Source organism: Triticum urartu, chromosome 1A, assembly GCF_056163025.1.
Source record: "Triticum urartu cultivar PI428250 chromosome 1A, HENAU_Tu73, whole genome shotgun sequence".
Lineage (NCBI taxonomy): Eukaryota > Viridiplantae > Streptophyta > Magnoliopsida > Poales > Poaceae > Triticum > Triticum urartu.
This window is the reverse complement of record NC_141873.1, coordinates 34,924,755-34,996,843: the sequence shown is the minus strand read 5'-3', so window position 1 is coordinate 34,996,843 and position 72,089 is coordinate 34,924,755. Positions and strand designations below refer to the sequence as shown.

General features: G+C 43.6%; 1 protein-coding gene across 1 annotated transcript; it reads left to right on the top strand.

Annotated features, from left to right (window-relative positions):
• The first annotated feature begins 58,721 nt into the window (after positions 1 to 58,721).
• LOC125545608 (meiotic drive suppressor JIEYAO-like) lies at positions 58,722 to 67,023 on the top strand. Its single transcript, XM_048709649.2, has 8 exons — positions 58,722 to 58,892; positions 58,997 to 59,071; positions 59,249 to 59,764; positions 60,106 to 60,453; positions 65,669 to 65,778; positions 65,873 to 65,922; positions 66,023 to 66,084; positions 66,532 to 67,023. Exons 1-8 carry the CDS (start codon positions 58,722 to 58,724, stop codon positions 67,021 to 67,023), a joined length of 1,824 nt encoding a protein of 607 aa, XP_048565606.2.
• The last annotated feature ends 5,066 nt before the right edge of the window (positions 67,024 to 72,089 follow it).

The window sequence follows — 72,089 nt, the reverse complement described above, 5'->3', positions numbered from 1 at the left end:
GATGGAAATGTCAAAAAAATAAAATAAAATAAGTTTCCCATGTGATATGTGGTCTAGTTGTTGGGAAAATTTGCAAATGTGAATTTTGACTTTATTTGCAAAATCTCTCTGAAATTTGTAAAACTGGGCATAACTTTTGCGTACTAACTCGGATGAAAAAGTTTTTTATATGAAAAATCATCTACTCGAAAAGTAAATGTCAAATGTGGCAATCTCACCAGTTAGGTTAAAAAAATATATTTCATGAAAACGACTTACAATTATTACAATATGAAAGTGCTGTATTATTTATATTGTGCACAATTTTACAGCAAGGCCATTGCAAACTTCATTCATAACTGCTTCGACTCTGCAATGGCTTTGTTCCTACAAATAGTGCCACTGCCAGTTGATTCAACTCATGAGAAATGTCCAGAAGTTTGACATTATAAGCATCGTTCAAGCACTGATGTTGAAGACAATGATGACAAACCGCAGCGTCATATTTCTAATCAAAATCAACACATGTCCTGCAAATTAAATAAGAAGCTCCTTCCCTCCATATATAACATGAAGATACCACATAAGTCAGGCACATGCCAACAACAACAACAACAACAAAGCCTTTAGTCCCAAACAAGTTGGGGTAGGCTAAAGGTGAAACTCATAAGATCTCACAAGTCAGGCACATGCCAAGTAAACTAAATGTAAGCAGTTCGTAGCAATAGTTCTAATACATAAATTGATTAAAGCTTACATGCTTAGCAGCCGTGCAAGTTGAATAATCAATATTCAGGCCTCATATTTGCACAGGAAGAAGTGTGAAGCTTAAATAAAGCTACTATTATTTCCAATGGACACGAATTCTTGGTAATATTAGTTAGGAACTACTCGCTTCGTCCCATAATGTAAGACGTTTTTTTAGTGTCAAAAAACATCTTACATTATGGGACGGAGGGAGTAGTGCTGTATGTATCTCCATTCAAGCACCATCAAAGAAAACGAGCTTGTGAGAAAACCCTCAAGGGTTCCAGCAGCAATAATCCCAAAAAAAACACCAACAAATGAAATTCGGAATAGCAATGTACTACGTAACTGTCATATAAAAGTGCATACTAAAGTGCGCTTGGCAAGAGAAGAAACCCTTATTAAGGATTTTCCTTTTCAACGATGAATGATTAGACGGCAATTCTCCAATTTGAGGAAGCGAAGAAGATATTACGAGGCATGAGGTCCAACCGTGGTTCACAAGATCCGAAGATCGATGTGACCACCACCATGGGCTGCAGGTCAGATCTGTACGTGGAGACTCAGGAGCTGCGGCAAAAGGTACGTACAGATCGCAGATATTTTGAAGGTCAATGGCCAAAGCTTGAGGGCGGGGTGGAGGCCGCGGCAGGGATGCGACGAGGAAGAACCGGCGATGGCGGCGACACAAGCGACAACAGGGACATCGACGGGGCACAAACACTTCTCTGGGTATATTGTTATCTGGGTTCTATGGGCCTACTTCTCAAGATATGACGCTCGCTGCGTCCCCCAACGGGCACCCCTATTTCTCGCAAATCCTATTTGGCGCCTTATGCGCCCGATATAGTACAACTCGCAATCGGGAGCATACCCCCACCTCTCTGCTAGGCTGGCCCATCTAGCTTTTTTCCTCTATTTTTCAAAACTCGAAATAAATTATACCCGTGCTTTGATTCGAACCCAGGACCCCGTGCTCAAAGGTAAGCTTAAGCTGTGGTTTTCTAAATTTGTAATAAAATGGTGTCGGCGTAGTGCTAACTCCGTGGCTCATGAGCTAGCAAGCCTTGGTCATATGTACCCTGTAAACTCGGCTGTCGAGTGGGTGTCCGATGTACCAGCCCAAGTGGTTGTTTGTGTTGCAGGTGATTTACCCGTACACCGTTAAGTTATAAAGCTTTTCTTTAACTTAAAAAAAAGGTAAGCTCCATAACCAACCGGCCACCCCAAAATCGATGTGCTACTTTCATCTTTCTACGCCTTTTACTTCGTTTTTTTTCATCTGTTTTTTTTATTTTTCTGTTTTCCTTTTTTGTTTTTTGTTTTTATTTTTTGCTTTTCCTCTTCCTGGGTTTGATGAAATTTTTAAAAAAAATTGAAATTTTTCTTAACATCAATGAACTTATCAAATGCGTTGAACTTTTTTCAAATTTGATGAACCTTTTTCAAATTCGATGAACTATTTTTCAAATTCGATTAACTTTTTTCAAATTCAATAAACTTTTTTCGAGATTGGTAAACTTTTTATTCAAATCGATGAACCTTTTCCAAAATTTGATGAAATTTTTTCAAATTTGGCAAAAAAATCAACTTTGATGAACTTTTTCGAATCCGATGAACTTTTTTCAAATTTGTGAACTGTTTTTGAATGTTGATGAAATTTTTCCAGAAGCGATTAACTTTTTTCAAAGTAGATGAACTTTTTCTAAACTCATCAACCTTTTTCCAATATCTATGAACTTTTTTTAAAATTCTTGACTTTTTTAAGAAAATTGATGGGTCAATATCATGTCATGGTCAAACTAGCGACTAGGAAATCTCACAAAAAAAACTAGCGACTAGGGAGGGAGCGACCTGAACGAAACCAGCCAGTTTTTTTTCTTTTGAGGGAACAAACCAGGGGAGCTCCTAACCGGCGCCTTCTACGCCGGTTAGGAGAATGAGCGCTCACGTACCTCCAGTCATGGGCCTGCCCAAGATAAAGAGTGCGAGCACTGGTTCGTTCCCTTGTGATCGCTCGTTCAAAAAACAAAAGGTGTTGCTTCGCTTCGTTTTTTTTCTGGTTCGATCGTTTTACTCAGTTTCGAATTAATCGGTCGTTGTTGACCGCTGATAAGTTCAATATTGACCGTTGACTTTTCAGAAAAGGTTCACAAAAAACGTGAATTTTTAAAAAAATCATGAACTAAGAAAAAGGTTCTTGCAATCCGACAAAAAGGTCTAATATTTTTGTAAAAAAAATCGCAAATTTTTAAAAGTTCATGAATTTAAAAAAAAGTTCATCTAAATTAAAAGAGTTCACCAATTTTTAATAAAACAATTCATCTAATTTGGACAAAAAGTTCACCGACTTTCAAAACAAGTTCATTGGTTTTGAAAAAGGTTAACAAATCTGAGAAAAAGTTTATCGAACTTGAAAAAAATTTCATTGAATTTGGAAAAAGTTCATCGACTTCAAAAAAGAGTTCACCCAAATTTGAAAAAAAGTTCATCGAATTTGAAAATAGTTCACCGGATTTGATAAAATGTCATCGAATTAGAAAAAAGTTCATTGAATTTGAGAAAAAAGTTCACCAATTTTGAAAAAAAAAGTTCATCAAATTTGAAAAAATGTTCATAAATCCGGTGAACTTTTTTTATCGAATTAGAAAAAGAAAAGGAAGAAAGAAGACTAAAAAAGAAAAAGGAAGAATAAAAAGAAAATAGGAAGAAATGAAAAGAAAAACAAAAAAAAGGAAATGAAAGAAAGATAGAAAGAATAAAAGAGGGAAGAAGCTCAAATTAATCACATAACTCAACTAGCGCGGGTGGCTAGCGAGTCGTGCGCTGTAACCCCGCGTCGCAGGATCAAATCCTTCTCAGGACGTTGTTTTTTGCATAATTTTACAAAAGAAAAAAAAATGAAACATGGGCTGGCCCATCGCGGAGGAGGGGTGTGCCACGAACCAGCTAGAGATCGAGCGAAAGAATCGCACCGGCCTACTAGCAGGCGAGCGAATTATGGGCCATGGCCCGTTGGCTCCAGCGTGGGCGCCAGTTGGCATTTTGGGCGCATAAAGCGCTGAAGGAGCACTCCCAATTTCTTACTAGCAGGCGAGCGAATTATGGGCCATGGCCGGTTGGCTGTAGCGTGGGCGCCAGTTGGCATTTTGGGCGCATAAAGCGCTGAAGGAGCACTACCTATTTCTTGCTTTAAGCGAGCAGCAGCCCCGCATCGGGAGGAGCCCAGATGGGACCGGCCTGCACGCGAGCGAGGCTACATCCTGTTTTTCTTTACGTTTACTGGTTTTGTTTTTTGTTTTATTTTGTAGTTTTGTTTATACTTTAAATATTTAAAATATATATGAACAAAAACAACTTCGTTCAATGACCGATAGCGTATCCGTGGACATCCATATCGGTCCCTATGATTACACGAATGATATTCGAGTGAACCTTTGGTTATCATGTGATGTTCCTTATACTTCACAATATTTTACAAAATCAGGTGTGCATTGGTATCCTCCTGAGTCATCACCATGCTCATTATACCGTTGCTCCCATTACCGATTTTGTTCGTCTTTCTCGGCATCCTCATGACGTAGTCACCTGTGTCTGGCCAGACGATGCTGGATGTTGTCACACCAAGAGGGCCCTGACATAAGAATATCTCTCCATCGTCGAAGGAGCAAATACCACTCTCGAGTTATCCGGTCAAACTTTCTAGTGAACCTGAAAGTTGTTGTTATGATCACCTTGTTACAGATGATGTTTGAGCAACCCCAAAGCCCACTGTCTGGTAGGAAGCGACAGAGACACTCTCATGGTCTGAGGAACTAAAACACATGCTAAGACTCTGTGTTATAACAGATGATTTCAGATGATATAATCACAAAGTATAACAGATAAGTTTTGGGTCAATTCAATATGATCGTTCTTCTAACGTCAGTAACCTCAATGTTGTTTTAGGACTATCGTTACACTTAACGATATCCTAAAATCCAGAAAACGTGATCACCAACAACACTTGAGCTAGTCTTAGAGGCGAGACTAGGAACCTTTTATTTACTGTTTATCATTCCACACGTGCATATGAGTTTTCCACTGTATCACATATTCCAGGATCATAGCAATTATAACATAAAATATAAACTCTTAACTATGAATATGGAAATATAATAATACAAATATTATTGCCTCTAAGGCATATTTCCAACATAGTTTCCATTAGGACCCTGCTGCCATGAGAGGGTAGGACAAAAGATATCATGCAAGTTCTTACAGCAAGCATGTCTAACTATATACGGAATACATGCCTACATATGTTTGATGAATTAGAGCTATTGTGTATCACTCTGGATTGTGTCTGTTATCGCTAGTAGAAAACGACCCATTTGTCCCGGTTCCAGAGGCCCATTAGCCCCGATTCTGGAACCGGGACTAAAGCCCAAAACCTTTAGTCTCGGTTCACTTACAAACTGGGACAGAAGGGGCTCCACGTGGCCGCCGCGGGGCGCCCAGGCAAGAGGACCTTTAGTCCCGGTTGGTAACACCAACCGGCACCAAAAGGCATCCACACGTCAGCAGCTGGCAGGAGCAGGGGTTTTTTTTTTTAAGGGGGGTAGGGGGTTTTGGAGGGTTAATTTAGGGGGTTCATATATTGTGTTAGCTAGCTAATAGAGAGAAGTGACCTCTCTTATCTCCGTGCTTGGTCGACGCTAGCTACTATACGTATAGAGAGAACTCGACATGCTAGCTAGTAAGCAAATGAAGGAACCATTAATTACACAAGATCATCATAAACATATACAAAGAGGAGTGCACCTCTTTCTTCGAGAGATTTGTCGAACAACAAGTTTTCGTATATCTATCCGATGCTACTAGCTACATATATAAAATATAAGATCTCTTACAATCCCTAACATCTAATGTCAAATTCCACATGGTATTCTCCGGCTTTGTTGACGACGTGGTCAAGAAAGAATCCCGCCAATTCCTCTTGAATTGCTCGTATGCGATCTTGTGGTAGGTGTTCATCCCGCATCAGCCAGACCTAATTTGAAGAAGAGGGTTGCTACCTCTTGAGCATGCGTTGGTTTTCCCTTGAAGAGAAAAGGGTGATGTAGCAAAGTAGCGTAAGTATTTCCCTCTGTTTTTGAGAACCAATGTATCAATCCAGTAGGAGACTACACACAAGTCCCTCGTGTTTGTCGAGATCCGATGAATTGTGTGGGTTTATGATCAAGATTATCTATGAACAATATTTGAATCTCCTATGAATTCTTTTATGTATGATTTGTTATCTTTGCAAGTCTCTTCGAATTATCAATTTGGTTTGGCCTACTAGATTGATCTTTCTTGCAATGGGAGCACTAGTAGAAAACAAGGGCTATGGTCACGGGGCAATATTCACATTAGTCCCGGTTCAGTCACGAACCGGGACTAATGTGAGCATTGGTCCCGGTTCATGCGGCTAAGGCATTAGTCCCGGTTCACTCGGGCCCTTTAGTCCCGGTTTAAGACATGAACCGGGAGTAAAGGGTGCGATGACCATTAGTCCCGGTTCGTGCCTCAAACCGGGACTAAAGATTACACCTTTAGTCCCGGTTTGACGCACGAACCGGGACTAATGGGGTTGAGATCGCCTTTTCAGTTTAAAAAAAATAAAAGAAAATGATGGAAATGTCAAAAAAATAAAAGAAAATAAGTTTCCCATGTGATATGTGGTCTAGTTGTTGGGAAAATTTGCAAATGTGAATTTTGACTTTATTTGCAAAATCTCTCTGAAATTTGTAAAAATGGGCATAACTTTTGCATACTAACTCGGATGAAAAAGTTTTTTATATGAAAAATCATCTACTCGAAAAGTAAATGTCAAATGTGGCAATCTCACCAGTTAGGTAAAAAAAACATATTTCATGAAAACGACTTACAAGTGTTGCAATATGAAAGTGATGTATTATTTATATTGTGCACAATTTTACAGCAAGGCCATTGCAAACTTCATTCATAACTGCTTCGACTCTGCAATGGCTTTGTTCCTACGAACTAGTGCCACTTCCAGTTGATTCAACTGATGAGAAATGTCCAGAAGTTTGACATTATAAGCATCGTTCAAGCACTGATGTTGAAGACAATGATGACAAACCGCAGCGTCATATTTCTAATCAAAATCAACACATGTCCTGCAAATTAAATAAGAAGCTCCTTCCCTCCATATATAACATGAAGATACCACATAAGTCAGGCACATGCCAACAACAACAACAACAAAGTCTTTAGTCCCAAACAAGTTGGGGTAGGCTAAAGGTGAAACTCATAAGATCTCACAAGTCAGGCACATGCCAAGTAAACTAAATGTAAGCAGTTCGTAGCAATAGTTCTGATACATAAATTGATTAAAGCTTACATGCTTAGCAGCCGTGCAAGTTGAATAATCAATATTCAGGCATCATATTTGCACAGGAAGAAGTGTGAAGCTTAAATAAAGCTACTATTATTTCCAATGGACACGAATTGTTGGTAATATCAGTTAGGAACTACTCGCTTCGTCCCATAATGTAAGACGTTTTTTTAGTGTCAAAAAACGTCTTACATTATGGGACGGAGGGAGTAGAACTGTATGTATCACCATTCAAGCACCATCAATGAAAACGAGCTTGTGAGAAAACCCTCAAGGGTTCCAGCAGCAATAATCCCAAAAAAAACACCAACAGATGAAATTCGGAATAGCAATGTACTACGTAACTGTCATATAAAAGTGCATACTAAAGTGCGCTTGGCAAGAGAAGAAACCCTTATTAAGGATTTGCCTTTTCAATGATGAATGATCAGACGGCAATTCTCCAATTTGAGGAAGCGAAGAAGATATTACGAGGCATGAGGTCCAACCGTGGTTCACAAGAGCCGAAGATCGATGTGACCACCACCGCGGGCTGCAGGTCAGATCTGTACGCGGAGACTCAGGAGCTGCGGCAAAAGGTACGTACAGATCGCAGAAATTCTGAAGGTCAATGGCCAAAGCTTGAGGGCGGGGTGCAGGCCGCGGCAGGGACGCGACGAGGAAGAACCGGCGATGGCGGCGACACGAGCGACAACCGGGCCATCGACGGGGCACAAACACTGGGCCTAATTCTCAGGGTATATTGTTATCTGGGTTCTATGGGCCTACTTCTCAGGATATGACGCTCGCTGCGTCCCCCAACGGGCACCCCTATTTCTCGCAAATCCTATTTGGCGCCTTATGCGCCCGATACAGTACAACTCGCAATCGGGAGCATACCCCCACCTCTCTGCTGGGCTGGCACATCTAGCTTTTTTCCTCTGTTTTTCAAAACTCGAAATAAATTATGCCCGTGCTTTGATTTGAATCCAGGACCCCGTGCTCAAAGGTACGCTTAAGCTGTGGTTTTCTAAATTTGTAATAAAATGGAGTGGGCGTAGTGCTAACTCCGCGGCTTATGAGCTTGCAAGCCTTGGTCATATGTACCCTGCAAACTCGGCTGTCGAGTGGGTGTCCGATGTACCAGCCCAAATGGCTATTTGTGTTGCGGGTGATTTACCCGTACACCGTTAAGTTATAAAGCTTTGCTTTAACTTCAAAAAAAGGTAAGCTGCATAACCAACCGGCCACCCCAAAATCAATGTGCTACTTTCATCTTTCTACGCCTTTTACTTCGTTTTTTCTTCTGTTTTTTTATTTTTCTGTTTTCCTTTTTTGTTTTTTGTTTTTGTTTTTTGCTTTTCTTCTTCCTGGGTTTGATGAACTTTTTTAAATTTTTTTGAAATTTTTCTTAACATCAATGAACTTATCAAATGCGCTGAACTTTTTTCAAATTTGATGAACCTTTTTCAAATTCGATGAACTATTTTTCAAATTTGATTAACTTTTTTCAAATTCAATAAACTTTTTTCGAGATTGGTAAACTTTTTATTCAAATCGATGAACTTTTTCCAAAATTTGATGAACTTTTTTCAAATTTGGCAAAAAAATTCAACTTCGATGAACTTTTTTCAAATCAGATGAACTTTTTTTCAAATTTGTGAACTGTTTTTGAATGTTGATGAAATTTTTCCAGAAGCGATGAACTTTTTTCAAAGTAGATGAACTTTTTCTAAACTCATCAACCTTTTTCCAATATCTATGAACTTTTTTTAAAATTCTTGACTATTTTAAGAAAATTGATGGGTCAATATCATGTCATGGTCAAACTAGCGACTAGGAAATCTCACAAAAAAAACTAGCGACTAGGGAGGGAGCGACCTGAACGAAACCAGCCAGTTTTTTTTTCTTTTGAGGGAACAAACCAGGGGAGCTCCTAACCGGCGCCTTCTGCGCCGGTTAGGAGAATGAGCGCTCACGTACCTCCAGTCATGGGCCTGCCCAAGATAAAGAGTGCGAGCACTGCTTCGTTCCCTTGTGATCGCTCGTTCAAAAAACAAAAGGTGTTGCTTCGCTTCGTTTTTTTCTGGTTCGATCGTTTTACTCAGTTTCGAATTAACCGGTTGTTATTGACCGCTGATAAGTTCAACATTGACCGTTGACTTTTCAGAAAAGGTTCACAAAAAACGTGAATTTTTTAAAAAATCACGAACTAAAAAAAAGGTTCTTGGAATCCGACAAAAAGGTCAAATATTTTTGCAAAAAAAATCACAAATTTTTAAAAGTTCATGAATCTAAAAAAAAAGTTCATCTAAATTAAAAGAGTTCACCAATTTTTAATAAAACAATTCTTCTAATTTGGACAAAAAGTTCACCGACTTTCAAAACATGTTTATTGGTTTTGAAAAAGGTTCACAAATCTGAGAAAAACTTTATCGAACTTGAAAAAAAGTTCATTGAATTTGGAAAAAGTTCATCGACTTCAAAAAAGAGTTCACCCAAATTTGAAAAAAAGTTCATCGAATTTGAAAATAGTTCACCGGTTTTGATAAAATGTCATCGAATTAGAAAAAAGTTCATTGAATTTGAGAAAAAGTTCACCAATTTTGAAAAAAAAGTTCATCAAATTTGAAAAAATGTTCACAAATCCGGTGAACTTTTTATATCGAATTAGAAAAAGAAAAGGAAGAAAGAAGACTAAAAAAGAAAAAGAATGAATAAAAAGAAAAAAGGAAGAAATGAAAAGAAAAACAAAAAAACAAAAAAGGAAAAGAAAGAAAGATAGAAAGAATAAAAGAGGGAAGAAGCTCAAATTAATCACATAACTCAGCTAGCGAGGGTGGCTAGCGAGTCGTGCACTGTAACCCCGCGTCACAGGATCGAATCCTTCTCAGGACGTTGTTTTTTGCATAATTTTACAAAAGAAAAAAAATGAAACATGGGCTGGCCCATTGCGGAGGAGGGGTGTGCCACGAACCAGCTGGAGATCGAGCGAAAGAATCGCACCGGCCTACTAGCAGGCGAGCGAATTATGGGCCATGGCCCGTTGGCTCCAGCGTGGGCGCCAGTTGGCATTTTGGGCGCATAAAGCGCTGAAGGAGCACTCCCTATTTCTTACTAGCAGGCGAGCGAATTATGGGCCATGGCCCGTTGGCTCCAGCGTGGGCGCCAGTTGGCATTTTGGGCGCATAAAGCGCTGAAGGAGCACTCCCTATTTCTTGCTTTAAGCGAGCAGCAGCACCGCGTCGGGAGGAGCCCAGATGGGACCGGCCTGCACGCGAGCGAGGATACATCCTGTTTTTCTTTACGTTTACTGTTTTTTTGTTTTATTTTGTAGTTTTGTTTATACTTTAAATATTTAAAATATATATGAACAAAAACAACTTCGTTCAATGACCGATAGCGTATCCGTGGACATCCATATCGGTCCCTATGATTACACGAATGATATTCGAGTGGACCTTTGGTTATCATGTGATGTTCCTTATACTTCACAATATTTTACAAAATCAGGTGTGCATCAGTATCCTCCTGAGTCATCACCATGCTCATTATACCGTTGCTCCCATTACCGATTTTGTTCGTCTTTCTCGGCATCCTCATGACGTAGTCACCTGTGTCTGGCCAGACGATGATGGATGTTGTCACACCAAGAGGGCCCTGACATAAGAATATCTCTCCATCGTCGAAGGAGCAAATCCCACTCTCGAGTTATCCGGTCAAACTTTCTAGTGAACCTGAAAGTTGTTGTTATGATCACCTTGTTACAGATGATGTTTGAGCAACCCCAAAGCCCACTGTCTGGTAGGAAGCGACAGAGACACTCTCATGGTCTGAGGAACTAAAACACATGCTAAGACTCTGTGTTATAACAGATGATTTCAGATGATATAATCACAAAGTATAACAGATAAGTTTTGGGTCAATTCAATATGATCGTTCTTCTAACGTCAGTAACCTCAATGTTGTTTTAGGACTATCGTTACACTTAACGATATCCTAAAATCCAGAAAACGTGATCACCAACAACACTTGAGCTAGTCTTAGAGGCGAGACTAGGAACCTTTTATTTACTGTTTATCATTCCACACGTGCATATGAGTTTTCCACTGTATCACATATTCCAGGATCATAGCAATTATAACATAAAATATAAACTCTTAACTATGAATATGGAAATATAATAATACAAATATTATTGCCTCTAAGGCATATTTCCAACATAGTTTCCATTAGGACCCTGCTGCCATGAGAGGGTAGGACAAAAGATATCATGCAAGTTCTTACAGCAAGCATGTCTAACTATATACGGAATACATGCCTACATATGTTTGATGAATTAGAGCTATTGTGTATCACTCTGGATTGTGTCTGTTATCACTAGTAGAAAACGACCCATTTGTCCCGGTTCCAGAGGCCCATTAGCCCCGATTCTGGAACCGGGACTAAAGCCCAAAACCTTTAGTCTCGGTTCACTTACAAACTGGGACAGAAGGGGCTCCACGTGGCCGCCGCGGGGCGCCCAGGCAAGAGGACCTTTAGTCCCGGTTGGTAACACCAACCGGCACCAAAAGGCATCCACACGTCAGCAGCTGGCAGGAGCAGGGGTTTTTGTTTTTTAAGGGGGGGGGGGGTAGGGGGTTTTGGAGGGTTAATTTAGGGGTTTCATATATTGTGTTAGCTAGCTAATAGAGAGAAGTGACCTCTCTTATCTGCGTGCTTGGTCGACGCTAGCTACTATACGTATAGAGAGAACTCGACATGCTAGCTAGTAAGCAAATGAAGGAACCATTAATTACACAAGATCATCATAAACATATACAAAGAGGAGTGCACCTCTCTTTCTTCAAGAGATTTGTCGAACAACAAGTTTTCGTATATCTATCCGACGCTACTAGCTACATATATACAATATAAGATCTCTTACAATCCCTAACATCTAATGTCAAATTCCACATGGTATTCTCCGGCTTTGTTGATGACGTGGTCAAGAAAGAATCCCGCCAATTCCTCTTGAATTGCTCGTATGCGATCTTGTGGTAGGTGTTCATCCCGCATCTGCCAGACCTAATTTGAAGAAGAGGGTTGCTACCTCTTGAGCATGCGTTGGTTTTCCCTTGAAGAGAAAAGGGTGATGCAGCAAAGTAGCGTAAGTATTTCCCTCTGTTTTTGAGGGCCAATGTATCAATCCAGTAGGAGACTACACACAAGTCCCTCGTGTTTGTCGAGATCCGATGAATTGTGTGGGTTTATGATAAAGATTATCTATGAACAATATTTGAATCTCCTCTGAATTCTTTTATGTATGATTTGTTATCTTTGCAAGTCTCTTCGAATTATCAATTTGGTTTGGCCTACTAGATTGATCTTTCTTGCAATGGGAGCACTAGTAGAAAACAGGGCTATGGTCACGGGGCAATATTCACATTAGTCCCGGTTCAGTCACGAACCGGGATTAATGTGAGCATTGGTCCCGGTTCATGCGGCCAAGGCATTAGTCCCGGTTCACTCGGGCCCTTTAGTCCCGGTTTAAGACATGAACCGAGACTAAAGGGTGTGATGACCATTAGTCCCGGTTCGTGCCTCAAACCGGGACTAAAGATTACACCTTTAGTCCCGGTTTGACGCATGAACCGGGACTAATGGGGTTGAGACCTTTAGTCCCGGTTTGTGCCACGAACCGGTACTAAAGGTCCCATTTTCAAACTCTACCCCCTCCCCCTGTGGATCGCCTTTTCAGTTTAAAAAAAAAGAAAATGATGGAAATGTCAAAAAAATAAAAGAAAATAAGTTTCCCATGTGATATGTGGTCTAGTTGTTGGGAAAATTTGCAAATGTGAATTTTGACTTTATTTGCAAAATCTCTCTGAAATTTGTAAAAATTGGCATAACTTTTGCATACTAACTCAGATGAAAAAGTTTTTTATATGAAAAATCATCTACTCGAAAAGTAAATGTCAAATGTGGCAATCTCACCAGTTAGGTTAAAAAAACATATTTCATGAAAACGACTTACAAGTATTACAATATGAAAGTGCTGTATTATTTATATTGTGCACAATTTTACAGCAAGGCCATTGCAAACTTCATTCATAACTGCTTCGACTCTGCAATGGCTTTGTTCCTACAAACTAGTGCAACTGCCAGTTGATTCAACTGATGAGAAATGTCCAGAAGTTTGACATTATAAGCATCGTTCAAGCACTGATGTTGAAGACAATGATGACAAACCGCAGCGTCATATTTCGAATCAAAATCAACACATGTCCTGCAAATTAAATAAGAAGCTCCTTCCCTCCATATATAACATGAAGATACCACATAAGTCAGGCACATGCCAACAACAACAACAAAGCCTTTAGTCCCAAACAAATTGGGGTAGGCTAAAGGTGAAACTCATAAGATCTCACAAGTCAGGCACATGCCAAGTAAACTAAATGTAAGCAGTTCGTAGCAATAGTTCTGATACATAAATTGATTAAAGCTTACATGCTCAGCAGCCGTGCAAGTTGAATAATCAGTATTCAGGCCTCATATTTGCACAGGAAGAAGTGTGAAGCTTAAATAAAGCTACTATTATTTCCAATGGACACGAATTCTTGGTAATATCAGTTAGGAACTACTCGCTTCGTCCCATAATGTAAGACATTTTTTAGTGTCAAAAAACGTCTTACATTATGGGACGGACGGAGTAGTACTGTATGTATCTCCATTCAAGCACCATCAAAGAAAACGAGCTTGTGAGAAAACCCTCAAGGGTTCCAGCAGCAATAATCCCAAAAAAACACCAACAGATGAAATTCGGAATAGCAATGTACTACGTAACTGTCATATAAAAGTGCATACTAAAGTGCGCTTGGCAAGAGAAGAAACCCTTATTAAGGATTTGCCTTTTCAATGATGAATGATCAGACGGCAATTCTCCAATTTGAGGAAGCAAAGAAGATATTACGAGGCATGAGGTCCAACCGTGGTTCACAAGAGCCGAAGATCGATGTGACCGCCACCGTGGGCTGCAGGTCAGATCTGTACGCGGAGACTCAGGAGCTACGGCAAAAGGTACGTACAGATCGCAGAAATTCTGAAGGTCAATGGCCAAAGCTTGAGGGCAGGGTGGAGGCCGTGGCAGGGACGCGACGAGGAAGAACCGGCGATGGCGGCGTAACGAGCGACAACCGGGCCATCGACGGGGCACAAACACTGGGCCTAATTCTCAGGGTATATTGTTATCTGGGTTCTATGGGCCTACTTCTCAGGATATGACGCTCGCTGCGTCCCCCAACGGGCACCCCTATTTCTCGCAAATCCTATTTGGCGCCTTATGCGCCCGATACAGTACAACTCGCAATCGGGAGCATACCCCCACCTCTCTGCTGGGCTGGCCCATCTAGCTTTTTTCCTCCGTTTTTCAAAACTCGAAATAAATTATGCCCGTGCTTTGATTCAAACCCAGGACCCCGTGCTCAAAGGTAAGCTTAAGCTGTGGTTTTCTAAATTTGTAATAAAATGGTGTCGGCGTAGTGCTAACTCCGCGGCTCATGAGCTAGCAAGCCTTGGTCATATGTACCCTGCAAACTCGGCTGTCGAGTGGGTGTCCGATGTACCAGCCCAAGTGGCTGTTTGTGTTGCGGGTGATTTACCCGTACACCGTTAAGTTATAAAGCTTTGCTTTAACTTCAAAAAAAAGGTAAGCTGCATAACCAACCGGCGAAATCAAGGTGCTGCTTTCATCTTTCTACGCCTTTTACTTCATTTTTTTCTTCTGTTTTTTTTATTTTTCTGTTTTCCTTTTTTGTTTTTTCTTTTTCTTTTTTGCTTTTCTTCTTCCTGGGTTTGATGAACTTTTTTCAATTTTTTTGAAATTTTTCTTAACATCAATGAACTTATCAAATACATTGAACTTTTTTCAAATTTGATGAACCTTTTTCAAATTCGATGAACTATTTTTCAAATTTGATTAACTTTTTTCAAATTCAATAAACTTTTTCGAGATTGGTAAAATTTTTATTCAAATCGATGAACTTTTTCACAAATCTGATGAACTTTTTTCAAATTTGGCAAAAAAGTTCAACTTCAATGAAATTTTTTCGAATCCGATGAACTTTTTTTCAAATTTGTGAGATGTTTTTGAATGTTGATGAAATTTTTCCAGAAGCGATGAACTTTTTTCAAAGTAGATGAACTTTTTCTAAACTCATCAACCTTTTTCCAATATCTATGAACTTTTTTTTAAATTCTTGACTTTTTTAAGAAAATTGATGGGTCAATATCATGTCATGGTCAAACTAGCAACTAGGAAATCTCACAAAAAAAACTAGCGACTAGGGAGGGAGCGACCTGAACGAAACCTGCCAGTTTTTTTTCTTTTGAGGGAACAAACCAGGGGAGCTCCTAACCGGCGCCTTCTGCGCCGGTTCGGAGAATGAGCGCTCACGTACCTCCAGTCATGGGCCTGCCCAAGATAAAGAGTGCGAGCACTGGTTCGTTCCCTTGTGATCGCTCGTTCAAAAAACAAAAGGTGTTGCTTCGCTTCGTTTTTTTCTGGTTCGATCGTTTTACTCAGTTTCGAATTAACCGGTCGTTGTTGACCGCTGATAAGTTCAACATTGACCGTTGACTTTTCAGAAAAGGTTCACAAAAAACGTGATTTTTTTAAAAAATCATGAACTAAAAAAAGGTTCTTGGAATCCGACAAAAAGGTCAAATATTTTTGCAAAAAAAATCGCAAATTTTTAAAAGTTCATGAATTTTAAAAAAAAGTTCATCTAAATTAAAAGAGTTCACCAATTTTTAATAAAACAATTCATCTAATTTGGACAAAAAGTTCACCGACTTTCAAAACAAGTTCATTGGTTTTGAAAAAGGTTCACAAATCTGAGAAAAAGTTTATCGAACTTGAAAAAAAGTTCATTGAATTTGGAAAAAGTTCATCGACTTCAAAAAAGAGTTCACCCAAATTTGAAAAAAAGTTCATCGAATTTGAAAATAGTTCACCGGTTTTGATAAAATGTCATCGAATTAGAAAAAAGTTCATTGAATTTGAGAAAAAGTTCACCAATTTTGAAAAAAAAGTTCATCAAACTTGAAAAAATGTTCATAAATCCGGTGAACTTTTTATATCGAATTAGAAAAAGAAAAGGAAGAAAGAAGACTAAAAAAGAAAAAGAATGAATAAAAAGAAAAAAGGAAGAAATGAAAAGAAAAACGAAAAAACAAAAAAGGAAAAGAAAGAAAGATAGAAAGAATAAAAGAGGGAAGAAGCTCAAATTAATCACATAACTCAACTAGCGCGGGTGGCTAGCGAGTCGTGCGCTGTAACCCCACGTCGCAGGATCGAATCCTTCTCAGGACGTTGTTTTTTGCATAATTTTACAAAAGAAAAAAATGAAACATGGGCTGGCCCATCGCGGAGGAGGGGTGTGCCATGAACCAGGTGGAGATCGAGCGAAAGAATCGCACCGGCCTACTAGCAGGCGAAGGAATTATGGGCCATGGCCCGTTGGCTCCAGCGTGGGCGCCAGTTGGCATTTCGGGCGCATAAAGCGCTGAAGGAGCACTCCCTATTTCTTACTAGCAGGCGAGAGAATTATGGGCCCTGGCCCGTTGGCTCCAGCGTGGGCGCCAGTTGGCATTTTGGGCGCATAAAGCGCTGAAGGAGCACTCCCTATTTCTTGCTTTAAGCGAGCAGCAGCCCCGCGTCGGGAGGAGCCCACATGGGACCGGCCTGCACGCGAGCGAGGCTACATCCTGTTTTTCTTTACGTTTACTGGTTTCGTTTTTTGTTTTATTTTGTAGTTTTGTTTATACTTTAAATATTTAAAATATATATGAACAAAAACAACTTCGTTCAATGACCGATAGCATATCCGTGGACATCCATATCGGTCCCTATGATTACACGAATGATATTCGAGTGAACCTTTGGTTATCATGTGATGTTCCTTATACTTCACAATATTTTACAAAATCAGGTGTGCATCGGTATCCTCCTGAGTCATCACCATGCTCATTATACCGTTGCTCCCATTACCGATTTTGTTCGTCTTTCTCGGCATCCTCATGACGTAGTCACCTGTGTCTGGCCAGACGATGATGGATGTTGTCACACCAAGAGGGCCCTGACATAAGAATATCTCTCCATCGTCGAAGGAGCAAATCCCACTCTCGAGTTATCCGGTCAAACTTTCTAGTGAACCTGAAAATTGTTGTTATGATCACCTTGTTACAGATGATGTTTGAGCAACCCCAAAGCCCACTGTCTGGTAGGAAGCGACAGAGACACTCTCATGGTCTGAGGAACTAAAACACATGCTAAGACTCTGTGTTATAACAGATGATTTCAGATGATACAATCACAAAGTATAACAGATAAGTTTTGGGTCAATTCAATATGATCGTTCTTCTAACGTCAGTAACCTCAATGTTGTTTTAGGACTATCGTTACGCTTAACGATATCCTAAAATCCAGAAAACGTGATCACCAACAACACTTGAGCTAGTCTTAGAGGCGAGACTAGGAACCTTTTATTTACTGTTTATCATTCCACACGTGCATATGAGTTTTCCACTGTATCACATATTCCAGGATCATAGCAATTATAACATAAAATATAAACTCTTAACTATGAATATGGAAATATAATAATACAAATATTATTGCCTCTAAGGCATATTTCCAACATAGTTTCCATTAGGACCCTGCTGCCATGAGAGGGTAGGACAAAATATATCATGCAAGTTCTTACAGCAAGCATGTATAACTATATACGGAATACATGCCTACATATGATTGATGAATTAGAGCTATTGTGTATCGCTCTGGATTGTGTCTGTTATCACTAGTAGAAAACGACCCATTTGTCCCGGTTCCAGAGGCCCATTAGCCCCAATTCTGGAACCGCGACTAAAGCCCAAAACCTTTAGTCTCGGTTCACTTACAAACTGGGACAGAAGGGGCTCCACGTGGCCGCTGCGGGGCGCCCAGGAAAGAGGACCTTTAGTCCCGGTTGGTAACACCAACCGGCACCAAAAGGCATCCACACGTCAGCAGCTGGCAGGAGCAGGGGTTTTTGTTTTTTAAGGGGGGGTACGGGGTTTTGGAGGGTTAATTTAGGGGTTTCATATATTGTGTTAGCTAGCTAATAGAGATAAGTGACCTCTCTTATCTCCGTGCTTGGTCGACGCTAGCTACTATACGAATAGAGAGAACTCGACATGCTAGCTAGTAAGCAAATGAAGGAACCATTAATTACACAAGATCATCATAAACATATACAAAGAGGAGTGCACCTCTCTTTCTTCGAGAGATTTTTCGAACAACAAGTTTTCGTATATCTATCCGACGCTACTAGCTACATATATACAATATAAGATCTCTTACAATCCCTAACATCTAATGTCAAATTCCACATGGTATTCTCCGGCTTTGTTGATGACGTGGTCAAGAAAGAATCCCGCCAATTGCTCTTGAATTGCTCGTATGCGATCTTGTGGTAGGAGTTCATCCCGCATCTGCCAGACCTAATTTGAAGAAGAGGGTTGCTACCTCTTGAGCATGTGTTGGTTTTCCCTTGAAGAGAAAATGGTGATGCACGCAAAGTAGCGTAAGTATTTCCCTTAGTTTTTGAGAACCAATGTATCAATCCAGTAGGAGACTATACACAAGTCCCTCGTGTTTGTCGAGATCCGATGAATTGTGTGGGTTTATGATCAAGATTATCTATGAACAATATTTGAATCTCCTCTGAATTCTTTTATGTATGATTTGTTATCTTTGCAAGTCTCTTCGAATTATCAATTTGGTTTGGCCTACTAGATTGATATTTCTTGCAATGGGAGCACTAGTAGAAAAGAGGGCTATGGTCACGAGGCAATATTCACATTAGTCCCAGTTCAGTCACGAACCGGGACTAATGTGAGCATTGGTCCCGGTGCATGCGGCTAAGGCATTAGTCCTGGTTCACTCGGGCCCTTTAGTCCCGGTTTAAGACATGAACCGGGACTAAAGGGTGCGATGACCATTAGTCCCGGTTCGTGCCTCAAACCGGGACTAAAGATTACACCTTTAGTCCCGGTTTGACGCACGAATCGGGACTAATGGGGTTGAGACCTTTAGTCCCGGTTCGTGCCATGAACCGGTACTAAAGGTCCCATTTTCAAACTCTACCCCCCCCCCCCCCCCCGTGCATCGCCTTTTCAGTTTTAAAAAAAATAAAAGAAAATGATGAAAATGTCAAAAAAATAAAAGAAAATAAGTTTCCCATGTGATATGTGGTCTAGTTGTTGGGAAAATTTGCAAATGTGAATTTTGACTTTATTTGCAAAATCTCTCTGAAATTTGCAAAATGGGCATAACTTTTGCATACTAACTCGGATGAAAAAGTGTTCCTCCGGCAAACGGGAGTTGCATAATCTCATAGTCATAGGAACATGTATAAGTCATGAAGAAAGCAATAGCAACATACTAAACGATCGGGTGCTAAGCTAATTGAATGGGTCATGTCAATCAGATCATTCAACTAATGATATGATCTCGTTAATCAAATAACAACTTCTTTTGTCTATGGTTAGGAAACATAACCATCTTTGATTAACGAGCTAGTCAAGTAGAGGCATACTAGTGACACTCTGTTTGTCCATGTATTCACACATGTATTATGTTTCCGGTTAATACAATTCTAGCATGAATAATAAACATTTATCATGAGATAAGGAAATAAATAATAACTTTATTATTGCCTCTAGGGCATATTTCCTTCATGATGAATTAGGGCTATTGTGTATCGCTCTGGATTGTGTCTGTTATCACTAGTAGAAAACGACCCATTTGTCCCGGTTCCAGAGGCCCATTAGCCCCGATTCTGGAACCGGGACTAAAGCCCAAAACCTTTAGTCTCGGTTCACTTACAAACTGGGACAGAAGGGGCTCCATGTGGCCGCTGCGGGGCGCCCAGGCAAGAGGACCTTTAGTCCCGGTCGGTACCACCAACCGGCACCAAAAGGCATCCACACGTCAGCAGCTGGCAGGAGCAGGGGTTTTTGTTTTTTAAGGGGGGGTAGGGGTTTTTGGAGGGTTAATTTAGGGGTTTCATATATTGTGTTAGCTAGCTAATAGAGAGAAGTGACCTCTCTTATCTCCGTGCTTGGTCGACCCTAGCTACTATACGTATAGAGAGAACTCGACATGCTAGCTAGTAAGAAAATGAAGGAACCATTAATTACACAATATCATCATAAACATATACAAAGAGGAGGGCACCTCTCTTTCTTCGAGAGATTTGTCGAACAACAAGTTTTCGTATATCTATCCGACGCTACTAGCTACATATATACAATATAAGATCTCTTACAATCCCTAACATCTAATGTCAAATTCCACATGGTATTCTCCGGCTTTGTTGATGACGTGGTCAAGAAAGAATCCCGCCAATTCCTCTTGAATTGCTCGTATGCGATCTTGTGGTAGGAGTTCATCCCGCATCTGCCAGACCTAATTTGAAGAAGAGGGTTGCTACCTCTTGAGCATGCGTTGGTTTTCCCTTGAAGAGAAAAGGGTGATGCAGCAAAGTAGCGTAAGTATTTCCCTCTGTTTTTGAGAACCAATATATCAATCCAGTAAGAGACTACACACAAGTCCCTCGTGTTTGTCGAGATTCGATGAATTATGTGGGTTTATGATCAAGATTATCTGTGAACAATATTTGAATCTCCTCTGAATTCTTTTACTTATGATTAGTTATCTTTGCAAGTCTCTTCGAATTATCAATTTGGTTTGGCCTACTAGATTGATATCTCTTGCAATGGGAGCACTAGTAGAAAACAGGGCTATGGTCACGGGGCAATATTCACATTAGTCCCGGTTCAGGCAAGAACCGGGACTAATGTGAGCATTGGTCCCGGTTCATGCGGCTAAGGCATTAGTCCCGGTTCACTCGGGCCCTTTAGTCCCGGTTTAAGACATGAACTGGGACTAAAGGGTGCGATGACCATTAGTCCCGGTTCGTGCCTCAAACCGGGACTAAAGATTACACCTTTAGTCCCGGTTTGACGCACGAACCGGGACTAATGGGGTTGAGACCTTTAGTCCCGGTTCGTGCCACGAACCGGTACTAAAGGTCCCATTTTCAAACTCTACCCCCCCGCCGTGCATCGCCTTTTCAACTTTAAAAAAAATAAAAGAAAATGATGAAAATGTCAAAAAAATAAAAGAAAATAAGTTTCCCATGTGATATGTGGTCTAGTTGTTGGGAAAATTTGCAAATGTGAATTTTGACTTTATTTGCAAAATCTCTCTGAAATTTGCAAAATGGGCATAACTTTTGCATACTAACTCGGATGAAAAAGTTTTTTATATGAAAAATCATCTACTCGAAAAGTAAATGTCAAATGTGGCAATCTCACCAGTTAGGTTAAAAAAACATATTTCATGAAAACGACTTACAAGTATTACAACATGAAAGTGCTGTATTATTTATATTGTGCACAATTTTACAGCAAGGCCATTGCAAACTTCATTCATAACTGCTTCGACTTTGCAATGGCTTTGTTCCTACAAACTAGTGCCACTTCCACTTGATTCAACTGATGAGAAATGTCCAGAAGTTTGACATTATAAGCATCGTTCAAGCACTGATGTTGAAGACAATGATGACAAACCGCGGCATCATATTTCTAATCAAAATCAACACATGTCCTGCAAATTAAATAGGAAGCTCCTTCCCTCCATATATAACATGAAGATACCACATAAGTTAGGCACATGCCAACAACAACAACAACAACAAAGCCTTTAGTCCCAAACAAGTTGGGGTAGGAAAAAGGTGAAACTCATAAGATCTCACAAGTCAGGCACATGCCAAGTAAACTAAATGTAAGCAGTTCGTAGCAATAGTTCTGATACATAAATTGATTAAAGCTTACATGCTTAGCAGCCGTGCAAGTTGAATAATCAATATTCAGGCCTCATATTTGCACAGGAAGAAGTGTGAAGCTTAAATAAAGCTACTATTATTTCCAATGGACACGAATTCTTGGTAATATCAGTTAGGAACTACTCGCTTCGTCCCATAATGTAAGACGTTTTTTTAGTGTCAAAAAACGTCTTACATTATTGGACGGAGGGAGTAGTACTGTATGTATCTCCATTCAAGCACCATCAAAGAAAATGAGCTTGTGAGAAAACCCTCAAGGGTTCCAGCAGCAATAATCCCAAAAAAACACCAATACATGAAATTCGGAATAGCAATGTACTACGTAACTGTCATATAAAAGTGCATACTAAAGTGCGCTTGGCAAGATAAGAAACCCTTATTAAGGATTTGCCTTTTCAACGATGAATGATCAGACGGCAATTCTCCAATTTGAGGAAGCGAAGAAGATATTACGAGGCATGAGGTCCAACCGTGGTTCACAAGAGCCGAAGACCGATGTGACCACCACCGTGGGCTGCAGGTCAGATCTGTACGTGGCGACTCAGGAGCTACGGCAAAAGGTACGTCCAGATCGCAGAAATTCTAAAGGTCAATGGCCAAAGCTTGAGGGCGGGTTGGAGGCCGCGGCAGGGACGCGACGAGGAAGAACCGGCGATGGCGGCGACACGAGTGACAACAGGGCCATCGACGGGGCACAAACACTGGGCCTAATTCTCAGGGTATATTGTTATCTGGGTTCTATGGGCCTACTTCTCAGGATATGACGCTCGCTGCGTCCCCCAACGGGCACCCCTATTTCTCGCAAATCCTATTTGGCGCCTTATGCGCCCGATACAGTACAACTCGCAATCGGGAGCATACCCCCACCTCTCTACTGGGCTGGCCCATCTAGCTTTTTTCCTCTGTTTTTCAAAACTCGAAATAAATTATGCCCGTGCTTTGATTCGAACCCAGGACCCCGTGCTCAAAGGTAAGCTTAAGCTGTGGTTTTCTAAATTTGTAATAAAATGGAGTCGGCGTAGTGCTAACTCCGCGGCTCATGAGCTAGCAAGCCTTGGTCATATGTACCCTGCAAACTCGGCTGTCGAGTGGGTGTCCGATGTACCAGCCCAAGTGGCTGTTTGTGTTGCGGGTGATTTACCCGTACACCGTTAAGTTATAAAGCTTTGCTTTAACTTCAAAAAAAAGGTAAGCTGCATAACCAACCAGCCACCCCAAAATCAATGTGCTACTTTCATCTTTCTACGCCTTTTACTTCGGTTTTTTCTTCTGTTTTTTTATTTTTCTATTTTCCTTTTTTTTTTTCTTTTTCTTTTTTGCTTTTCTTCTTCCTTGGTTTGATGAACTTTTTAAAATTTTTTTGAAATTTTTCTTAACATCAATGAACTTATCAAATGCGTTGAACTTTTTTCAAATTTGATGAACCTTTTTCAAATTCGATGAACTATTTTTCAAATTCGATTAACTTTTTTCAAATTCAATAAACGACCCATTGAATAAACCTACATATGATTGATGTGTTGGGGAACATAGTAATTTCAAAAAAATTCCTACGCACACGCAAGATCATGGTGATGCATAGCAACGAGAGGGGAGAGTGTGATCTACGTACCCTTGTAGATCGACAACAGAAGCGTTAACACAACGTAGAGGAAGTAGTCGTACGTCTTCCCGATCCGACCGATCCAAGCACCGTTACTCCGGCACCTCCGAGTTCTTAGCACACGTACAGCTCGATGACGATCCCCGGGCTCCGATCCAGCAAAGCGTCGGGGAAGAGTTCCGTCAGCACGACGGCGTGGTGACGATGATGATGTTCTACCGGCGCAGGGCTTCGCCTAAGCGCTGCAACGATATGACCGAGGTGGAATATGGTGGAGGGGGGCACCGCACACGGCTAAGGAATGATCACGAGGATCAACTTGTGTGTCTAAGGGGTGCCCCCTGCCTCAGTATATAAAGGATGGAGGAGGAGGAGGCCGGCCAAGGCTTGGTGCGGCCATGATGTGGAGTCCTACTAGGACTCCAAGTCCTAGTAGGAGTCCACCAAGAGGGGAGGAAGGGAGAAGGAAGTGGAGGAGAAGGAAAGGTGGCCGGCCCCCTTTTCCCTAGTCCAATTCGGACCAGAGGGGAGGGGGGCGCAGCAGCCCCTTGGCCCTTTCTCCTCTTCCCACTAAAGCCCATCAAGGCCCATTGCTTCTCCCGTAACTACCCGGTACTCCGAAAAATACCCGAATCACTTGGAACCTTTCCGATGTCCGAATATAGTTGTCCAATATATCGATCTTTACGTCTCGACCATTTCGAGACTCCTCGTCATGTCCCCGATCTCATCCGGGACTCCGAACTCCTTCGGTACATCAAAACTCATAAACTCATAATATAACTGTCATCGAAACCTTAAGCGTGCGGACCCTACGGTTCGAGAACAATGTAGACATGACCGAGACATGTCTCCGGTCAATAACCAATAGCGGGACCTGGATGCCCATATTGGCTCCTACATATTCTACGAAGATCTTTATCGGTCAGACCGCATAACAACATACGTTGTTCCCTTTGTCATCGGTATGTTACTTACCCGAGATTCGATCGTCGGTATCCAATACCTAGTTCAATCTCGTTACCGGCAAGTCTCTTTACTCGTTCCGTAATACATCATCTCACAACTAACATATTAGTTGCAATGCTTGCAAGGCTTATGTGATGTGCATTACCGAGAGGGCCCAGAGATACCTCACCGACAATCGGAGTGACAAATCCTAATCTCAAAATACGCCAACCCAACATCTACCTTTGGAGACACCTGTAGAGCTCCTTTATAATCACCCATTTACGTTGTGACGTTTGGTAGCACACAAAGTGTTCCTCCGGCAAACAGGAGTTGCATAATCTCATAGTCATAGGAACATGTATAAGTCATGAAGAAAGCAATAGCAACATACTAAACGATCGGGTGCTAAGCTAATGGAATGGGTCATGTCAATCAGATCATTCAACTAATGATATGATCTCGTTAATCAAATAACAACTTCTTTTGTCTATGGTTAGGAAACATAACCATCTTTGATTAACGAGCTAGTCAAGTAGAGGCATACTAGTGACACTCTGTTTGTCTATGTATTCACACATGTATTATGTTTCCGGTTAATACAATTCTAGCATGAATAATAAACATTTATCATGAGATAAGGAAATAAATAATAACTTTATTATTGCCTCTAGGGCATATTTCCTTCAGTCTCCCACTTGCACTAGAGTCAATAATATAGTTCACATCGCCATGTGATTTAACAGCAATAGTTCACATCACCATGTGATTAACACCCATAGTTCACATCGTCATGTGACCAACACTCAAAGGGTTTACTAGAGTCGGTAATCTAGTTCACATATCTATGTGATTAACACCCAAAGAGTACTAAGGTGTGATCATGTTTTGCTTGTGAGATAATTTTAGTCAACGGGTCTGTCATATTCAGATCCGTAAGTATTTTGCAAAATTCTATGTCTACAATGCTCTGCACGGAGCTACTCTAGCTAATTGCTCCCACTTTCAATATGTATCCAGATGAAGACTAAGAGTCATCCGGATCAGTGCCAAAACTTGTATCGACGTAACCCTTTTACGACGAACCTTTTGTCACCTCCATAATCGAGAAACATATCCTTATTCCAGTAAGGATAATTTTGACCGTTGTCCAGTGATCTACTCCTAGATCACTATTGTACTCCCTTGCCAAATCAGTGCAGGGTATACAATAGATTTGGTATACAGCATGACATACTTTACAGAACCTATGGCCAAGGCATAGGGAATGACTTTCATTATCTTTCTATCTTCTGCCGTGGTCGGGCTTTGAGTCTTACTCAACTTCACACCTTGTAATACAGGCAAGAACCTTTTCTTTGACTGCTCCATTTTGAACTACTTCAAAATCTTGTCAAGGTATGTACTCATTGAAAAAAACTTATCAAGCGTCTTGATCTATCTCTATAGATCTTGAAGCTCAATATGTAAGCAGCTTCACCAAAGTCTTCCTTTGAAAAACTCCTTTCAAACACTCCTTTATGCTTTACAGAATAATTCTACATTATTTCCGATCAACAATATGTCATTCACATATACTTATTTAGAAATGCTGTAGTGCTCCCACTCACTTTCTTGTAAATACAGACTTCACCGAAGTCTGTATAAAACTATATCTTTTGATCAACTTATCAAAGCGTATATTCCGACTCCGAGATGCTTGCACCAGTCCATAGATGGATCGCTGGAGCTTGCATATTTTGTTAGCACCTTTAGGATTGACAAAACCTTCTGGTTGCATCATATACAACTCTTCTTTAATAAATCCATTAAGGAATGCGGTTTTGTTTATCCATTTGCCAGATTTCATAAAATGCGACAATTTCTAACATGATTCGGATAGACTTAAGCATAGATACGAGTGAGAAACTCTCATCATAGTCAACACCTTGAACTTGTCGAAAACCTTTTGCGACAATTCTAGCTTTGTAGATAGTAACACTAGTATCAGCGTCCGTCTTCCTCTTGAAGATCCATTTATTTTCTATGGCTTGCCGATCATCGCGCAAATCCATCAAAGTCCATACTTTGTTCTCACACATGGATCATATCTCAGAATTCATGGCCTCAAACCATTTCGCGGAATCTGGGCTCATCATCGCTTCCTCATAGTTCGCAAGTTCTTCATGGTCTAGTAACATGACTTCCAGAACAGGATTACCGTACCACTCTGGTGCGGATCTCACTCTGGTTTACCTACGAGATTTGGTAGTAACTTGATCTGAAGTTACATGATCATCATCATTAGCTTCCTCACTAATTGGTGTAGTAGTCACAGGAACAGATTTCTGTGATGAACTACTTTCCAATAAGGGAGCAGGTACAGTTACCTCATCAAGTTCTACTTTCCTCCCACTCACTTCTTTCGAGAGAAACTCCTTCTCTAGAAAAACTCCGAATTTAGCAATAACAGTCTTGCCTTCGGATTTGTGATAGAAGGTGTACCCAACATTTTCTTTAGGGTATCCTATGAAGACGCATTTTTCCGATTTCGGTTTGAGCTTATCAGGATGAAACTTTTTCACATAAGCATCACAACCCCAAACTTTAAGAAACGACAACTTTGGTTTCTTGCCAAACCACAGTTCATAAGCTGTCGTCTCAACGGATTTTGATGGTGCCCTATTTAACGTGAATGCAGCTGTCTCTAATGCATAACCCCAAAACGATAGTGGTAGATCGGTAAGATACATCATAGATTGCACTATATCCAATAAAGTACGGTTATGACGTTCGGACACACCATTATGCTGTGGTGTTCCAGGTGGCGTGAGTAGTGAAACTATTTCACATTGTTTTAACTGAAGACCAAACTCGTAACTCAAATATTTTACCTCTGCGATCATATCGTAGAAACTTTTATTTTCTTGTCACGATGATTTTCCACTTCACTCTGAAATTCTATGAACTGTTCAAATGTTCCAGACTTATGTTTCATCAAGTAGATATCCCCATATCTGCTCAAATCATCTTGTGAAGGTCGGAAAATAATGATACCTGTTGTAAGCCTTAATATTCATCGGACCACATACATCAGTATGTATGATTTCCAACAAATCTGTTGCTTGCTTCATTGTTCTGAAGAACAGAGTCTTAGTCATCTTGCCCTTGAGGCATGGTTCGCAAGCATCAACTGATTCATAATCAAGTGATTCCAAAAGCCCATCAGTATGGAGTTTCTTCATGCGCTTTACACCAATATGACCTAAACAGCAGTGCTAAAAATAAGTTGCACTATCATTATTAACTTTGCATCTTTTGGTTTCAATATTATGATTATGTGTATCACTACGATCGAGATCCAATGAACTATTTTCATTGGGTGTGTAACCATATAAGGTTTTATTCATGTAAACAGAACAACAATTTATTCTCTTACTTAAATGAATAACCGTTTTACAATAAACATGATCAAATCATATTCATGCTCAACGCAAACACCAAATAACACTTATTTAGGTTCAACGCTAATCCCGAAATTATAGGGAGTGTGCGATGATGATCATATCAATCTTGGAACTACTTCCAACACATATCGTCACTTCACCCTTAACTAGTCTCTGTTTATTCTGCAACTCCCGTTTCGAGTTACTAATCTTAGCAACTGAACTAGTATCAAATACTGAGGGTTTGCTATAAACACTAGTAAAGTACACATCAATAACATGTATATCAAATATACTTATGTTCACTTTGCCATCCTTCTTATCCGCCAATCACTTGGGGTAGTTCCGCTTCCAGTGACCAGTCCCTTTGCAGTAGAAGCACTTAGTCTCAGGCTTAGGACTTGACTTGGCTTCTTCACTTGAGCAGCAACTTTCTTGCTGTTCTTCTTGAAGTTCCCCTTCTTTCCTTTGCCTTTTTCTTGAAACTAGTGGTCTTGTTAACCATCAACACTTGATGTTTTTCTTGATTTCTACCTTCGTCGATTTCAGCATCACGAAGAGCTTGGGAATTGTTTCCGTTATCCCTTGCATATTATAGTTCATCACGAAGTTCTACTAACTTGGTGATGGTGACTAGAGAATTCTGTCAATCACTATCTTATCTGGAAGATTAACTTCCACTTGATTCAAGCGATTGTAGTACTCAGACAATCTGAGCACATGCTCACTAGTTGAGCGATTCTCCTCCATCTTTTAGCTATAGAACTTGTTGGAGACTTCATATCTCTCAACTCGGGTATTTGCTTGAAATATTAACTTCAACTCCTGGAACATCTCATATGGTCCATGACGTTCAAAATGTCTTTGAAGTCCCGATTCTAAGCCGTTAAGCATGGTGCACTAAACTATCAAGTAGTCATCATATTGTGCTAGCCAAACGTTCATAACGTCTGCATCCGCTCCTGCAATAGGTCTGTCACCTAGCGGTGCATCAAGGACATAATTCTTCTGTGCAGCAATGAGGATAAACCTCAGATCACGGATCCAATCTGCATCATTGCTACTAACATCTTTCAACACAATTTTTCTCTAGGAACATATCAAAGTAAACATATGAAAGCAACAACGCGAGCTATTGATCTACAACATAGATATGCTAATACTACCAGGACTAAGTTCATGATAAATTAAAGTTCAATTAATCAAATTACTTAAGAACTCCCACTTAGATAGACATCCCTCTAATCCTCTAAGTGGTCACGTGATCCAAATCAACTAAACCATGTCCGATCATCATGTGAGATGGAGTAGTTTCATTGGTGAACATCACTATGTTGATCATATCTACTATATGATTCACGCTCGACCTTTCGGTCTCCGTGTTCCGAGGCCATATCTGTATATGCTTGGCTCGTCAAGTATAACCTGAGTATTCCGCGTGTGCAACTGTTTTGCACCCGTTGTATTTGAACGTAGAACCTATCACACCCGATCATCACGTGGTGTCTCAGCACAAAGAACTTTCGCAACGGTGCATACTCAGGGAGAACACTTCTTGATAATTAGTGAGAGATCATCTTATAATGCTACCGTCAAACAAAGCAAGATAAGATGCATAAAAGATAAACATCACATGCAATCAATATAAGTGATATGATATGGCCATCATCATCTTGTGCTTGTGATCTCCATCTTCGAAGCACCGTCATGATCACCATCGTCACCGGTGTGACACCTTGATCTCCATCGTAGCATCGTTTGTCGTTTCGCCAATCTTATGCTTCTACTACTATCGCTACCGTTTAGTGATAAAGTAAAGCATTACAGGGCGATTGCATTGCATACCATAAAGCGACAACCATATGGCTCCTGCCAGTTGCCGATAACTCGGTTACAAAACATGATCATCTCATACAATAAAATTTAGCATCATGTCTTGACCATATCATATCACAACATGCCCTGCAAAAACAAGTTAGACGTCCTCTACTTTGTTGTTGCAAGTTTTACGTGGCTGCTACGGGCTTAAGCAAGAACCAATCTTACCTACGCATCAAAACCACAACGATAGTTTGTCAAGTTGGTGCTGTTTTAACCTTCGCAAGGATCGGGCGTAGCCACACTCGGTTCAACTAAAATTGGAGAAACTGTCACCCGCAAGCCACCTCTGTGCAAAGCACGTTGGGAGAACCGGTCTCGCGTAAGCGTACGCGTAATGTTGGTCCGGGCCGCTTCGTCCAACAATACCGCCGAACCAAAGTATGACATGCTGGTAAGCAGTATGACTTATATCGCCCACAACTCACTTGTGTTCTACTCGTGCATATAACATCAACACATAAAACCTAGGCTCAGATGCCACTGTTGGGAAACGTAGTAATTTCAAAAAATTTCCTACGCACACGCAAGATCATGGTGATGCATAGCAACGAGAGGGGAGAGTGTGATCTACGTACCCTTGTAGATCGACAACGGAAGCGTTGACACAACATAGAGGAAGTAGTCGTACGTCTTCCCGATCCGACCTATCCAAGCACCGTTACTCCGGCACCTCCGAGTTCTTAGCACACGTACAGCTCGATGACGATCCCCGGGCTCCGATCCAGCAAAGCGTCGGGGAAGAGTTCCGTCAGCACGACGGCGTAGTGACGATGATGATGTTCTACCGGCGCAGGGCTTCGCCTAAGCGCTGCAACGATATGACCGAGGTGGAATATGGTGGAGGGGGGCACCGCACACGGCTAAGGAACGATCACGAGGATCAACTTGTGTGTTTATGGGGTGCCTCCTGCCTCAGTATATAAAGGATGGAGGAGGAGGAGGCCGGCCAAGGCTTGGTGCGGCCAGGATGTGGAGTCCTACTAGGACTCCAAGTCCTAGTAGGAGTCCACCAAGAGGGGAGGAAGGGAGAAGGAAGTGGAGGAGAAGGAAAGGTGGCCGGCCCCCTTTTCCCTAGTCCAATTCGGACCAGAGGGGAGGGGGGCGCAGCAGCCCCTTGGCCCTTTCTCCTCTTCCCACTAAAGCCCATCAAGGCCCATTGCTTCTCCCGTAACTACCCGGTACTCCGAAAAATACCCGAATCACTCGGAACCTTTCCGATGTCCGAATATAGTCGTCCAATATATCGATCTTTACGTCTCGACCATTTCGAGACTCCTCGTCATGACCCCCGATCTCATCCGGGACTCCAAACTCCTTCGGTACATCAAAACTCATAAACTCATAATATAACTGTCATCTAAACCTTAAGCATGCGGACCCGACGGTTCGAGAACAATGTAGACATGACCGAGACACGTCTCCGGTCAATAACCAATAGCGGGACCTGGATGCCCATATTGGCTCCTACATATTCTACAAAGATCTTTATCGGTCAGACCGCATAACAACATACGTTGTTCCCTTTGTCATCGGTATGTTACTTGCCCGAGATTCGATCGTCAGTATCCAATACCTAGTTCAATCTCGTTACCGGCAAGTCTCTTTACTCGTTCCATAATACATCATCTCACAACTAACATATTAGTTGCAATGCTTGCAAGGCTTATGTGATGTGCATTACCGAGAGGGCCCAGAGATACCTCTTCGATAATCGGAGTGACAAATCCTAATCTCGAAATACGCCAACCCAACATCTACCTTTGGAGACACCTGTAGAGCTCCTTTATAATCACCCATTTACGTTGTGACGTTTGGTAGCACACAAAGTGTTCCTCCGGCAAACGGGAGTTGCATAATCTCATAGTCATAGGAACATGTATAAGTCATGAAGAAAGCAATAGCAACATACTAAACGATCGGGTGCTAAGCTAATTGAATGGGTCATGTCAATCAGATCATTCAACTAATGATATGATCTCGTTAATCAAATAACAACTTCTTTTGTCTATGGTTAGGAAACATAACCATCTTTGATTAACGAGCTAGTCAAGTAGAGGCATACTAGTGACACTCTGTTTGTCCATGTATTCACACATGTATTATGTTTCCGGTTAATACAATTCTAGCATGAATAATAAACATTTATCATGAGATAAGGAAATAAATAATAACTTTATTATTGCCTCTAGGGCATATTTCCTTCATGATGAATTAGGGCTATTGTGTATCGCTCTGGATTGTGTCTATTATCACTAGTAGAAAACGACCCATTTGTCCCGGTTCCAGAGGCCCATTAGCCCCGATTCTGGAACCGGGACTAAAGCCCAAAACCTTTAGTCTCGGTTCACTTACAAACTGGGATAGAAGGGGCTCCACGTGGCCGCTGCGGGGCGCCCAGGCAAGAGGACCTTTAGTCCCGGTTGGTAACACCAACCGGCACCAAAAGGCATCCACACGTCAGCAGCTGGCAGGAGCAGGGGTTTTTGTTTTTTACGGGGGGGTAGGGGGTTTTGGAGGGTTAATTTAGGGGTTTCATATATTGTGTTAGCTAGCTAATAGAGAGAAGTGACCTCTCTTATCTCCGTGCTTGGTCGACGCTAGCTACTATACGTATACAGAGAACTCGACATGCTAGCTAGTAAGAAAATGAAGGAACCATTAATTACACAAGATCATCATAAACATATACAAAGAGGAGTGCACCTCTCTTTCTTCGAGAGATTTGTCGAACAACAAGTTTTCGTATATCTATCCGACGCTACTAGCTACATATATACAATATAAGATCTCTTACAATCCCTAACATCTAATGTCAAATTCCACATGGTATTCTCCGGCTTTGTTGATGATGTGGTCAAGAAATAATCCCGCCAATTCCTCTTGAATTGCTCGTATGCGATCTTGTGGTAGGAGTTCATCCCGCATCTGCCAGACCTAATTTGAAGAAGAGGGTTGCTACCTCTTGAGCATGCGTTGGTTTTCCCTTGAAGAGAAAAGGGTGATGCAGCAAAGTAGCGTAAGTATTTCCCTCAGTTTTTGAGAACCAATGTATCAATCCAGTAGGAGACTACACACAAGTCCCTCGTGTTTGTCGAGATCCGATGAATTGTGTGGGTTTATGATCAAGATTATCTATGAACAATATTTGAATCTCCTCTGAATTCTTTTATGTATGATTTGTTATCTTTGCAAGTCTCTTCGAATTATCAATTTGGTTTGGCCTACTAGATTGATCTTTCTTGCAATGGGAGCACTAGTAGAAAACAGGGCTATGGTCACGGGGCAATATTCACATTAGTCCCGGTTCAGTCACGAACCGGGACTAATTTGAGCATTGGTCCCGGTTCATGCGGCCAAGGCATTAGTCCCGGTTCACTCGGGCCCTTTAGTCCCGGTTTAAGACATGAACCGAGACTAAAGGGTGTGATAACCATTAGTCCCGGTTCGTGCCTCAAACCGGGACTAAAGATTACACCTTTAGTCCCGGTTTGACGCATGAACCGGGACTAATGGGGTTGAGACCTTTAGTCCCGGTTCGTGCCACGAACCGGTACTAAAGGTCCCATTTTCAAACTCTACCCCCTCCCCCTGTGGATCGCCTTTTCAGTTTTAAAAAAAAAGAAAATGATGGAAATGTCAAAAAATAAAAGAAAATAAGTTTCCCATGTGATATGTGGTCTAGTTGTTGGGAAAATTTGCAAATGTGAATTTTGACTTTATTTGCAAAATCTCTCTGAAATTTGTAAAAATGGGCATAACTTTTGCATACTAACTCGGATGAAAAGGGTTTTTATATGAAAAATCATCTACTCGAAAAGTTACATCCGAATTTAACCGGGGGAACCCTGTTAAACATTTGCAAAATCCTCAAAAACCTAATAGAAAAAAGTTACGGGGCTTTTAAGATCTAGAGTGGAAAAATCGAAAAATATTCAAACGGTGGGCAAACTGTGGTCAAACAATGGTCAAACTAATTATTCTAGAATATTAGTGTTACTAAATAATTATTTTTGTTATTTCAATTTTGGTCAAATCTGGTCAAACTGTGGTCAAACAATGGTCAAACTAATTATTCAAGAAATATTAGTGTTACTAAATAATTATTGTTTTTCAAAACAATAGTTTCAAAATAAAACTATGAAATGTGTCACTTCATGCTCAAGCAAAATTCCTGAAGGTTAATAGGATTGACATCTCAGTATTGTCAGGAAAACAACAAGTGCAGACTTGGAGCGAGGGAGAATAGAACCCGGAAGTTAAGCGTGCTCAGGCTGGGGGAGTGGGAGGATGGGTGACCGTTCGGGAAGTTAGATGATTTGGAATGATGAGGGGTGATTATAGGATAAATTGAGAAGTGATGAGGGGTGGTGATTACAGACTAGAGGTTAAAATAATTTAGAAATTTGAAAATAAAAAAAATTCAAAAAAAATTCAATTTTTTTTTAAAAATCATAAAATTTCCTTTAGTCCCAGTTGGTGTTACCAACCGGGACTAAAGGTGGAGCTCCACGTGGCCGCGCCCTTTAGTCCCGATTCTGGATTGAACCGGGACTAAAGGGAGAGGCATTAGTACCGACATTTTAGTCTCGGTTCCAAAACCGGGACTAAAGGCCCTTATGAACCGGGACTGAAGGCCCTTTTTCTACTAGTGGAGAAGTGCTTAGCTTTGGGTTCAATCTTGCGGTGTCCTTTCCCAGTGACAGCAGGGGCAGTAAGGCATGTATTGTATTGTTGCTATCGAGGATAAAAAGATGGGGTTTATATCATATTGCTTGAGTTTATCCCTCTACATTATGTCATCTTGCCTAATGCGTTACTCTGTTCTTATGAACTTAATACTCTAGATGCATGTTGGATAGCAGTCGGCGTGTGCAGTAATAGTAGTAGATGCAGAATTGTTTCGGTCTACTTGTCGCGGACGTGATGCCTATATACATGATCATGCCTAGAAGTGATGAGGGGTGGTGATTACAGACTAGAGGTTAAAATAATTTAGAAATTTGAAAATAAAAAAAATTCAATTTTTTTTTTAAAAATCATAAAATTTCCTTTAGTCCCAGTTGGTGTTACCAACCGGGACTAAAGGTGGAGCTCCACGTGGCCGCGCCCTTTAGTCCCGATTCTGGATTGAACCGGGACTAAAGGGAGAGGCATTAGTACCGACATTTTAGTCCCGGTTCCAAAACCGGGACTAAAGGCCCTTATGAACCGGGACTGAAGGCCCTTTTTCTACTAGTGGAGAAGTGCTTAGCTTTGGGTTCAATCTTGCGGTGTCCTTTCCCAGTGACAGCAGGGGCAGCAAGGCATGTATTGTATTGTTGCTATCGAGGATAAAAAGATGGGGTTTATATCATATTGCTTGAGTTTATCCCTCTACATTATGTCATCTTGCCTAATGCGTTACTCTGTTCTTATGAACTTAATACTCTAGATGCATGTTGGATAGCAGTCGACGTGTGCAGTAATAGTAGTAGATGCAGAATTGTTTCGGTCTACTAGTCGCGGACGTGATGCCTATATACATGATCATGCCTAGATATTCTCATAATTATGCAGTTTCTATCAATTGCTCGACAGTAATTTGTTCACCCACCGTAATACTTATGCTATCTTGAGAGAAGCCACTAGTAAAACCTATGGCCCCGGGTCTATCTTCCATCATATTATTTTCCTGACAACTAGCCAATTTTTGTCGCCGTTTATTTTGCAATCTTTACTTTCAATCTATATCATAAAAATATCAAAATTATTTATCTTATTATCTCTATCAGATCTCACTTTTGCAAGTGGCCGTGAAGGGATTGACAACCCCTTCATCGTGTTGGTTGCAAGGTTCTTATTTGTTTGTGTAGGTACGAGGCAACTTGCGTGTAGTCTCCTACTAGATTGATACCTTGGTTCTCAAAAATTGAGGGAAATACTTACGCTACTTTGCTGCATCACCCTTTCCACTTCAAGGGAAACCCAACGCAGTGCTCAAGAGGTAGCTGTTATCATTGACCTTGTCGATGGCACCTGAGAAGTCTTCATGCATTTGCCCCTAAGGACCGGCGCCCTGGAGCCACAATCGTCGTCGTTGAACACTTGAATAGATCTGAAACAACTGAAATTTTTTTGCGGACATGCAAAAGGCTTGCGTGTCGATGTATTAGAGGAAGGAAAAATAGTACAGAGTGTCCAGCGGCAGGCCGCATTTACAGGGGATGATGCAACTGTGCCTGGCAGGCAAGAAGAATGTCGCACTAAGAAAGACAACGCCCTACAAAGGAGAGGAAACTATCTCCAAATATGATCCAACCCTTTTGCTCCAGAGATCTTCCACGACCTGGCTTCCTCTTCGATACGCCGACAAAGCTCCCGAGCCACGACCGCTGAGCATTGGAAGACACGGTTGTTGCGCTCCTTCCACAGCATCCACACGATGAGGATGGCCACAGAGTCGAAACCCTTACACTGCGCACGAGGAATTAGATCACAACTACCCGGCCACCATTCGATGAGCGAGTCGTTAGGTGCCGAAACGAGATGGCCTAACCCGCAATGAGCAAGTGTCGAATGCCACACCGCCTAGCATAGACGCATCCCAAGGCGAGATGGTCCGCAGTTTTCGCCACCTGGTCGCACAATGGGCACATGACATGGGACGACATATGCCATCCTATAGATGTCGGTCGGCCGTGCAGCGCCTCCTCCGCATGGCCTAAGAAGACGGCAGGAATCTACGCCGGAGCTCCATCGAGTATGTCCAGGTGGACGAACTCGAGGAGGATCGAAGACGGAAAACAAACTCGAAGAAGAAGCGTCGCCATCCACCAGAGCGCCGCACTTGCGAGGACTAAAAAACCCTAACCTAAACTACTAACCAGACTGAAGGCACCAGAATTCCCCTTCCCGCCACAGGCCACCGAAGCAGCAGGCAGAGTGGAGGCGAATCCATGGGCTCGCCGGCGAAGTTTGAGGGGAGAGCTTGCCCTAGCCGTGAAGGGACGGAGGGGCTTTACGCTATTTTGCAGGGACTCGGTTATAAATTCAACTACTAACTAGTGGGCTCCATATCTAACACGATTTTTTTAGGGAATCTGTTCTGCGGGAAGAAATGACATATCGTAGAAACGTCTTGCAGTATTGCTATAAACTGATTTTGCGGAATGAGATTCTGAGGCATGTGCGAGAGTTGCTCTTAGCAAGAGTATAGAGCATCTCCAGCCGCGCCCCAACAGGCCCCCCAGGCCACTTTTTCGGCGCCGGCATCGAAAAAACGCCCCAGTCGCGCCCCCAGGATGCCGAAAATCGCCGGTTCGGCCCATTTTTGGGCCCGGCGATCGCAGGCCGAACCTGGCGCACTGGGGGGCGATCGGGAGCTCCGACGCAAGGGAAAAGCGCGCCTGGCCCACATCATCAGGTGAAAAGTCAAGTTTTTCTTCCCCGACTCGCCTCCCACCCGCTGCGCCCTCAACCGCCACAAGCTGTATCCCGGTGCCGCCCGCCGCCCTTCTCCGCTAGATAGCCAATTGTCGCTGGAAAAAGAGCAGAGGTTCGCCAAGGCAGCCCCTCCACCAGCAGCTGGGCATTTTTGCCGCCGTTTCCGGCCGCGGAGGGGCAATTTAGCGGCGGGTACACGCCCACCGGGCGCAACGTGTTTGGCGATTTGCCTGCCTCGGCGATGGACTCGGACGACGAGGAAGCGCTCGCCGTGTTGCTGGAGGAGGAAGCCGAGGCCGACGTCCAGGAAGAAGAGCATCTCATGGTGCTCGCCGCCCTCGCCCAGCTGCTGGCGAGCAATGAAAAGCCGCGGCGAGGTGGCTCGATGCCGGGGCAGATGAAAGCAAAGAACCGGCATCGTCTCGAAGGCTACTGCATGCTCTACTTCGACTACTTCGCCCATGCTCCACTTCACAATGACAAAACATTTTGGCGCCGTTATCGGATGAGCCGAAAGCTCTTCCTCATGATTGTGAATTCCATCCGGGAGTTCGACAGCTACTTCAAGTGCAAGATGGATTGCACCGGCAAACTTGGATTCACCTCGATCCAGAAGTGCACGACAGCGATGAGGATGCTTGCATACGGAGCTCCCTGTGATTCTCTCGACGGCTATGGGTGCATGGCCGAGTCCACCACCATTGAGTGTTTCTACAAGTTTTGTCGGGTAGTGGTGGCAGTGTTTGGACCGCAATACTTGAGAACACCCAATGCGGAAGACACTACTCGGATCCTAGCATAGAATGCAGCAAGAGGATTTCCTGGGATGCTTGGAAGCATCGACTGCATGCATTGGAAATGGAAGAACTGCCCATTTGCTTGGCAGGGGATGTACAAAGGCGCCAAAGGCGGTTGCAATGTGGTACTTGAGACGGTGGCCACACATGACCTTTGGATTTGGCACTCCTTCTTTGGTATGCCAGGAACTCACAATGGCATCAACGTGTTGCAGTGCTCCCCTGTCTTTGCCAAGCTTGTTGAAGGTCATTCTCCTCCGGTGAATTTCGAGGATAATGGGCGGCACTACAATAGGGGGTACTACCTAGCTGATGGCATCTATCCGAGATGGTCTACATTTGTGAAGACTATCTCAAACGCTGTGCCAGGAGGCAAGAAGTCCCACTTTGCCAAGGTGTAGGAGGCTTGCTGGAAGGATGTTGAGCGGGCATTTGGTGTGCTCCAATCTCGATTTGCTGTTGTCCGGTACCCTGCTCAGACCTAGTCGAAAGATCAAATGTGGGAGATCATGACTTGCTGTGTCATCTTGCACAATATGATCATCGAGAGCGAGCAAGAAGAGCCAGTGTTTGACACTGAACCATACTACAGGCATGGTCCTCTAGCCGAAGTTGATCACCAGCTACCGGCAACCTGGACTGCCTACCTCAGTATGCGTCAGGAGATCCGAGACCGACAGGTGCATCATCAACTGCAGCAGGATCTGGTGGAGCACCTATGGAGGCTCAAGGGCGACGCCGGGCGCGACGTGTGATGAAATATGAGTTTTTATTTGTTGAACTATATAACTTGTATTGAATTATTTGTTGTTGCACTATTTAGTTGAATTATTTGATTTTCTATGATGAACTATGTGATAAAAAAATTTATGTTGATAATTGAACGTCGAGCCACGACGAACCACACCGAATATGGGCTTATTCTCGCCCATATGGGCCCTTTAATCGCCGAAAGTGGGCCGAAAACTGGGCCAATATCGATGCCTGAGGGCGACGGCTGGATGCCCAACCACCCCAGCACCGATTGTATTGCCGACTCGCTCTTAGAGGGCGATTTTTATGCCTCCTGGCTGGAGATGCTCTGCAGCAGCGGGGGAGCTGCCGCTGCCCACCATGCGAGTCGGCCGTCCCATCTGCTTTTTCTTTTTTCTTTTTTGAAATGGGAAGGCGCATGGAGCTGTGGAAGGAACTGGGGAAAGCGGGAGGGCTGTGGACACGTGGTTGGCGGAATAATAATATCGTTTACCACTTTCTTACTAGTATAATGCCCGTGCGTTGCCACGAGCTCTTCAAAATTTATAATCAGTATCTTTCATTTATCATCCCCTCATATTGGGTGATTATGGGGTGCTCTAATTAGAAACACAACAATCAAATATTAGGAAATTTCACCGAACGAACAACAACAAATAATACGATATCTATCAAACGAATAAAATGAGGTCATATTTTTGGTCCTTCATGCACTTCTGTTGAAAAGTGCCTATCCCTTTTAGAATCAACCCACTGTTTGCTCGCACGCACAAAAATACATCTCTAAAGTGGGGAACCGATCGGTGCCAAAAAGAACTCAAACTCCTATCCAATCTCGACTTCGTGCTCTTCCACTTCCATTGATAAAGATGGGACGTCAAGGGTTTCATCATGATGACCTCGAGCAGCCGCCGACATCCCTCCCCACATCTAACCCTACCCCCTGCTGCCTCTTGCACTGTCCTTGCTCCTCGAGGGAGCTAGGGACACAATGTTCTCTAGGATGGGCATGACCAGATCCACGAGGAGGCCACATTCTTCCATGGGAACCCAACCAAGCACACCACCCTCCGCAACCATCCAATCCCGGCCTAACAAAGTCAAGACCCGCCATCGATCCACAAATCAGGCTCGCCGCATCCAGGTTCACTGCAAGTCTGCGACGAGTCTGTAGTCGACATCTTGACTTTGGCTATCCCCACGGAAGAATCATCGGATCCTGCTTACTTTTACCATCACTTCGTCTCTTCCCAAGGCAGCGACACCACCCAGCCAATCACCACCACCGCTTGCGGCTTGCCTACATAAAATCATGAGAAATCCCCACGGCGATGCTGTAAGATCACCTTGGCGACCTCGACAGTGACCGACCGGTCTAAGATCTAAGCTAGCCGCTCTTTGTAGAAACCAATAGAAGTAGGCATGTGACTCAGATTTGTTCTTTGGTGTGCATGCGTTTCTTGCTGCCCACCAGCTCTTGTCTACAACTCGCTTATCTCTGTACCAGCTCTTGGTCTACAACTCGCCTATCTCCATGCTCGAGACGACCAAGCTCGATGCGCAAGCCGCATATGTCTGCTAGAGCTATATCCAGGCCCTATGATTTTTGGATCACTGGCACTATGGGTGCCAGGACCGGAGTCGCCCTCATCCACCAAGTGGATCAAGGAGGCCCACCACCTAGACTCTACATCACAACATTTTGTGTTTTCCTATAAAAAGTAAAGAACCTTCTCTAATAAACGTAAATATAACCTTTTGGTTTTATAGTCTCAACTTTCCTACACTCCAATACCAGAAGGATTTCTTGGTTTTATTTAATGACCTTCTTGAATGTCATTCACTTAGAAAGGTAGTAATACAATCTGTGATATTAAGGCAAATTATTAGTCATATTAAAGTGCAAAAGGCCCTATAGGAGTCAAAGCATGACTTTTATGGTTATACTGTAATTTGCAAGATCTGAGATTTATGCAAGTGTACAATTAGAGAAGAGCCAATTAAATAGATTTTCACATTCAGAATAGTACGATTAGCAGTAGCACTTCAATTTTTTCATGTTTGATTAGCTTGCTAGGTGGTTATCACTAAGCATGTTGGAACGATGAGCATAACCTAACTTAGTTCAGTACGTGTTGCTGCAAATTAGTTCAGTACGTACGAAGCTGTTGCTAATTTCAATGCCTGGCTGTTGCAAGTTTCTAATGAAAAAGTACTTCAGGTCAAAGGTCAGGGAATATACACTTTTGTTATCATGGTTGTTTCCTTATAGTGAACAACTTTGATCACCACTTCAGCAGCTACTATCTATAAGAAGACATTAGCTAAGTAGATACAGGCAAAGAAAGCATGTAGGCAAAACCAGAATTAAAAACATCCTTCTCAATGGAGCTCGTGCAGTTCGGAAGACCCTAATCATCGATGAGGGACCCCTCCGATGGTAGCATGGCGTGACAATTGCCGTCAATGACGACACCCAAAGTACCTTGCATAATCCATCGATCCAGTTCGGAACAATCAAGCACATACCTTGCAAAGTGATGTGGATCTGAAGCAGAGGTGGGAAGGTAAAGGCTCAGGTGAGGTGGAATGAGACGTTGATATAGACGTGCACGCATGAGAATAAGGCGGTGCCCAGGATGGATCTCCATCGGAGGAGGCCGGATCCGTTGGGGAGGAGGTCGCTGTAGTACCTGCCAACTGTGTGATGGATCACGGGGCTGGCAGGCAGGGGGAGGGGATAGGAGGGAGCGGGTGGGCTAGAGCACAGATGGCGGGTGCCCCCGACGACGGCTGGGAAGGATGGTGGAGGTGGTGGATGAGGATGGCGGCGGCGGCGTCTGCGGTTGCGCCTCGTCCGCAGCCGTGCTGGTGGTGGTCGATGCGAGAGCCGGATGGCGTCGGCCAGAATCAGGTAGGGGCGACAAAGATTTAGAGGAGAGAGAGAATGGAGGCGATGAGCGATGGGAGGAAGGGCCACCGGCGATTGGGGTGGCCTCAGATCCCCCCTCCGTGGCCGCCTATTTCATGGGACGAACACCCGTGCTCACCGTCGGGCTCGCCTTCGGCCGCTGCCTCGCCGACATTCACGACGTAGAGCCCCTTCCTCCGATCCCATTTGCCAGGGAGGCAGCGCCATCCTTCATCGTAGAGAACGAGTCCACACTGAGATCCCAACCAGATCGTGATTGCGCCTCCCCAAACCGCAGCGGCACATCCCACTCCATCAACGACCAACCTATATGAGGCGGAGGGTCAGTGTAGGATGCGAGCGCCGTCACCATGGACGTGGGGGGCGCCGTAGGTGGGAAGGAGGCGGCGACGGCGTCTGTGTCAGGAAGATCGCACGACGGTGGCGGCGTTTACTCGAGGGGATCAAGAGGAGCTGCGTTTGGTGCCGGGTGGGTTCTTTGGTGCGTGCGTGGGGCTGGAGATTGTGATAGGTGATCAGGTGAGGGCGTGCCATACCTGGATCCATAGCCTTACCATACCTGGTGGTAATTTAAATTTATTACCATATTCGATATTTCCCGAGTTATGGCCTTACCATACCTGGATTGATAGCCTTTGGGGTAATTTAAATTTATTACCATATAATTACCATATTCAAAATTTCTTGAGTTATGACCTTACCATACCTGGATTGATTTATTACTATACGTGGATTAATTATGATTTATTACGATATGATTTATTACTATACGTGGATAGACTTACCATACCTGGTGGTAATTTAAATTTATTACCATATTCGATATTTCCCGAGTTATGGCCTTACCATACCTGGATTGATAGCCTTTGGGGTAATTTAAATTTATTACCATATTCGATATTTCCCGATTTATGGCCTTACCATACCTGGATTGATAGCCTTTGGGGTAATTTAAATTTATTACCATATAATTACCATATTCAAAATTTTCTGAGTTATGACCTTACCATACCTAGATTGATTTATTACTATACGTGAATTAATTATGATTTATTACTATATGATTTATTACTATACATGGATAGTCTTACCATACCTGGTGGTAATTTAAATTTATTACCATATTCGATATTTCCCGAGTTATGGCCTTACCATACCTGGATTGATAGCCTTTGGGGTAATTTAAATTTATTACCATATAATTACCATATTCAAAATTTCCTGAGTTATGACCTTACCATACCTGGATTGATTTATTACTATACGTGGATTAATTATGATTGATTACCATAAATACGTTGGGTATTGCCGGTCAGACGAAAAAAGAGAAAAACCGGTGGGAGGGGCTGGTGGGAGGTGGGACGAAGAAAAACCGGTTGAAAATAAACCGGTTGAAAATAAACCGGTTGAAAGTGAGGGGACTATTCAACCAATTCGTCCATTAGGAGTAGAGATACGAGGTAAATGTTTACTGGTTAGCATTTTAGAAAGACGACTGCGGCCTTTCCCATCGGCCATCGGTCTCCACTCCACCCGTGACCCGTCCGTCCGAGCCCAACATAATAATGGACTAGACCCCCTTTCCTTTCCTCTTCCTCACCCGAGTCTCCACCTCCCCTCCTCGTCACCGCCGACGCCGGAATCCCCACCCCACCCCTTCTCGCTCGCTTGCGTGTCGCCGCCGCCGTCGCCGTTCACCTTCTCCCTCATCACGCCCCTGCTGCGTCCACCCCGTCCGCAAGCTCTGCTGGCCATCGGGGTTTCATCGGGTACGGGGTTCTTTTCATCCGGCGACCCCGCCGGCCCTGCTTCAGGGTTTCTAGACGCCGTCTAGATCCGCCCCTGATTCCGCAGTTCTATGCACGAAAGCTAAAATCTTTGCATTCCGTTTTCTCGCGGTTGTGCTCGGTTGCATTTTTGTATGAAAAAAAACAGTTTCTTTTTTTCAGTTCTGTTTGTTTCCGACAGCCCTTCTCGGGGGCTGCTTTCAAGTTGGGATCTGTAGCTTTCGTCGTCGTTGCATACAAATCTGGTTTGCAGCCCACGGTGGCTATTCCGAATTTCATTTACTGCAGTTCCTTTTATCGGATTGTTGCTGGAACGAACCCTCAAGGGTTTTCTTCTCACAAGTTCATTTCGTTCATGGTGCTTGAATGGAAATATACTACTAGTGGTTCCTAACTGATAAGTATCACCAATAATTGGTGTCCCGTGAAAATAAATACTCCCTCCATATATTTTGGGACAGAGGGAGTAGCTTTATTTAAGCTTCACACTTGTTTCTGTGATAAAATGATGCCTGTATCTGTATATTGGTTAATTTGTTCAACTTCCACAATTGCTATGCATGTAGGCTTTAATCAACTTATGTAGTATCAGAACTAGTGCTACGCACAAATGCTTACATTTAGTTCACTTGGCATATGCCTAACCTACGTGTTAACTTCATGTTATATGCGGATCAGGAAAGAGCTTTTTATTTAAATTGCAGGACATGTGTTGATTTTGTTTAGAAATACGATGCTGCGGTTTGACATCATTGTCTTCGACATCAGTGCTTGAACAATGCTTACAATGTCAAATTTATTTGACAAAGTACAGTAGTATTTCTCAATTGAATCAACTAGCACTAGCAGTTTGTAGGAACAAAAGCCATTTCAGTGTTGAAGCAGTTATGTATCAAGTTTGCAATGCCTTACTGTAAAATTGTGCACAATACAGCACTTCCATATTGTATTACTTGTAAGTCTTTTTCATGAAATATGTTTTTTTAACCTAACTGATGAGATTGCCACATTTGACATTTATGTGAAGTTTGGAGGTTTCTCTGAAAATTCTAGCATCCCAATTTCGTATTGCTCCACCATCTCTTAAAAAATGTTGAATCAAACTAGGTGTGAAACTGATTTGGGATGCAATTCCTGGTTGGTTAAACTCTTTTCAGCCAAACTGTAACGCCCCAGATGTAACTTTCCCAATTTGTACTCCAACTCTTGCCGTTTCCGGCGTTAAGTTATATTTATTTCTCGGGTTCGGGTCTTTGTCTCCGTGTGTTGTTTTTTGTTTTCATGCATCTCATATTATGTCATCATGTGCATTGCATTTGCATACGTGTTCGTCTCATGCATCCGAGCTTTTTCCCCGTTGTCCGTTTTGCATTCCGGCACTTCGTTCTCCTCCGGTGGTCAATTCTATCTTTCTTTCATGTGTGGGGATTAAACATTTCCGGATTGGACCGAGACTTGTCATGCGGCCTTGGTTTACTACCGGTAGACCGCCTGTCAAGTTTCGTATCAATTGGACTTCGTTTGATACTCCAACGGTTAACCGAGGGACCGAAAAGGCCTCGTGTGTGTTGCAGCCCAACACCCCTCAAATTTGGCCCAAAACCCACCAAACTCTGCTCCATGTCCTAGAGCGTTCGATCACGATCGCGTGGCCGAAAACCGCACCTCATTTGGAGTCTCCTAGCTCCCTCTATGCCTATATATAGCCCCCTCCATTTTCGCATCTCTCCTCCCCCTCGAAACCCTAGTTTTAAAAAAAAAACAATCCCCGCACCGACGGACGTGTCCGCCCTCGGCCGGACAGCGTCCGCCACCGCCCGCGCCCAACCGGGCATCGCCACGTGGCGCCAACCAGCCGCCGCCGCCGCCGGCCCGCGGGAGCCCGCGCCCGGCCCCCGCGCTGCCCGAGCAGGCTGCTCGCCGCCTCCGCCTCAAGCCGCTCGCCGCCGCCGCCTCAAGCCGCGCCGCCGCCGCCCGCCTCTTCACCGACTCCGGCAGCCGGCGCCGCCGCCCGCGCCTCCACGCCGCCATCGCCGCCCGCCGCGCGCCGGCCGCCCGCGCCTCGCCCCGCGCGCGGCCGCCGCTCCATCTCCGGCGACTGGCCGGATCCGGCCGCCCCCTCACCGGCCCCGGCCTCTCCCTCCATCTCCGGCACGAACTCCGGCGACCTAGGTGATTCCGGCGAACTTTGGTGAACAGTACCTGCTACAGTGCCGCCGCGCCTCGGTTTCCGTGCGGAACCCTAGATCTACTCTTAGAGGTTGTTTTTTGGCTAAGTCCCAGGATTTTTTTCACTTCATATGGTCCTGTTCGAGGCCCCATAACTTTGCATCCGTAGCTCCGATTTGGACATATAATATATCAAAATGTTCGCCTCGATGAGTACATCATTTTCATTTGAGTTAATCTTGATGCCCAAAATGCTGTTAGAAGGAGGCTTCGTGAGTTAACTGTCAGATCTACTAGTTCATCTTAGACTTTTGTCATTTTTGCCATGATTATTGTGTGCATGCTATGCCTGTGAGTCCTTCATATGTTTTGTTATGCATTTTGTCTTCTTTCCAGAGGTGCAACCCATGAATTTTTAGGATGTGTGTGGTGACTTGTGCAAGCTTGCAAAGAGAGGCACCCGGGAAATCTGTTTTGAGAGACTTAGTTGTTTTCACTAAGTCTGGGATATTTTAGTTCATGATGCCATATGTTCAGCTTGTTTCCTAGTGATCCGTGCCTCTTTTGAGGATGATCAGTAAAGGAGTTTTGTTAATCATGTTATGCTCTATCCATCCATGTCTTTGTTTGCAATTATGGAGCAACATAGCTTGAGTCAATCGAGCTCTACTTTTGCTTCGTGGTGAATCTGGGCAGATCGTCAACTCGTTTGCGATTTTGCCGGCGTTGTTGTAGTTGATCCGTGCATGCTATGCCATTGTTCTTGCCATGTCTAGCTAGAATTTTGTGCCTTCTTTATGGATGTATGCCTGCCTTGCCATGACTTGCACCGTGGTGAGTGCATCGAGCTCATTTACATGCCTTCGTGAGTTATATTTCAGCATGTCTCAGTTTTCACTAAGTCTAAAAACTGATTGTGTTTTAGCTATGTTCGTGTGCCCGTTAATATATTTTGTGGACCCTTTTGGCCCCAGGTCACTTTGGGTCTTTTGTTAAGCTTGTTGAGTAGCTCCATGCCATGTTCTTACTTGTCTTAATCAGGTCATGTATCATCTTGTTTTGCTGCTCCGAAAAGGGCATCGTGATCTGAAATTTCAGACAAGTGTTAATTTCACTAAGTCTGGAATCTGTTTTGCATTTGCGTTTTTGCCATGCTTGTTTGAATCTCATAATGGATGAATTGGCCGTGTCTCAGTGCTAGTATTTTGTTAAGCATCTTGTGTGCATCCCTGCCATGTTTTTTGTTGTCATGTTTGGTGGCTGTAGCATGTTCGTTGCATTGCATTTAGATGCCTACTTGCTGTAAATCGCAGACCGGTGTCATATCTTAAAACGCTTGCCATTTCCAAACCGTAACTCCGATTCTGGCGTTCTTTATATCGTTTGCAAGCGATTTCATCTCATCTTTCCAGTGGCACCCTTGGGTTTCCAAGTTGAGGCCAGGTTCATGCTTTTCCTGTCATGTCTTGCATTTTTGCATCCCGCATCGCATCCCGCATAGCATATCTTCATTGCATCGTATCGCTTGATCCTTGCACGTGGTTGATTGTATCCTTGTTGCTTGTTTGTCTTGTTCGGGTAGATTCGGGAGACGAGTTCGCTACCGAGGAGCCCGTTGAGTTTGCTTGTGAGGATCCAGTCAACTCTGACAACTGTGCAGGCAAGATGATCATACCCTCGAAATCACTACTATCTTTGCTATGCTAGTTTGCTCGCTCTTGCTATGCCAATGCTACGATGCCTACCTTTTGCTTGTCAGCCTCCCAATTGCCATGTCAAACCTCTAACCCACCTTGTCCTAGCAAACCGTTGATTGGCTATGTTACCGCTTTGCTCAGCCCCTCTTATAGCGTTGCTAGTTGCAGGTGAAGATTGGAGCCGTTCCTTGTTGGGACATTTATTTACTTGTTGGGATATCATTATATTGCTATGTTATCTTAATGCATCTATATACTTGGTAAAGGGTGGAAGGCTCGGCCTCTCGCCTAGTGTTTGGTTCCACTCTTGCCGCCCTAGTTTCCGTCATATCGGTGTTATGTTCCCGGATTTTGCGTTCCTTACGCGGTTGGGTTATAATGGGAACCCCTTGATAGTTCGCCTTGATTAAAGCTTTTCCAGCAATGCCCAACATTGGTCTTACCATTTGCCACCTAGCCTTTTCTTTCCCTTGGGTTCTGCAGACTCAAGGGTCATCTTATTTTACCCCCCCCCCCCGGGCCAGTGCTCCTCTGATTGTTGGTCCACCTGTCAGCTACCAGTGGCTACCAGGGGCAACTCTGGGCTGGCCTACCCGTACCTAGGACAATCTGAGTGTGCCCTGAGAAAGAGATATGTGCAGCTCCTATCGGGATTTGTCGGCACATTCGGGCGGTGTTGCTGGTCTTATTTTAACCTGTCGAATTGTCTTGTTGTACCGGGTTACCGAGTCTGATCGGTGTGTCTCGGGTGGAGGTCTATTCCTTCGTTGACCGTGAGAGCTTGTCATGGGCTAAGTTGGGACTCCCCTGCAGGGATTGAACTTTCGAAAGCCGTGCCCGCGGTTATGGGCAGATGAGAATTTGTTAATGTCCGGTTGTAGATAACTCAAACCTTAATTAATTAAAATGAATCAACTGAGTGTGTTGCGGTGATGCCCTCTTCTCGGCGGAGTCCGAGAAGTGGACACGGTGTTGGAGTAATGCTTGCGCAGGTTGTTCCTGTAGATTCTCGCTCGTGCTTTGCCTCCTCTTCTCGCTCTCTTTTGCGGATAAGTTAGCCACCATACATGCTAGTCGCTTACTGCAGCTCCACATATATTTGCCTTATCCATTCCTATAAGCTTAAATAGTCTTGATCGCGAGGGTGCGAGATTGCTGAGTCCCTGTGGCTCACAGATACTACAACTCCAGATGCAGGTCCAGGTGATTACGCTCCAGGTGACGAGTATGACCTCAAGTGGGAGTTCGACGAGGACTCTCAGCGTTATTATGTTTCCTTTCCCGATGATAAGTAGTGGTGCCTAGTTGGGGTTCGATTCAGGGCCTTGTCGCCTGTTGGGTTTTCTTCTATTTTGGCGCCGTAGTCGGGCCATGAGTGTTTGTATGATGGATGTTATTTATGTACTCTGATGTGACGTGGCGAGTGTAAGCCAACTATGTATCTCCCCCTTTTATCATATATTACATGGGATGTTGTGATAATTGCCTAACTTGCGACATTGCTTTCAATGCGGTTATGTCTCTAAGTTGTGCCTCGACACGTGGGAGCTATAGCCGCATCGAGGGCGTTACAAGTTGGTATCAGAGCCTTCCCCGACCTTAGGAGCCCCATTGCTTGATCATTTTTAGCAGCCGAGTTGTGTCTAGAAAAATGTTTTGAGTCTTTAGGAATTATATATCGGAGAGCTTAGGAATTCTTTTTTACTTCCCAGTCTCCTCATCGCTCTGGTAAGGCATCCCGACGTAGAGTTTTGACTCTTCTCTTCTCCAATTTCACTAAAAAATTTTTTAGGATCACGCGAGTATCTTGGATTTGTTCCAATGGCTTATTATGAGAATACTGTCTTGGTGCCTCCTGTCAGGGGTTTAGTGGAAGTGTCCCGGGGAGTTGAGCTCTGAGGTGTTGTCATCATAATTTTATCGTTGCAATTCTGGAATACTTGAGATATGTTCGCCGACATCGAAAATCTCTTTTATGCAGTTCGTTGGTGAGATAACCTCGACGCCACCCAGTACTGGGGCGGGAGTTCGGGAGTATCGCCATAACTTGTATAACGGATGCTTTTCGAAGGTTGAGGTAGATGGTTTCCGAAGTTTTCTTGGTTATGTGTTGAAGGATGGATACAGCTGGATGTAGGATTTGCTAGTTTGGGTGAGATATTATGCTTCCCCTGTATCCCCAACACCTGATTGCATAACCGGAAAAGTTAGGGAGTTTCATAGGTGGGAATTCTAGTAGCTCTAGTTCTTCTTCCACGGATATTGGTTTGAGATTGGGATTTCTTACCAATTATTCGTTCTTGATCCGTACCTTGTTGATTTATTTCTCTACCTTAATTCTATGTGGCTTCTCAATTTATGGATATGTGACCATTTGAAGAGGAATGCATTCGTTCATTTTGTTCGGATGTGAAGACTTTATGTTGCAATTTTCATTCCGTTGGTTTCAGTTTCATTTATCTATCTATGTGCTAATGGTGGTCAACCTCTTCAGGATGGCTCCCGCTAAGAGCACCAGTCAGAACCAGAATCAAGATCCGCCACCGCCTCCACCTCCTCCAGAGGCATGGCAAGTTGTGATGGCCGCAACCAATGCAAACACTCAGCTGATCATGCAAATTCTCCAAGAGCGCAATCAAGGCAGTCAAGGGAATCAAGGCAGCAATCAGAGTCACTTTGCTACACTCAACCAGTTCCTTGCTAACGGGCCAAAGACTTTCAGCAATTGTGTTGAGGCAACCGATGCTGACGATTGACTTGTGGATCTGTGTAAGCATTTCGAGTGCAGCAACGTCAGGCCTGAGGACTTTGTGAAGTTCGCTTCCTTCCAACTCAAAGATCAAGCTACAGGATGGTTCCAGCAGTACAAGGATTCCAGAGGTGGACGTGTTATCACTTGGGATGATTTCCGTCGAGATTTCCGAGCTCATCATATTCCGCAGAGTGTGGTTGAAAGCAAGCGTGAGGAATTCCGCAATCTGAAGCAAGGCTCTTTGTCTGTCTATGACTACAACAAATTGTTCCAGAAGCTTGCCCGCTTTGCCAAGCAGGACGTGCCTGATGAGAAGAGCATGATATATCAGTTCAGGGGTGGTCTCAGAGAAGATATTCAGCTCGCTCTTGTCCTCTTCGAGCCCTTGAGATACGATGAGTTCTACAACATGGCACTGAAGCAAGAGGCTGCTCAGTTGAGGTGATATGCTTCCAGGAAGCGAGTCAGAGATGTTACTCCTTCTTCCTCTACTCAAGTGGCCAAGCAGCAGAAGTTTTGGCTTCCTCCTCCTCCGTTCCGTCAGCCGTATCAGCAGAAGAGCAAAAGTGGCAGTGGTTCTTCCCACCCACCCAACCCTGGCTTTCAGAACAAGACTTCGTCTTAAGCTCCAAGGTCGAGTGCTCTGTATCACCGTCCGCTTTCAGAGGTCACGTGCAACAAGTGCCAACAGAAGGGTCACTATGCCAACAAGTGTTTCAACCAGAGGCGTCTTCCTCCTCCTCCTCCTGTCAGATCGGCAAGTACAGCTATGGTCAAGCATAACCCCAAGCACGCCAAAGTCAATTTGATGAATGCAGCTCAGGCAGAGGACTCGTCAGATGTGATCATGGGTAACCTTCCTGTTAATGATATTCCTGCAAAAGTTCTTTTTGACACTGGTGCATCGCATTGCTTCATCTCGAGACCATTTACAAATAGGCATGAATTGGTTTCACAAGTTTTGCCTAGTCCTTTAGCAGTTGTCTCTCCTGGTAAGCGCATGCAGGCTAACTCCATCGTTCCGGATGTTTCTATCAATTTGAGTGACTACAAGTTTCTATCTTCTCCAACGGTTCTTGGTGACTCGGATATTGATCTTATTCTCAGAATGGATTGGCTTTCTAAGCACAAGGCTCGGCTTGATTGTGCTGCCAAGCAGATTCAATTGACTCATTCGTCTGAGGATGTAATTGTCTTTGCCGCTCGGGATAATACCATCCGTCTGTTTTCTCTCAATGAGAAGGGTGAACTGGATGCCATCTCTCAAATTCCTGTCATTTGCGAATATCAAGACGTCTTTCCAGAAGAGCTCCCAGGAATGCCTCCGCACCGGCCAGTTGAATTCGTTATTGAACTTGAGCCTGCCACGGAACCTGTGTGCAAACGTCCTTACAAGCTCGGACCTGAAGAGTTGAAGGAGCTGAAAAAGCAACTCGATGAGCAAGAAAGAATGGGTCTCATCCGGCCTAGTACTTCTCCGTGGGGTTGTGGTGTTCTTTTTGTGAAGAAGAAGGATGGAACGGACAGACTTTGTGTTGATTACCGTCCAGTGAACAAGAAGACCATCAAGAACAAATACCCACTTCCCAACATCAATGAGCTGTTCGAACAACTCAAAGGTGCCCAAGTATTCTCCAAGCTTGATCTCCGTATGGGTTATCACCAGATTCGCATTCGTGAAGAAGATATTCCCAAGACAGCATTCAGAACAAGCTTTGGTACATATGAATACACTGTCATGTCTTTTGGCCTCGCCAACGCTCCTCCGACGTTCTCTCGCATGATGAACTTCATCTTCAATGCCTACACAAATGACTTCGTTTTGGTCTATCTCGACGACATTCTGGTTTTCTCGAAGAACAAGGAAGATCATGCCAAGCACTTGCGCTTGGTTCTCGATAAGCTCAGGGGACATCAGTTCTATGCCAAGTTCTCCAAGTGTGAATTTTGGCTCGATGAGGTTCTTTATCTTGGTCATATCATCTCTGCCAAGGGCATTTCCGTGAATCCCGAGAAGGTATCCGCAATTGTGAATTGGGAACCTCCTCAGAACGTGAAGCAACTCCGCAGTTTTCTCGGTCTCGCAATCTATTGCCGAAGATTCGTTGAAAACTTTTCCAAGATTGCGAAGCCTCTCTCTAATCTTCTCTAGAAGCACGTCAAGTACGTTTGGTCTCCGGAGTGTGATATTGCTTTCAACACTTTGAAAGAGAAGTTGATCACTGCTCCAGTTCTGACTCCGCCTGATGAATCCAAGCCGTACGAGGTCTTTTGTGATGCCTCTCTCCAAGGTCTTGGCGCTGTATTGATCCAAGAGAAGAAAGTTGTTGCTTATACATCTCGCCAGTTGAAGCCTAATGAGAAGAACTACCCCACTCATGATCTCGAGTTGGCGGCAGTTGTGCATGCTTTGTTGACTTGGAGACATCTTCTATTGGGAAGAAAAGTGGACATTTTCACTGATCACAAGAGTCTCAAGTACATCTTCACTCAGCCTAATCTCAACCTAAGGCAAACTCGATGGGTCGAAATGATTCAAGAGTATAATCCGAGTATTGAGTATACTCCAGGCAAGGCCAATGTGATTGCTGACGCTTTGAGCAGGAAGGCCTACTACAACAGTCTGATTCTCAAGCCTTATCAACTCGAGCTTTGTGAAGCTTTCCGCAAACTTAATCTGCAAGTTGTTCCTCAAGGTTTCCTCGCCAACTTTCAAGTCTCTCCTACCTTAGAAGACCAGATTCGCCAATCCCAGCTTCTTGATGCTATGGTGAAAAAGGTGAAGATTGGGATTGCCAAGAGTCAGTCCAAGTACAAGTGCTACCGCCTTGATGACAAGGACACTCTCTTCTTTGAGGATCGTATTGTTGTGCCCAAAGGTGAACTTCGTAAAGTGATCATGAACGAGGCTCACAATTCTCTCCTCTCCATCCACCCTGGGAGCACGAAGATGTATCAGGACCTCAAGCAAGATTATTGGTGGAATTGAATGAAGCACGAGATCGCTCAATTCGTGAATGAATGTGATGTCTGCAGAAGAGTGAAGGCAGAACACCAAAGGCCAGCAGGTCTCCTCCAACCTCTTGCCATTCCGGAATGGAAGTTTGACCACATTGAAATGGACTTCGTGACTGGGTTTCCAAAGTCCAAGCGTGGCAATGATGCTATATTTGTTGTCATCGACAAGCTCACCAAAGTGGCTCACTTTCTGCCTATCAAAGAGTCGATCACTGCAGCTCAATTGGCGGAACTCTATACCTCTCGCATTGTCTCTCTGCACGGTATTCCTCAAGTGATCTCTTCAGACCGTGGCAGCATCTTTACCTCCAAGTTTTGGGATTCTTTTCAGAAGGCTATGGGCACTAACATCCGCTTCAGCACTGCTTTCCATCCTCAAACAAGCGGTCAAGTCGAGCGTGTCAACCAGATTCTTGAAGATATGCTCAGGGCTTGTGTGATCTCCTTCGGCATGAAGTGGGAGGATTGCCTTCCTTATGCTGAATTCTCATACAACAACAGTTTTCAAGCAAGTTCGGGCAAGGCCCCATTTGAAATTCTGTATGGCAGGAAGTGCCGTACCCCTCTCAACTGGTCTGAAACCGGTGAACGTCAGCTGCTGGGTAATGACTTAATCACAGAAGCAGAAGAAATGTGCAAAGTCATTCGTGATAACCTCAAAGCAGCCCAATCCCGCCGGAAGAGCTACTACGATAGTAAGCACCGTGATTTGGCTTTCGAGATCGGAGATCATGTTTACCTCCGTGTCTCTCCTATGAAAGGTACTCGTCGCTTCGGTATCAAAGGGAAACTTGCCCCCAGATACGTGGGACCTTTCAAGATTGTCAGCAAGAGAGGCGACCTCGCCTATCAACTCGAGCTTCCTTCAAACTTTGCAAATGTTCATGACGTGTTCCATGTCTCTCAGCTTCGAAAGTGCTTCAAGACTCCTGACCGCACCGTCAACTTCGAGGACATTGAGCTCCAAGAAGATCTCTCTTATCGTGAGCACCCAGTTGCTATTTTTGAAGAGACTGAACGCAAGACTCGCAACAAGTCAATCAAATTCCTCAAAGTCAAGTGGTCTCACCATTCCGACCATGAAGCTACCTGGGAACGCGAGGATCACCTCCGTTCTGAGTACCCGGAGTTCTTTCAGTCCTAGATCTCGGGACGAGATCTTTTCGTAGTGGTGGAGTGTTGTAACGCCCCAGATGTAACTTTCCCAATTTGTACTCCAACTCTTGCCGTTTCCGGCGTTAAGTTATATTTATTTCTCGGGTTCGGGTCTTTGTCTCCGTGTGTTGTTTTTCGTTTTCATGCATCTCATATCATGTCATCATGTGCATTGCATTTGCATACGTGTTCGTCTCATGCATCCGAGCTTTTTCCCCGTTGTCCGTTTTGCATTCCGGCGCTTCGTTCTCCTTCGATGGTCAATTCTATCTTTCTTTCGTGTGTGGGGATTAAACATTTCCGGATTGGACCGAGACTTGTCATGCGGCCTTGGTTTACTACCGGTAGACCGCCTGTCAAGTTTCGTATCAATTGGACTTCGTTTGATACTCCAACGGTTAACCGAGGGACCGAAAAGGCCTCATGTGTGTTGCAGCCCAACACCCCTCAAATTTGGCCCAAAACCCACCAAACTCTGCTCCATGTCCTAGAGCGTTCGATCACGATCGCGTGGCCGAAAACCACACCTCATTTGGAGTCTCCTAGCTCCCTCTATGCCGATATATAGCCCCCTCCATTTTCGGATCTCTCCTCCCCCTCGAAACACTAGTTTAAAAAAAAAACAATCCCCACACCGACGGACGTGTCCGCCCCCGGCCGGACAGCGTCCGCCGCCGCCCGCGCCCAACCGGGCATCGCCACGTGGCGCCAACCAGCCGCCGCCGCCGCCGGCCCACGGGAGCCCGCGGCCGGCCCCCGCGCCGCTCGAGCGGGCCGCTCGCCGCCTCCGCCTCAAGCCGCTCGCCGCCGCCGCCTCATGCCGCGCCGCCGCCGCCGCCCGCCTCTTCACCGACTCCGGCAGCCGGCGCCGGCGCCCGCGCCTCCACGCCGCCATCGCCGCCCGCCGCGCGCCGGCCGGCCGCACCTCGCCCCGCCCGCGGTCGCCGCTCCATCTCTGGCGACCGGCCGGATCCGGCCGCCCCCTCACCGGCCCCGGCCTCTCCCTCCATCTCCGGAACGAACTCCGGCGACCTAGGTGATTCCGGCGAACTTCGGTGAACAGTACCTGCTACAGTGCCGCCGCGCCTCGGTTTCCGTGCGAAACCCTAGATCTACTGTGGGAGGTTGTTTTTTTGCCAAGTCCCAGGATTTTTTTCACTTCATATGCTCCTGTTCGAGGCCCCGTAACTTTGCATCCGTAGCTCTGATTTGGACATATAATATATCAAAATGTTCTTCTCGACGAGTACATCATTTCATTCCATTGCATCATTTTCATTTGAGTTCATCTTGATGCTCAAAATGCTGTTAGAAGGAGGCTTCGTGAGTTAACTGTCAGATCTACTAGTTCATCTTAGACTTTTGTCATTTTTGCCATGATTATTGTGTGCATGCTATGCCTGTGAGTCCTTCATATGTTTTGTTATGCATTTTGTCTTCTTTCCAGAGGTGCAACCCATGCATTTTTAGGATGTGTGTGGTGACTTGTGCAAGCTTGCAAAGAGAGGCACCCGAGAAATCTGTTTTCAGAGACTTAGTTGTTTTCACTAAATCTGGGATATTTTAGTTCATGATGCCATATGTTCAGCTTGTTTCCTAGTGATCCGTATCTCTTTTGAGGATGATCAGTAAAGGAGTTTTGTTAATCATGTTATGCTCTATCCATCCATGTCTTTGTTTGCAATTATGGAGCAACATAGCTTGAGTCAATCGAGCTCTACTTTTGCTTCGTGGTGAATCTGGGCAGATCGTCAACTCGTTTGCGATTTTGCCGGCGTTGTTGTAGTTGATCCGTGCATGCTATGTCATTGTTCTTGCCATGTCTAGCTAGAATTTTGTGCCTTCTTTATGGATGTATGCCTGCCTTGCCATGACTTGCACCGTGGTGAGTGCATCGAGCTCATTTACATGCCTTCGTGAGTTATATTTCAGCATGTCTCAGTTTTCACTAAGTCTAAAAACTGATTGTGTTTTAGCTATGTTCGTGTGCCCGTTAATATATTTTGTGAACCCTTTTGGCCCCAGGTCACTTTGGGTCTTTTGTTAAGCTTGTTGAGTAGCTCCATTCCATGTTCTTACTTGTCTTAATCAGGTCATGTATCATGTTGTTTTGCTGCTCCGAAGAGGGCATCGTGATCTGAAATTTCAGACAAGTGTTAATTTCACTAAGTCTGGAATCTGTTTTGCATTTGCGTTTTTGCCATGCTTGTTTGAACCTCATAATGGATGAATTGGCCATGGCTCAGTGCTAGTCTTTTGTTAAGCATCTTGTGTGCATCCCTGCCATGTATTTTGTTGTCATGTTTGGTGGCTGTAGCATGTTCGTTGCAATGCATTTAGATGCCTACTTGCTGTAAATCGCAGACCGGTGTCATATCTTAAAACGCTTGCCATTTCCAAACCGTAACTCCGATTCCGGCGTTCTTTATATCGTTTGCAAGCGTTTTCATCTCATCTTTCCAGTGGCACCCTTGGGTTTCCAAGTTGAGGCCAGGTTCATGCTTTTCCTGTCATATCTTGCATTTTTGCATCCCGCATCGCATCCCGCATAGCATATCTTCATTGCATCGTATCGCTTGATCCTTGCACGTGGTTGATTGTATCCTTGTTGCTTGTTTGTCTTGTTCGGGTAGAGCCGGGAGACGAGTTCGCTACCGAGGAGCCCGTTGAGTTTGCTTGTGAGGATCCAGTCAACTCTGACAACTGTGCAGGCAAGATGATCATACCCTCGAAATCACTACTATCTTTGCTATGCTAGTTTGCTCGCTCTTGCTATGCCAATGCTACGATGCCTACCTTTTGCTTGTCAGCCTCCCAATTGCCATGTCAAACCTCTAACCCACCTTGTCCTAGCAAACCGTTGATTGGCTATGTTACCGCTTTGCTCAGCCCCTCTTATAGCGTTGCTAGTTGCAGGTGAAGATTGGAGCCGTTCCTTGTTGGGACATTTATTTACTTGTTGGGATACCATTATATTGCTATGTTATCTTAATGCATCTATATACTTGGTAAAGGGTGGAAGGCTCGGCCTCTCGCCTAGTGTTTGGTTCCACTCTTGCCGCCCTAGTTTCCGTCATATCGGTGTTATGTTCCCGGATTTTGCGTTCCTTACGCGGTTGGGTTATAATGGGAACCCCTTGATAGTTCGCCTTGATTAAAGCTTTTCCAGCAATGCCCAACATTGGTCTTACCATTTGCCACCTAGCCTTTTCTTTCCCTTGGGTTCTGCAGACTCAAGGGTCATCTTATTTTACCCCCCCTCCCCCGGGCCAGTGCTCCTCTGAGTGTTGGTCCACCTGTCAGCTACCGGTGGCTACCAGGGGCAACTCTGGGCTGGCCTACCCGTACCTAGGACAATCTGAGTGTGCCCTGAGAAAGAGATATGTGCAGCTCCTATCGGGATTTGTCGGCACATTCGGGCGGTGTTGCTGGTCTTATTTTAACCTGTCGAATTGTCTTGTTGTACCGGGTTACCGAGTCTGATCGGTGTGTCTCGGGTGGAGGTCTATTCCTTCGTTGACCGTGAGAGCTTGTCATGGGCTAAGTTGGGACTCCCCTGCAGGGATTGAACTTTCGAAAGTCGTGCCCGCGGTTATGGGCAGATGAGAATTTGTTAATGTCCGGTTGTAGATAACTTAAACCTTAATTAATTAAAATGAATCAACTGAGTGTGTTGCGGTGATGGCCTCTTCTCGGCGGAGTCCGGGAAGTGGACACGGTGTTGGAGTAATGCTTGCGCAGGTTGTTCCTGTAGATTCTCGCTCGTGCTTTGCCTCCTCTTCTCGCTCTCTTTTGCGGATAAGTTAGCCATCATACATGCTAGTCGCTTACTGCAGCTCCACATATATTTGCCTTATCCATTCCTATAAGCTTAAATAGTCTTGATCGCGAGGGTGCGAGATTGCTGAGTCCCTGTGGCTCACAGATACTACAACTCCAGATGCAGGTCCAGGTGATTACGCTCCAGGTGACGAGTACGAGCTCAAGTGGGAGTTCGACGAGGACTCTCAGCGTTATTATGTTTCCTTTCCCGATGATCAGTAGTGGTGCCTAGTTGGGGTTCGATTCAGGGCCTTGTCGCATGTTGGGTTTTCTTCTATTTTGGCGCCGTAGTCGGGCCATGAGTGTTTGTATGATGGATGTTATTTATGTACTCTGATGTGACGTGGCGAGTGTAAGCCAACTATGTATCTCCCCCTTTTATCATATATTACATGGGATGTTGTGATGATTGCCTAACTTGCAACATTGCTTTCAATGCGGTTATGTCTCTAAGTCGTGCCTCGACACGTGGGAGCTATAGCCGCATCGAGGACGTTACACAAACAAACAGTGGATCTGGAATTCCAGGCCAGTTCGGCAGCAATGGATAAAACACACAAGGAGGAGGCAGTGAAAACCACATGTCATGAAGATACTACCAGTACTGATGGATCAAGCATGGCTGAATACGATCCATGGAATCCTCCGTATCCTCCTCCAGGCCCTCCTGCTGTTGAATATAGCTTAAGTGACTCTATCCGTTTAGTAGCTAAGGTGCAATAATTAACCAACTTTCTTTTTTAACTTTATGGCATTTCTATCTTATCATGTTTGCTTTCCCTAGTATAGCTCTTGACGCCCTCTCCCTCTCTTTGCAGTGGTCACGTGAGAAAGAAGCTGCACTTGGTGCCCTCAGAGCATCCAGTATAATCTTCCCAGAACGCATCCCTAAGGTTCTCTGCATTTGAAAAAAAAAATCATTTGGTTATTTACTTTTTCCCCTGCAGTATTTTTTGTGTGCGCTACTTATGCAACATTTTTGTTTTGTTGTCCTATAGTGCACTGCTTATTTCATTTTGCTTTGCTAATCGGATAACTGATTTCCTTTCACCTCTTTTGATCCTGATTAGGAGGTGAATCATCTCTTCCATGATAAAGTGCACCATTTGGCACCCATCCTGGATAAGGATAGCGTCCGGCGCTTTCTCAGCTATATGGAGAGGAATGGGCAGGGCATGCGATGGGGTTCGATCATCACCCCAGAGGCTTTGAACCATATGATTTCACAAAATGCGGTGAAATGTGTCAAAATTGTCTTGGAGGGCCAGGCACCTGAGCTTGATGGGTGCCGAGCCGGTCCCAACTGCATGAACCAGTATGGGTACTATCCCCTCCACCGAGCTGCTGAATTTTTTTCGGTTGACATGATTCAGTTGCTCGTCCGCCACGGCGCGTCCGCCAATCTACGCACAGCCGGTGCTGAGGTCATCGAGGGCCTTCTCCCACTCCATGTTGCAGTCGAGAACACGTGTATGCATAAGTATCTGGAAGACAGTCTGTTTCCTAACCACGAGCATCGGGATTACAGTGAGGCAGATGCCAACTTTATCTTCAAGCTCATCCATCTTCTGTGCCTACCTGAAATGGTTTGTCTCACATCCACCCCTTAACAATTTACTACTCCAGCATAGCAAAGTCACATACTTATAAGTAACTGACGTAGCAATAATACTAAAGGAACCTTAAATCCCTAAATCTCCATTTTTCATAGTCGGAATTGTTTTCTGTGCTGTAGTGACATTTTTTAGCCTTTGACTCTTTGTTGAGAGAAAACAAACTCTATTTTGTTCTTAACGAAGAAAATAAGGTTGTGGTTTTATTAAGATTGTTGTTGAGAACATAGTTTTAAGTTAATCAGCACTACAGTCTTACCTATAAATAAATTCTAAAAGACTCAGTTTTTGGTCTGTGCTGGTGATTTTTGCAGAAGATCTTCTTGGATACGACTCGGCTGATTGCAAAATACACAGATAATCTATTGGATGAGCTGTGGAATTACATAAAAGAGGGAAAGCTTGCCGAGACAGCCGTTTTGCTCATGGCAGCTCAAGAGCAGATACGCATGGGAACTTCTCGCAAGAGAAATGGAGATAGTAAGCCAGATGGGCTTGCTATTATCTGTGACCGTATTTGGAACAACAATATTGCTTTGCAGTCTGAGAAGGGTCAGCAAGTGGAGGCAAGGATAAAGCTTAATAATATGGCATTGATGCTCGTTCATGTAATTTCCAAAGCTGGTGAAGGTCTTGATTCATACATTCAGAAGCATCTAGAGGTATCATTCTGTTGGTGCTTGCAGTTATAATTCCTCGATTTTCTCTGTTTTACAAAAAATTGTATATGTTGGTGAGGTATAAGCATTGGCTCTTTGGTAATTCCTGCATTATCTGATCAATATTATTTTTCTAGAAACACTGAACAAAATTTGTAATGTATCTACTTATTATAGGCTCAGTCAAGAATGTAAGATTTGTTTGGGGTCATTGGCAGTAAATACAGTTTGTAAAATGACTTTGAAAATATGAAGTTCATTTTGAGTCCCTCCACGAAAACTTCTCGTTTTGAGAATCGTGGTCCAAATTAGCGTTAAGTGTGGTTGATGCAGCTGGTGTTCGCCTAGCGCTGCATAGGCGCTTCCTCTTACAGTTTTGTTCATCGGTGTATTTGGGGTGCCTAGGCAGTTGTGCAGCTTTGGCTGTCAGGGGTGTATTTGGTTTGTTATATGTTTTTTAGGAACACAGTACAGACGCAGACACACACTCACTCCTATGAATGTACGCATGCACACCCTACCCCTTTGAGTACATCCGAGACACTGAGGTGGCAGATCTTGAGATTGATGGAAGTCTCCATGGGTGCCTTGTAGTTGACATGCACGCTATACCAGTGAAAGAGTATTCCACTACCTTCTGTTAATATGCTAGTAATACATTGAAACCTACTGTTAGCATCGCACTGAAGTTACGAAAATCAGCGTCACGTTTTCCATAGGAGCTAATTGTTACTCCCTCCGTCCAGAAATACTTGTCATCAAAAAATAGACAAAAGGGGATGTATCTAGACGTATTTTAGTTCTAGTCTTCTAGATAAATCTCTTTTTATCCATTTTGATGACAAGTATTTTCGGACGGAGGGAGTATCTTGCATTGTGCTAAATGTTATTGTTCATGGTGCATGAGTAGAGAACATCTGCTAGTGTCATTGCTCTTGATATATTACCTCCGTCCTGGTTTATTAGTCCTCTTTGTATTGTGTGCCAACTGCCAGAGTTTGACCTTAAATTTTACTAACAAAATGTTAATGCATGTCATAAAAAATAATATAATTAAAAACTATGTTTGAATACGAATCCAACGATATAATTTTTTGTGACATGCATTAACATTGTGTTAGTTAAATCTCTCGTTAAAATTTGGCACAAAATACAAAGGGGACTTATAAACCAGGACAGAGGTACTAATTTGTAGATGCTTGGCACATATAGTGATCAAATAAATAATTGTATGCTCATCTTGCTATTTCATAGGCTTTTGTTCAATTTCTGTTGGAATAAGAACAACAGGGGAGGAGTGAACTCAATATATACTAAAAGTTGAAACAAATAGGAGTAGGAGATTTGTTACAAAAATAAAGTTGCCAAGGACAGACAATAGCTTACAAAGCTCATTGTCCAAAAAAAGGACAACAACAAAGCCTTTAGTCCCAAACAAGTTGGGGTAGGCTAGAGGTGAAACCCATAAAATCTCGCAACCAACTCATGGCTCTGGCACATGGATAGCAAGCTTCCACGCACCCCTGTCCATAGCTAGCTCTTTGGTGATACTCCAATCCTCCAGGTCTCTCTTAACGGACTCCTCCCATGTCAAATTCGGTCTACCCCGCCCTCTCTTGACATTCTCCGCACGCTTTAGCCGTCCACTATGCACCGGAGCTTCTGGAGGCCTACGCTGAATATGCCCAAACCATCTCAGACGATGTTGGACAAGCTTCTCTTCAATTGGTGCTACCCCAACTCTATCTCGTATATCATCATTCCGGACTCGATCCTTCCTCGTGTGGCCACACATCCATCTCAACATACGCATCTCCGCCACACCTAACTGTTGAATATGTCGCCTTTTAGTCGGCCAACACTCAGCGCCATACAACATTGCGGGTCGAACCGCCGTCCTGTAGAACTTGCCTTTTAGCTTTTGTGGCACTCTCTTGTCACAGAGAATGCCAGAAGCTTGGCGCCACTTTATCCATCCGGCTTAGATTCGATGGTTCACATCTTCATCAATACCCCCATCCTCCTGCAGCATTGACCCAAATACCGAAAGGTGTCCTTTTGAGGTACCACCTGGCCATCAAGGCTAACCTCCTCCTCACACCTAGTAGTACTGAAACCGCACATCATGTACTCGGTTTTAGTTCTACTAAGCCTAAACCCTTTCGATTCCAAGGTTTGTCTCCATAACTCTAACTTCCTATTTACCCCCGTCTGACTATCGTCAACTAGCACCACATCATCCGCAAAGAGCATACACCATGGGATATCTCCTTGTATATCCCTTGTGACCTCATCCATCACCAATGCAAAAAGATAAGGGCTCAAAGCTGACCCCTGATGCAGTCCTATCTTAATCGGGAAGTCATCAGTGTCGACATCACTTGTTCGAACACTTGTCACAACATTATCGTACATGTCCTTGATGAGGGTAATGTACTTTGCTGGGACTTTGTGTTTCTCCAAGGCCCACCACATGACATTCCGCGGTATCTTATCATAGGCCTTCTCCAAGTCAATGAACACCATATGCAAGTCCTTCTTTTGCTCCCTATATCTCTCCATAAGTTGTCGTACCAAGAAAATGGCTTCCATGGTCGACCTCCCAGGCATGAAACCAAACTGATTTTTGGTCATGCTTGTCATTCTTCTTAAGCGGTGATCAATGACTCTCCCATAGTTCTATTGTATGGCTCATCAGCTTAATTCCACGGTAATTAGTACAACTTTGAACATCCCCCTTGTTCTTGAAGATTGGTACTAATATACTCCGTCTCCATTCTTCTGGCATCTTGTTTGCCCGAAAAATGAGGTTGAAAAGCTTGGTTAGCCATACTATCGCTATGTCCCCGAGACCTTTCCACACCTCAATGGGGATACAATCAGGGCCCATCGCCTTGCCTCCTTTCATCCTTTTTAAAGCCTCCTTGACCTCAGACTCCTGGATTCGCCGCACAAAACGCATGCTGGTCTCATCAAAGGAGTCGTCCAGTTCAATGGTAGAACTCTCATTCTCCCCATTGAACAGCTTGTCGAAGTACTCCCGCCATCTATGCTTAATCTCGTTGCCCTTCACCAAGAGTTGGCCTGCTCCGTCCTTGATGCATTTGACTTGGCCAATATCCATCGTCTTCCTCTCTCAGATCTTGGCCATCTTATAGATGTCCCTTTCACCTTCCTTCGTGCCTAACCGTTGGTAGAGATCCTCATATGCCCGACCCCTTGCTTCACCAACAGCTCGCTTTGCGGCCTTCTTCGCCATCTTGTACTTCTCTATGTTGTCTGCACTCCTATCCAGGTATAGGCGTTTGAAGCAATCTTTCTTCTCTTTAATCGCCTTCTGGACATCATCATTCCACCACCAGGTATCCTTATCTTCGCTTCTCCTTCCCCTGGACACTCCAAGCTCCTCCGAGGCCACTTTACGAATGCAAGTCGCCATCTTCGTCCACACATTGTTCGCATCTCCTCCTTCCTCCCAAGGGCCCTCCTTAATGACCCTCTCCTTGAACGCTAGAGCTACCTCCCCCTTGAGCTTCCACCACTTCGTTCTAGCGACTTTGGCACGCTTATCCCGCTGGACACGAATCCGAAGCGGAAGTCAGCAACCACCAGCTTATGCTGGGGTGCAACACTCTCTCCAGGTATCACCTTACAGTCTAGGCACGCACGCCTATCTTCTCTTCTCGAGAGGATGAAATCAATCTGACTAGAGTGTGGCCACTACTAAAAGTCACCAGATGTGATTCTCTCTTTCTAAAGAGGGTGTTAGCTACAATCATGTTGTAGGCTAGAGCAAAGCTTAAGACATCTTCTCCTTCTTGATTCCTGATGCCATAGCCAAAGCCCCCGTGCGCCCCTTCAAAACCTGTGTTAGATGTACCCACATGGCCATTGAGGTCTCCTCCTATGAAGAGCTTCTCACCAATCGGTACACTCCTAACCATGTCTTCCAGGCCTTCCCAGAACTCCCTCTTAATGTTCTCATTGTGGCCTACTTGCGGGGCATACGCGCTGATAACATTGAGAACCAAGTCCTCAACTACCAGCTTGACCAGGATAATCCGGTCCCCACGTCTCTTGATGTCTACCACTCCATACTCGAGGCTCTTGTTGATCAAGATGCCTACGCCATTTCTGTTTGCAGCCGTCCCTGTGTACCATAGCTTGAAGCCGGTATCCTCCACCTCCTTCGCCTTCTGTCCTCTTCATTTGGTTTCTTGGACGCAAAGGATATCAACATCTCTCCTCACCACTGCATCAACTAGCTCCCGAAGCTTCCCTGTCAGAGACCCTACGTTCCAGCTACCTAAGCGAATCCTCCTAGCCTCGGCTAGCTTCCTTACCCTTCGCACTCGTCGAGTCAAATGCGAAGACCCTTGCCCATTTTCCACTACATCCGGGCGTCGATGTAGCGCGCCACTAAGGATGCGACGACCCGATCCTCGCTCACTTGCCACCGTATCCGGATCAAGATACAGCGCGCCACCTTGGAGGTGACGGCCCGGCCCTTGCCCATTTTCCACCACACCCGGGTTCCGATGTAGCGCGTCGCTGAGAGGGTTACGCCCCAACGAAAATCTTTCGGGTTTCATCTCCATAAGAGTGGCTGAGTTTTTACGTTGGCTCGCCAAGCCTATCACAACCCTCCTCCTTTACCCGGGCTTGGGACGGGCTATGTTGAGACAACATAGGCGGTCCCTTCCTTTTTGGAGTAGTCTGCAAGCCATCTAAGTGCAGGTGTGTATAGCAACTTCCTTTTGTAATGAAGAGGCAGAGCGCCTGCTGGTTTCTTCGGAAAAATAAGTCTTGTCTAGTTTACACAAACTCTGGGCAATCAGTGATTCACAGCTTCACATGTGATGAAACCTGTCTAGGCTGTTACTTTCAGTTAGATGGCGTGGACAATATGAACACACCACTCTTTTAAAAGCCAAAACTAAACAATTGGGGCAAATTTGGGAAACTAAACAAAATAATGCCGTATATCTAATTAACCCAAATAACTAAGACAAAACATGTGTTCTGTACATGTATTGATGTCATAAAAAATACATCCATTCTACAATGTTATTAGTGTTCTTAAGTTTTTCTGTGGCCTTTCCACTTGTATTATATTAATATACTGTTACCACTGCAAACAATTCTTTCTGTCGTATCTCAGTCGTCATGATTCATGGTGCTCATGACATATATCTCATAAGTTAAAATGGTCGTGCAGGTGCCGTATTTCATGCAGGTGCCCCATTTGGAGGTCATTGAACGTGTCTCGTCGATTCTCAAGGATAATGGTTTTTGTCCTACTAGTGAATGGACAGAAATTGGAAACCTGTACGTTTTGGTCAAGGACTATGTTTTGTATACATAGTTACATACACAACTGATATGATCTTTATTTAATTATTTCTTCAACTTGTTCTTGAAGCTGCCCCTATGAGGATGTGTTGTCCAGTGAGGATGTACCTAACAAATCTGGTACGTATCTGTGTGTATTGATTGAAGCATTTCTTTTAAGCTGTGAGGGGAAAAAATAACCCTAAATATTTTTTGTTGGATATGATACGATGAAAATCAGGGGAAAGTGACACAAACAGGGAAGCTCTAGAAATGGATTATCTACAGACAGTAGTGAATAAGGTAAATATACGAAAACATCATCTCCGAAGATTTATTTGTTTGATTTTGATGACTACATAGAATTTGGATTATTCAAGCTGAATTATCTGACACTGAAGAGCTATCCAATCTGTGATAAAATTCTGTCTTACTGCTTCTCTCTCTCATGCTAAAATACGATTGGATTGGTGACACAACGCAGCCAATCCTAGAATGTAGATGTACTAGCAAATCTCATGCAGCATAGTCATTCAGAAGCTTAACGTGTTAGTTAAAGATGCTTTGTGGTTTGTTGTACCTTCAGTCAATAAAATCTCACTCATTAAACTAAATTATGTGTAGGTTTAGTGACATTACATTCTCCATAATCACATTATGTAATATTCCAAGGCAGTGCTGCTGGCAGGTTTCACTGTTTGATGTTTTGAGGTTTCTAACATTCAGATGTTGTTTTGATGTTCGAGCCAGGCCACAAGAAAGAGAAAACCAAGACGATGGGAGCTCAAACTCGCCAGGAGAAGCTTCTTCCCATGGTGGAGATCAGTGTTATCTGCCCGGTCTAAAGTCAAGATCATCATCCCCCACAAATGGGCACGTCCTTCTGAATGCTTGGATCTCGAGATGGCTTGGAAGAAACCTACTCAAGGCTTGGATGGTGAGACAGCTTCGAAGAAGGAAACCGTCGAGGATGGGTCTGCTGCTGCAGGTCACGGCGTGATGGGCCGATTTCCCATGGTGGTATATAGTAGCAAGCCCGGTGAGCTGTTTACTACAATACCGCTCGCTGATATACCAAAATACATGAAGCAACAACAGAGAAGGCAATCCAGAAGGCTGTTTAGTACAGCGGTTAATTATCAGCCCAGGATGGTGATTGGTACAGGAGTGAATCCTCAACCCGGAAGAAGGCTGTTTGGTACAGCGGCATTGATGCTGCTCAAAGTGTTGAAGAAGGCATGAGGAGTAGTATAGAAAGGTAAGGCCACCTTGAATGCTGGTTTTCTTGTTCAAATTTGTGAGCATGGATGGTCTCGAGCTAGGGAACGTACATATATATGGTCATCTGATGCACCTTAGGTCTGAACAAATCGAAGCATCTGCAGATTAGCCCCCGGTTATGTATGCGCCAGTCAGTCATCTTATGGTCGTGTTTTTTGTTTGCGCATGCAGGTCGCGGCGGTGATGGTTGGGTCATCATCTTCCTGCCATCAAGTTATCTATCATATCGTCCTGTGCATGCTTTTGTCTCAAGGTCGGATGATTGTTTTGCGCATGACGTAACCTTGTTCAGAGTCATGATGAAGTACTGATGTCCTAAATTAAAATGTGCCATGCCTGGCAGACCCACGCTAGCTAGTGCAAGGCACCTACCTAAGTACTCCCTCCGTAAACAAATATAAGAGCGTTTAGATAACTACTTTAGTGATCTAAACACTCTTACATTTCTTTACAGAGGGAATACTATGTAACAAAGACTTGTGTGCTTGTACTGTTTGTAATGCTGCTGCGGAGTACATCCCGTGTTTGCTAATTCTTGAATTCCTCCAGTCTTGAATTCCTGTGTTCGCCGCTAGGAGAAAGGAACTTTCTTTCTTGTAAGATTTCTTTCTTGGAAGAGGAGAAAGAAAGGCGCCGCTAGGAGCGCTTCTTCCGCCGACGACCTTGGTTTATGCCAAAATAGCTTAGCGGCCAGTGCTACCCTAACCTTGGTGTCAGGCCTGAAGACAGCTACTGTCGCTCGTCGCGAGCCGTCAATTTCTCGCCTATATAACAGTCGGAGCTGGATATGACGAGTTCTGTGAATCATTTGCCTCTGGGCTGGGCTAAAACTCTATACAATATCTATATAGGACCGAGGCGATTCGCCATAGCCAAACACTAAATTCCCCCTTCATGTTTCTGAATTGCTAGTAGGTCCTGACAAATTGGTATTAGATGCCAGCGATTCTCGGCGGAGGCGTATGAGGGTGACAGAAATTTCCCCATAGATTGGTGATGCCCACCCTTTTCCCACCCTTCTTCGTTTTCGGCGGTGCTGTTATACGGCAGCGGGGTTGAGGCGGTGTGGAGGCGCATGTGGCAGTGAGAATTAGGGCACAAATCGGTAGAGCAGGGGCGGTTGATCGATACTCTGTTCGATCGGTAAAATTCCGCGTCCGAGCGCTGATCCGTGTGCTTTTGGAGGCGTGGATCGTGGCGGCGGCTGGATCTGAGGTGAGGGAAAGGTTGCTGGTGTTCCAGGGTAAAATTCCTCGCCCTTACCTGAGATCAAGGAGATGGGTCGCGCGAAGACGATCGATGAGGCGGATCTTCAAGAAGTTCTCTCTCTGCGAGATGACTTTGGTGTTCTTTAGAAGGACAGTTCTATGATGCGATTGGAAGTATCCAAGTTGCAAGAAGACGTTCGGTCCATCAGTTCCAAACAAGGTGAGACCTCTCTCCAAGTTGGGGGAATTGAGAAGGCAGTACTGGATTTGGGCAAAGAGCTCTCTACTATAAGTGCAGTTTTGAAATCAATTGCTTAGCCAAATGCCCAGGCACCATCGGGCCCAGATCAGCCTAGTACTAGTCATGTGGTACATTCTCCCACTCTGCAACAGGAACAAATCCCAGATCAGCAGGCCAGAAACGATGCTCTCAGGAAACAGTTGGAACTAGAAAGGGAGAAAACTCGACAAGCAGAAGAATTACATCTGCAAAATTTACCCCCCATCAGAGTTCAACGACCTCCTATTCCTCCTGGGTATGATAATCAGCAAAGAGCTGATAATCTTAGTGTTGTGGGTACTCCTGTAACTGCAAGGGAGGCAGGTCACGCCCCTGTTTTCAACAAGTTTTACCAGCCAAACAAGGACAGGCAACTATGGCAAGGATATTTCAAGACTTATGAACAAGACATGCAGGCCCAGATCATGAAATCACTGACTAAAGGACCAAAGATGGACTTCCCTAGGTTTCTAGGAGGGGAGCTCCTACTCCGCGCCTTCAGCGCCAACTAACCAACTGGCGCTCGCAGCAGCGCCTTGCTAGGCCGGCCCACGAATGTGTAACGCCAGTGGACAAAAAATCCTAAAATAGGTTGCAGCACCAGAATTCGAACTCACGCCTTTGCTTTCTACACCCGCTTGGCTAACCAGTAAAAATTACCTAGCACTTGTGGCCGGTACTGCCTCGACAGTATTTAAGGACAGAGCTGCGTGGTTCCAAAAAATGAAAGTTCACATATTAATAAAAAGTTTGCGAATTTTTTCAAAATAGAAAAGGCTCACGTATTAAAAAAATCACAAATAATGAAAATTGTTCATGAAATTTAAAAAAGATCACTAATTTAAGAAAAATTCGTGAGTTTGAAAAAAGTTCACAGATTTGAAAAAGTTCACGTGAAACAAAAAGAGTTCAAGAAAATTGAATAAAGTTCACAGATTTGAGAAAAAACTTCATGAATTTAAAAACAATTTCATCAATATTTTTAAAAAGTTCATCACATTGAAAGAAAGTTCATCATTTTTAAAAAAAGTTCATCGAATTTGAAAAAAAGTTCATCAAATTTGAAAAAGTTCATCGAATTTCGAAAAAAGTTCATCCAATTTAAAAGAAGTTCATCGAATTTGAAAATAAGTTCATTGATTCTGAAAATAAGTTCATTGATTCTGAAAAAAGTTCACCGAATTTATAAAAAACTGCGCACTAAAGAAAACAAAGAAAGATGAGAAAAAAAGGAAAAAGAATAAAAAACTGAACTGTAGAACAAAGTAAAAAAAGAGAAAAACAAGCTAATTGTTCAGTCACGGGCGCGTGCCTAAATGGGACGCGTGTTCGAATCCCCGTCGACGCACACATTTTGCGTTTAAAGAAAATAGGAAAAAAAAGCAACGGAATGGGTCGGCCTAATAAGAAACACCTGCAGGTGCTCGTTGGTGAACCGGTGCGTAAGCGCCAAATAGGATATGCCTTCAAGGAGAGGATCCAGTAGGATGGATTAGGCAGTGTAACAAGTATTTTCAAATGTCTGCAGCACCAGAGGCTGATGTTTGGTTGAGGAGATTAGGTTTGCTCAAGATACAATTAACTTGGAAACAGTTTTGTGCTGAGCTCATCAAAAGATTCTCAGAGCAAGGGTCTTATGATTTAACTGAAAAATTCAATTCAGTTAAACAGTTAAATACTTCTGTGTCTGAATACACAAAGCTCTTTGAATATCTGATGGCAGATGTGCATGAAGAAAATCCTGAGCTCAGTGAGTTGTGGTTTGTCAGATGTTATGTCAATGGGCTCAGAGAGGGCATCAAGTTTCAAATCAGGCCATTGAGACCTCAAACTCTGACAGATGCATACTGGTTGGCCAAAGACATTGAACCTTGCTATCCACCTATCACTTCTGTACCTAAAAAACAAGGTGTTCCTTATGCAAATTTCTATCAAAAATTTCCAGCTGGGAATTCAGTGAAACAATCTACATCTATACCATATACCACTGCACCACAACTACCAATCAGACATGCTGAAGTGAGTAATACCAATAATCCGAAAATTAGAAAAGTGGGAGAATGTTGGAGGTGTGAAGATAAATGGATGCATGGACACAAATGCAAGTTAGTTCCCGGTGTACATCTTATGCAACAGGAGAATGATGAGCATATACTTCAGGACAATGAGGAAACAAATCCACAACAAACTGAAGTTGTTGCAGAGGAAGAACATGCTACTCCCTCCTTCCATCTATATAGGGCCTAATTCATTTTTTAAGACCGCATTTGACTATTGACAAGATTAATAGTACATGACATGCACAATGTGAAAATTATATCATTGAAAGCTCCTTTCACACACGAATTCAACGGTGTGCTTTGTGTAAGTTGCATGTCATATATTATTGCTCTAATGTTTGGTCAAAGTTAGCCTCAAAAAACGCATTAGGCCCTATATAGATGGAAGGAGGGAGTATGTTTATTTCGGCATTTGCTATGGGCCAGCAGCTACCAGTGCCAGCACCTACTGTGGTTATACATATCAATGGAAAATGATCTATAACTTTACTAGATTATTGTAGTACTTCTTCATTTCTCAATCATGAATTTGCAATTAAATCTAATTGCCAATTAGTACCACTAATAGGGAAAACCCTAGTAGTAGTAGCACGGGTAACCGCGCTACTAATAAGGTGCTACAGCTATTACTTAGCAGTAGCGTGTACGATGTGCGCTACTGCTAAGACTCATAGCCGCAACGTTTGTTCTATAATGCGCTGCTGCTAATCTAGTTAGTAGCAGCGTGTTTCCTGTCCATCGCTACTAGTATTATTTTTTCATTTTTTTATTTTCAGTATATTAATACGCCATTATATAAATTTTGGTATAATACCAATTATGAGGTTTATATCATTATGTCCATAACAGTGTGTCAAATAAATGTGGATTGGGTTCAAGTGGAGGCAATATGTGGTGCACGTCAAAAGTGTACTACTAATCCAAACTTGATCTAGTTTGGACTAGTAGTACTTTCGATGTGCACCACATGTTGCCTCCACTTGAATCTAATCCGCCAGCACAAGCTATGTAACCATCATCATAGTCATTACCACCAACAGTAGTTATTTAACCATCATAGTCATAGTGTAGCACATCATCATCTTCAAACTCATTCTAGCTAGCTAATCGCCATCAACACTAGCTGCGGTAGCTATCTAATCACCACCAACACTAGCTAATAATAATCATCATAGTCATTACCACCAACATTAGCTATGTAATCATCATAGTCATAGTGTAGCGCATCATCATCTTCAAACTCATTTCTATCTAGCTAATTAATCACTCCTGCTGTTATCTCTAAGGTAAAATAACATAAAACATGTGTAGCACTCCTACTTCATCAAGTTGGAGCATGCAAATGAACCTGTCTCCTAATCATGGGCTGCATTTCTGATTGCTGCCCCCTAGTACTTCTCTGCGATCGTTCACAATTTTGCTCCAGTCTTTCACTATTAAGCATTCCTCGCTATTAGAGATCTTGTATGCACTAAAGTG

What these genes read in the sequence shown, in the direction of transcription:
- LOC125545608 (XM_048709649.2), top strand. Translation starts at nt 58,722, where the DNA reads ATGGATAAAACACACAAGGAGGAGGCAGTGAAAACCACATGTCATGAA. An exon ending in TTCTGTGCCTACCTGAAATG is followed by an intron (nt 59,765 to 60,105) that starts GTTTGTCTCACA and finishes TGATTTTTGCAG; the next exon opens with AAGATCTTCTTGGATACGAC. An exon ending in ACATTCAGAAGCATCTAGAG is followed by an intron (nt 60,454 to 65,668) that starts GTATCATTCTGT and finishes ATGGTCGTGCAG; the next exon opens with GTGCCGTATTTCATGCAGGT.